This window comes from Zonotrichia leucophrys, chromosome 4 (genome assembly GCF_028769735.1).
Source record: "Zonotrichia leucophrys gambelii isolate GWCS_2022_RI chromosome 4, RI_Zleu_2.0, whole genome shotgun sequence".
Taxonomy (NCBI): domain Eukaryota; kingdom Metazoa; phylum Chordata; class Aves; order Passeriformes; family Passerellidae; genus Zonotrichia; species Zonotrichia leucophrys.
This window is the reverse complement of record NC_088173.1, coordinates 37,384,978-37,448,036: the sequence shown is the minus strand read 5'-3', so window position 1 is coordinate 37,448,036 and position 63,059 is coordinate 37,384,978. Positions and strand designations below refer to the sequence as shown.

General features: G+C 48.5%; 3 protein-coding genes across 5 annotated transcripts in view; 2 read left to right on the top strand and 1 right to left on the bottom strand.

The window, feature by feature from the left end:
* The first annotated feature begins 2,810 nt into the window (after positions 1–2,810).
* On the top strand, positions 2,811–29,503 carry SCD5 (stearoyl-CoA desaturase 5). Its single transcript, XM_064711157.1, has 5 exons — positions 2,811–3,134; positions 18,668–18,798; positions 23,313–23,518; positions 25,823–26,055; positions 27,780–29,503. The coding sequence occupies exons 1-5, from the start codon at positions 2,945–2,947 to the stop codon at positions 27,968–27,970; spliced, it is 951 nt and encodes a 316-aa protein (XP_064567227.1). The 5' UTR covers positions 2,811–2,944; the 3' UTR covers positions 27,971–29,503.
* A 7,252-nt stretch (positions 29,504–36,755) lies between these two features.
* Positions 36,756–58,208, top strand: TMEM150C (transmembrane protein 150C). Of its 3 annotated transcripts, XM_064711154.1 has the most exons (9): positions 36,756–36,887; positions 42,018–42,157; positions 47,262–47,346; positions 48,359–48,412; positions 48,530–48,562; positions 48,665–48,732; positions 52,265–52,392; positions 55,138–55,315; positions 55,921–58,208. In XM_064711154.1, exons 2-9 carry the CDS (start codon positions 42,151–42,153, stop codon positions 56,127–56,129), a joined length of 762 nt encoding a protein of 253 aa, XP_064567224.1. In that variant the 5' UTR covers positions 36,756–36,887; positions 42,018–42,150; the 3' UTR covers positions 56,130–58,208. The 3 variants fall into 3 exon arrangements, with proteins under 3 accessions (XP_064567224.1, XP_064567225.1, XP_064567226.1); XM_064711155.1 differs by lacking the exon at positions 36,756–36,887 and having other exon boundaries at positions 42,022–42,157; positions 47,265–47,346; positions 55,921–56,274; XM_064711156.1 differs by lacking the exons at positions 36,756–36,887; positions 42,018–42,157 and adding an exon at positions 47,112–47,158 and having other exon boundaries at positions 55,921–56,274.
* ENOPH1 (enolase-phosphatase 1) overlaps positions 58,194–63,059 on the bottom strand; it is an 8,742-nt gene continuing 3,876 nt past the window's right edge. Inside the window, exons 3-6 of the mRNA XM_064711153.1 lie at positions 62,534–62,736; positions 61,535–61,667; positions 61,141–61,264; positions 58,194–60,118 (exon numbers count right to left, since the gene is read on the bottom strand). Coding sequence (XP_064567223.1) covers positions 59,979–60,118; positions 61,141–61,264; positions 61,535–61,667; positions 62,534–62,736 — 600 coding nt within the window. The 3' untranslated portion in view covers positions 58,194–59,978. The remainder of the gene's footprint in view (positions 60,119–61,140; positions 61,265–61,534; positions 61,668–62,533; positions 62,737–63,059) is intronic.

Genomic DNA, 63,059 nt, shown 5'->3' with positions numbered 1-63,059 from the left:
TCCCTATTGGGTAGCGCAGACAAAACCAAGTGTTTCCAGATCTCTGAACTACACTCAAGCTTTTTTTCCCCTTTTTTTCTTCCAGACTTGCACATCCTTTGCTTTTAAAAATATGAACTCAGGAACGTTTACTGAGAAAATCTCCTTTTAACTCTGTTGCTGTTTTGGTTGCAGCTCCCCAGGTCTTTTTTTCTCTAGGCAATTCTGGCTCACTGAATGTTTTCCAATATTATTTTTTTACCAAGGGAAAGTCGGATTCAGATCTGCAAAATCTTTTCTTTGCATTTCTGGGTACTAGCAAGGCCTTATTTTGAAAGTCCAGATGTGTCTCTGCAACATGTAGTCCTGACATTATGATTTGTGTAGCCAGGTACCTTTATTCAAGAGAGTAGATGTTTTCACAGCATCATGTCCCAAAATATGCTGCTTCCCACAGCCACTGCAGTGATCCTGGGACAAACGCTGAAGCTGTCCCTGAGTTGCCACTGCCCAAGCAGTGATTTCTGGGAGCAGGGGAACAGTGATGGGCTCCATGCATGAGGAATGACACTGTGCAATGACATTCTCAAAGGGGATACTTAGGTCTGCCTGGGGCTTCCTCTGCTTCTCCACCAGAACCAGCAACTCCACGAGCATTAGGGACTGCTCTGAGCCATCTGGGCTGGGGACTACCTGATATCCTGTCACAGACACATTTTATAAAAAATCATTTTCTCGGGATTTTTTCTCCTGAGAAGCCAAGAGGCCTCAGGAACAAAATGTAAACAATAATTATCTGCTGCTGTGGAATGCAACAGGTGGATCTGTGATTGGTCTCATGTGGTTGTTTCTAATTAATGGCCAATCACAGTCAGCTGGCTCACACTCTGAAGCTTTTGTTACTCATTCCATTCTTTTCTCTCCTTGCTAGCCTTCTGATGAAATCCTTCCTTCTATTCTTTTAGTACAGTTTTAATATATAATTTTCTTTTAATATAATACAATAAATAAGCTTTCTGAAACATGGAGTCAGATTCTTGTCTCTTCCCTCATCCTGGGACCCCTGTGAACACCACCACAATATCCCCCTTACAGTGGCTGCTGCACTTGCCAAGCTTCCTCTGCATGCAGCCAGCTTCACTTGGAGGGGGACACGAGGACTTCTCCTTCACAGAAGTTACCCAACAGTGTCACCCTAAGCATCAGCACTCCCCACACCCAGAGGACCTGTGCCCACAGCAGAACATTTTTCATGTCATCTTTGTTCACCTGCTTTCCCTGCTGTGTTGGCTACTCTGTAAGCAAACTGCTGGGAACTGGAGACAAATGTGAAGACAAACTCACAGTATTGTGTTCAAAAGGCTCACAGAGGGAACCTTCACAGATGTGTTCCTCAGTGACCTGAATTAGCTGGAAATCTGGCAAAGCAATTTGTATGTGTTTGCTTCTTGCCAGGGTGGCAGGAGTGCCTGTGGAAGGCAGCTAAGAGGCTTCAGTGCCACCTGCATCTGCACGAGCATACAAGACTGGCATCTATCCTGTGCCATGCTTGAACAGTCTGCAAAACCAGGTCAGGACGAACAGTTACATCCTGCCTTTTCAGGGAGATGTGCTCCCTGGGTCACCGTGCTTCCTTGCTGCCTGGTAGCATTCCCATTTCATCCACCTTGAACCCCGACATCCCTGCCTTAAACACTCAGGGCATCCTGTCTGTGATGTGCAGGGGTGACCTTGGGCTGGGCAGGTTCCTTCTGCGTGGTGTGGGGGCTTCTTCCCCCACAATGATGGAAAAATCATTGAAGGATGGAGTCTTCTCTCCTGCCTGCCCCAACATCAGAGTCCAAGCAGGAAGATGAGCGTCACCTATTAGATCAGTAGTAGGTACACTTGAAATGAGCCTGAGAGTTGACCTTGGGCACCTGGAGGAGGTCAGGGCAGGAAAGCACAGCACAAGTTCAGTCACCTTCTTCTGCGGTGCTGGTGCAGCAAGTGAAGGACGTGGCAAGCTGTAAATCATGGAAAATCTGGTCCCAGCCAGGGCAGAGGGCTGATTGTGCTCCTTGCTGCTCCCCCTTCCCTCCAGTCCTCCCAGGAGCATTCAGCACCAAACAAAACGCATCACAGGCGAGCGTTGTATCTGGAATCAGTGCCTGGTTCCCACCGAATGCCTTAAACCCTCTGTACGCTGCCTGTGCAGGCTGTTCTTGCCCCGGGGCAGGTGAGGCACCCCGCCAGTGACAGGGAGCTGCTTTCGCCGCCCGCTCCTCCGGGCCACCCGTGTGCCGCCGGTGAACCGGGCACGGACAGCGGCCCCCGGCATTCCCGGTGCCCCGGGATCTTTTCTCTCCCGCACAGCCGGCAATGGGAGGTCGTGGCAGCACGGAGGGGACACACCTCGTGTCCCTCGAAGCCACACCTGAGCGCTGAAGCCATGGTGGGACCGGGTAAGCACCGAGCGAGGCCGTCCCTCGTTGGGGTGTGCGCTGCCGACAGCTCGCTGCCAGTCCGGGCGCTTGTGTCCGGTGCCCGCCTCGGCACTGCCAGGCAGGACACTTCACCCACCACCTCTCCACCACCTGCTCCCGCCAGCGGCACCTTTTACTGTGCCGGCCCGACCTTCCAGAGCGAATCGCCACGGGAAGCTTTGTCTGAGGGAGCCGGGCCGCGGGGCCGCGCTGCGCGGGGCCGCGCCGGGGGGCGGCGGCAGGCGGAGCCGGAGCCGGGGCCGGAGCGGCGGCCGGGGCGGAGCGGGCGGCCCGGGGCCACCATTGGCTGTCGCTATGCGGTCCCCGCGGCCGCCCCCCGCCCGTCCCCGCCGCGGTGCGGGGCGCAGCCGGCGGCGCGGCGGCTCCATGGAGGCGGCGGCGGCGGCAGCAACAGATGCGGCGGTGGCAGCGGCGCGGCCCGGCCGCCCGTAGCCGCTGCTGGGAGCGCCGCCGGCCCTGCCCAGCGCCCGGCCGGAGCGATGGCCGCGCCACGGAGGGCGGCCGGCGGCGAGGCGGGCACGGCGGACACCGCGGACACGGCGGGCTCGGCGGGCCCCGGAGGGCAGGCCATCGTCTGGCGCAACGTGGTGCTGATGGGGCTGCTGCACCTGGGCGCCGTGTACGCGCTGAGCCTGGTGCCGCGGGCGCACATCCTCACCCTGCTCTGGGGTGAGTGCCGGGGGCGCCACAGGTGGGGCGGGGGGCGGCGGGCACCGCTCGGTTTCCCCGGTCCGTGCCCCGTTTGTGGCTTTTGTTCCCGAGCCCCCCCCGGCCGCTCCCGGGATGCCAGCGCCGCGCCGGGCCCTCGGTTGCTGTAGAAACAGGAGGCGCTCTGCCTCCGGTTGCGTTTATCTGTTTTTTTTTAGTTAAAAAAGCCCAGCCAAGCGCTGGTGTTTCGGTGTAAAGGTCTGAGGGAGGACGCGCTGGCCGTCCCCTTGCTGTTTCACCGTGTTACTTTCTGAACACCCGCGGGTTTCTGCTCCTCGTTTGTTTCTTGCGGAAGGTGATGACAAATTTTCATTAGGGAAGATGTGAAAGTCGAGTAAGTGCTGTAAGGTGCTGGCTCAGACGCGATAAGCCGGGCTGTGCTTTCTGAGGAGAGATGGCTTGCAGCGTCTGTCCTGCTCGCCGTGAGAAGCCAAGGATTCGGTGTGGGGAAGGGAATATGAAATACAGCTTCTTTTCTTCCATCCCACAGTGGTGAGGTCCTCTTTTCTCCACAGAAGAACGGTGCCGGGAGAAAATGCTACATAGAAGCACTGCAGTATTGTGCGAGGCTTGTCAGGGTTTGTGAGACCAAATAGATGGTGAATGTCAGCGTCACTGTTCAGCAGGCAGAACCCTGTATTGATTGTTTCACATGAATCTCGGTGGTCAAGAGGGTAAAAACTTGAGTGCTGCTTAGAGCTGATGCAATTTCTTGGATAAATACCTGCTTTGAGGTAAGTGGAGGATGTAACAGCCTGGAATTCTTTTATACAGAGGAAAGAAGGGTCTCTGCTGCAGGAACTCACAGACATGGAATTTGGGTTGGTAGGCTGCCATCATTGCTGTCGAGGTGACTCTTCAGAAGCCCCAGTTAAATGCTTTAGAAGTCAGGCTTATTCCTTCTGTTTGGAGAAGTCCTAAATCTCTTTTTCACGCGTTCAGCTTTTGATATTCAGTCTTAAACACCGAGAAATTAACAGCATTGCTGCTTGCAGTTGGGAAATGAATCTTTTCCTCAGTTACCCTCCTCAGTTTCTGGGTCCCTGGAGGGTACCTGCATTTGACTGGCAGCCTGGTTTGCACAATCCCCCCTGGCTTGCTCATCACCAGAAGTGGTTGTGTTTTGCATAGTTTCCTTCTGCAAGCACTACTCCTCTCTCCTCCCTATTCCTGCTTGTGTTCAGGCTGATTTCATAGTTTATCTTGGCCACAGCTGGGCGATCAGGGAGACCAGGAGAGCCTGTGGGAGCTGTGTGGCTGGAATGCACAGCCTGTGGTCTGCTTTCAACCCTTTTAGGTCCTGTTGTGTGCAGGCAGGTGGGCTTGCTTTTTCTGTTTTGCCTTTCCAAGAAGACAATTTGAAATCATCTCTGATTTCACTGTGCTTAATTACAAAAATCCCTCTGAGGCTAGAGGCAAAGGATGGAATTACCAATTCAGCCCTCCATCCTCCGAGGTATTTTTTCCTGCTGGAGATTAAACAGATGCTACATAATAAACAGTTCTTAGCGACTTTGCAGCTTAATGCCTTTCCTTCTGAAAGTGAGATCCTCTCATTTCTTGACATAATTATTTTTAACAGCCACCCTAGAGCAGACCACAGAGTTTTTACGGGAGTTTGGTGGGTGGTTTTTACAGGGGCTCCACAGCAGGGAGCGAGAGCGCTGGCTCCAGCTGTCCTGGACACTGCATGCCACTCTCACATCTGGCTGCTGCCACCTCAGAGGTGCTGAGCAACGTGAAAATACACACTCTCCTGCAGAATGTGTCAGACAAATTAGCTTGCTGTCACGCTGGTGACCTGTTTCTGGGATCCTTCTGAGCCACACAGGGCAGATCAAAAAGGGTGGCTGTTGCTGAAGTTGACACACGCACCTCGCTCCGGTGTGGCAGGAGCCAACCAGTGAAGTTGTGTTGGGAGGAAGAGGTGTCAATCAGAGGTGTCCCTCGCCCTCCCCAGTTCTCCACATCTCCTTCCCCGTGCAGATCAGCTGTGAGACTGCCTTTCTGTGGGCGCTGGCTGCCAGCCAGCCTTCGGAGCCGGGCTGGCAAACTTGGATGGCGGCATGGGAGTAGTGTCAGGTAGTGCAGGGATGTGTGTACGCTGAAGGGTGCAGATGGAGGAGCTGCAGCCTTCCATGCATCCCTCTGTGGTTTTCTTCCTCTTCCCAAGCTTCCCTGGCACTCAGGAAGCTTCCCAGTGGTCCTGTGCAAGCCGCTGTGTGTTTCCCACCACTGGTCCCCCATGGACAAGCTGCAGGAACAAGTGTGCTGGGAGTGGGATGCCAGTGCTGGCTGTGACCTCCCTGGTGTCTGGCAGGAAGCCACAGCTTCCCATGACTCACCACTGCCTGCCTGCCTTCTTACCTTCTCCTCCTCCAAGACATCCACCTCCCGTGGTGTTCTCCCCTGAGGGAGGCCAGGTACAAACCCTCCCTCTTGCTTTCCTCCTTCCCTTCCCACCCCCGGAGGCAGGCAGCTGCTGCAGCACGGATGGCAGAGTGGAGCTGAAATGCCACTGTGCCACCTAGCAAACAGCTGCTCAGGCCAAGCTGCCTGCTCGGCAGGGCTCATTTCCATTGGTAATTTATTGACATTTGTCCAGCTGTACATAATAGACAATGGGAGAGCGCTGCCAAGGAAGGCTCAGCTGGTTGTTTACCCTGGATTATCTGTGCTCCTCTGTTCCCGCTGCCTCCCGCACCAGCACCCCGAGCTGCAGCTTCCCACACCCCACGTGGAGCTGGGGCTGCACCAGGGATCCCAAACAGCACTCTGGGGGCTGCAGAACTGGGGATGTGGATGCTGCAGAACCGGGAATTGGGTTATCTTTCAAGGGATGTACAGATAAGCTGGTTGAAACACAGGCTTTCAGGGCCATCCCAGTGTCTCTGTGGAATTTGATTTCAGTCCAAGCTGAACAAAAACAATGAAATTACTCATGTCAGAATTTTCCATGAGCTGGGAGCTGCCCTGACCCGAGAGGCAGCAGATGGTGTGTGCAAGGCATGGAGCAGCCCTGGGCTGTGCCCGTGGGACAGCCATGGAACCTGCTGAGTGGATGTGGAATGTCCCCTGCTGTGCAGCCTGGGCTCACTGGGAGCTCCCTTGCCTTGCTCTCTGCCAGCCTGACCTGTGGTTTGCTGTGGAGAGGACCCTGCTGCCTTCTCCCTGGTGCTCAGCACCAGGGGGGTTTGAAGGGGAGGCATCACCATCCTCCCAGGGGGAACTGAGCAGGGTGCGAGCAGCTCACTGCTGGTGGGGCTGGCATGGAGATTTTCCAGAAAGGAATTTGTGCAGAGGGGTGCTTGTGGCCAGCTGGGGCTGTGGCTCACTGATGTCCTCTGTTGGGCTGGCCATGCTGCACCACCTTCCAGAGGTCACCTACGACAGTAACGTGCCATTAAATGATGCTTCTTATCCAGGAGCCTCCTTGCTCCAGCCAGCTCCACCCTGTGGCAGTCCCAGGGAGCTTTATCTGTTGGATTTAGGAAAGCAAACTAAAAAACTCTGAAATCTTTGTACAGAGGGAAGGACCAGCATGTTTCACTGCAGGGCCCAATGCTGACAGCTGCTCACAGTTTCTTTTGGTGGGCTCATGGTAATTTCTTAAAGACTGCATCTGGGGCATCACGTGATTGTCTCAGATTTTTGTTTGGAAAAAGGTTCTTTTTAGTCTTTGCAGAGGGCTTGTGAGGAAGCACTTGAAGTAGCCAAATTAATTGTAGGAAACAGAGCTGCTGCACAAGAGATTAAGCTGTTTACCTGCTTTAAAACCTTTCATTCCAGGCTGCTGAAACACCTTTAAAAACCTGCACAAGCATGGCCACCCAGAAATCCCAAATCACCTGGATGTGTTTGGCAGAGCTGCGTGAGGGAGGCGTGGATGTCACACCCTGCTGTGCCTTGTCAGAGCCTGGGCTTGGCAAGGAGCATGGCCTTGCCCTAATGGTGCTCATGTGGGAAGGGAGCCTTGTTGCTGTTGTTTTAGCAGCATTTAGGAGATGTTTAGTGCTCCTGAGACTCCAGATTGTTCATGTTCAGCTGTGGTGAGCCCTTTGCCATGGTTATCCTCAGCTTTCCCCTGTGCACGAGTGCTGGGAGAGCAGACAGAGCAGCAGCGCTGCCCAGCTGCACCCTTGCTGAGATCCAGGCTGCTCCAGGCCAGAGTCTGGATCCCACCTGGGATGCCTGGATCCCACCTGGGATGCCTGGATCCCTTCAACAAAAGGGATTAAAGCAATTGTGGTCTCAGCACTCGGGGTTATCCCCTCTTTCTCAGGCTGCTGGTGGGCAGCACGCCTGTGTAACGAGGCACAGGTTGCTGTTGTGCACTGCAGATGCAAGTTTTATTGGTCCTGCATGATTCCAGAGTCTTGGATATTCTTGAGTGCCACCTGCTGGCTTTCTGGTTATTAACTGGCTTTAGTGCCATACCATTCCTATGCACGGCCAGACAGCTGTAAATAAAATATCCTAGCCCCAGGGAAGTTCCCCTTGGTACCTCTGTGGATGGATGAAGGAAAGTGCAAATATTGTCTTTGTTTCACACCCAGGGAAATGGAGACATTTGATGGAAACTTCTCTGTCACTCCTGCTGCCACTCTTGAGAGTGTTTATGCTCCTCTGTGGCCTGGATGGTGGTTGTGCTCAGGTGATTGCTGTAGGTGAGGTTTGGGTGAAATAGTGAAAAAAGGCATTTCTCTTGGATATTTGGTGGGAAGGGCTTAATGAACAGAAGGACCTTTTTTCACCTTGATCCCCATGGTGATCTCCTGCTTGCTGGCTCCCAGGACAGTCCCAGCCACGAGCAGAGAGCAGCTCTGGGAGGTTTCTGTGGAATGCAGGAGTCTGGCCTTGTTGTCCATCAGCCCCCAGCTCCACCAGGCTTTCAGCAGTTCGAGACAGCAGCTGCTCCACTAGATCATGAGGTGGAGCATCCAAATGTTAATTGCATCTCTGAGGTGCACCTCTGCCCAGGAGAATAGCCCTGCTTGTCTCCAGAGAGGTTTTGGGCTGGCTTTTCCTCCCCTGGCCCACTTGAAAGTGTACTTACACAGCTGTCACTCTGAACAGCCAAATTCTTGGCTTCTTCCTTTCCTCCTGGCATCAAGAGCTGGACTACCATCATCTCTGAGAAGAACAAAGTATTTTCTCAAACAGTGGTTCTCTCCTTAAAAATGGCATGAGCCCCGAATCTGGGGCTGGCTGTAACACCTCTGGAAATGATCTGAGCTCCATGGCCATGGTAAAAGTGGGAACACACCCTCACATAGTGCACAGATAGGACAGCATCACAGAATCACTTGGGTTGGAAAAGGCCTCTAAGATCATAAAAAACAATAATTAACCTACACTGCCAAGTCCACAGCTAAACCATGTCCCTAAGTACCACAACTGTGCATCTTTTGAATCCACCAAGGGATGGAGACTACACCCCTTCTCTGGGCAGCCTGTTCATGGAACAGGTATGGATGGATACAGTCACAGAGTGTTCCTGGGTCTGTTCCATCATCCTGCTCTGAGGGGATCTCCTGCTGAGGACACTCCTGCCTGTTGGATGTTGTTTAACTCCTCTCTGGTTTAACTGTTGCTGGAGTGGTTCCTTAGGGCCTTGTCTGTCAGAGTGTACAGCTGTAAGTATGTGTTTTTGTTCCTTATCCTGATTTTCTGGTGCTCCTGTGTTGTTTCCCTCTGTCCTGTGTGCATCACATCACTGTGAGCACAGGAACAGGGGGAAAATTCCATGTGTGTGCTGAGCCCTGGGTGTGTGTGATGGTCCATTGTGGTGTGTTCACAGGGGTCCTAGGATGAGAGAAGAGATGAGGATCTGACTCCATGTTTCAGAAGGTTTATTTATTATTTTGTGATATATATTATAGTAAAACTATACTAAAAGAATAGAAGAAAGGATTTCATCAGAAGGCTTGCAAGCAAAGGAAAAAGAATGAAATGATAACAAAATCTTGTGACTGACTGAGACAGTCCGAGCCAGCTGACTGTGAATGGCCACTAATTAGAAACAACCACATGAGACCAATCACAGATCCACCTGTTGCATTCCACAGCAGCAGATAACCATTGTTTACATTTTGTTCCTGAGGCCCCTCAGCTTCTCAGGAGAAAAAATCCTAGCAAAAGGATTTTTCATAAAATGTGTCTGTGACAGTCCTTTGGTCCCGTTGCTCTCAGGAGTGGGTTCAGGGCACTCCTGAGGAGTTCCTACAGTGGGAATGGATGAGTGAGCAGTAAAGCTGTGTGTGCTTGATATTGAGATGTTCACCCAGCACAAAGCACTGCTGGGCTGCTCTGACCAGCTAAGCCACAAGAACTTCAAGCACTCTTTCCCTTTGATCTGTGTGCTGAGGACAGAGATGACAGCTGGATCCAGCAAAGGTAGAAATCCCTGTCTGAATTTGGCAGGATTGTTGGCATTTGGGCTGCCCCCTGGTATTGTGGGCTTGGGAGAGGCATCCCTGTGAAGAAGCCCCTTGAAGGTTTGCTGGTACTCCCAGAGCTGGCTGTGGGAAACACACAAAAGCCCAGCCAAAGGCCACAGACACACAAAGTGCCTTCTTTAGCCATGGTCCTCCAGTCCCTGAGCTGGGGCAGGCTGCTCTGGGGAGTCACCAGGGATTTCTGGCTCTAGCTTTTCATCTTTGGTTCCATGTGCAGGTGGGACTGGTGGAATAGAGGCTCTGAGGAGTTTCAGTGGATGAGTCAGGATGGACTTGTCTGCAGGAGAAGTCTCAGGGGGCTTACTGCGCTGAATTTAGTGTGGTTCCTCATCTCTACCCTCCCCGCAGTCACAGCTGCACGTGTAACTAACACCGATGTCAGAATTGAAGCCAAGCAATTTCTTGTAATCAGATTTTATTTTTACCATGTAGGCCAACAATAAAATGTGCTGCCCCAGTGGAGAGTGAAACATTAACAATTACTGTGCTAAGTAAAGCAAAGCTGGTGTGAAACAGAGGGGAAGGCTGTTTGTGATGCCGGCATGGGGAATTGTGTGCCTGCCATCCCTCTTGGTCCTCAGCAGGAGGGGATAGGGATTTCTGGAGGATGTTTCTCCAGACATTTTTGGACAGTGGTGTCTCAGTTGATGTTCTGAGTGCTCGAGCTCACTGGAGGAGCAGAGCTGGGCTGGGGCAGGGCTGTTTGTGCTGGAGGGACACAGTGAGCAGTCACTGGGGCAGTGTGGGGAGCAGTCACCTGGTGAGTGCCCCTGGGGAGCATCATCCTGCCCACACACAAGGTCTCCTCCTCTGTCCTGGCACCATCCTCAACCTGACAGCTCTGGCTAACTGACCTGTTGGGTGCAGGGGGCTTGTGCATTCTGATTTTGATTAAATTTACCACTTGCAGCCCAGCTCTGAGGCTAAAACTGCCAGGAGGGAAAGTTGGAAGAGGCCATTTTTTGTAACAGGTTTTGCTCTGAGCTCTGTTTGGTTTTGGAAGGGGGAGGAAGAGGTACAGCAGCTATTAGCATACAAGTGGAGCAGGCACAAAACAGCTAGGCAAGGTGCAGTGATACAGAAGGAAACATCATCTGGACTGTGAAGCCCTGGAAAGTCAAACCCATCAGATCTCTGCTGTGGTGGTCACAGGGAGGGCACTGGGTCAGAGCAGGGCATTCCCCTGTCACGTACCTGGTTCTGCACAGGGTCAGCTTTGGCTTTGTCCCTTTTTGGACAGGGATGTTAAGCAATAACTAAACAATAACTAAACAATAACTAAACCTTCTTCCTCAGGGCAGAGCTGCCTGCTGAACGCAAGGCTCTGGGGTGCTGTGCTAATGGCTTAACCATGCTATTTTTTTACTTTGTCCCTGAAAAAAAGAGGTAAAATTGGCATTTATTATGTCTTGGCAGAATTTATAGAGCACTTAAAACCCAGCAGAGCCCGAGTCAGTGTGCGGATTGAGGACAGCAGTGAGGTCACTAGGAGAGGAGTGAAATCTGCCCGTGGTTTTGTGATGACGCAGGACCCAGCTGAACTGAGACAGGCTACACATAAGCATCAAAAATTTCAGAGAAGCCAAAGCATCTTCCAGCCTTCTCTTTTGATCTAAAAATATATGCAAGCTGTTTGACATCTTAAGGCAATCTTCAGCTGCTGGTGAGTTCAGGGAATCTGTATTTCCTTCCTAGGGGAGTTCTGGCATTGGCTGCAATAATTGCTGTCAGCCACGATTTCCATTGCTCTATTGGCTCTATTTGTGTCACATTGGCTGCAGCTGTCAATATGAACATTTCTGCTATTCCAACTGGAATAAAGTCTTTTGTATACTCAGCCAAAAGTGCTGGCTCTGGGGAATGTTCCTGAAAATGCATACTCAGGCATGTGCACCCAGGCAGAGGCAGCCTGGATTTCATGAACTGGTGGTGGCAGGGCCAAGGGGATGTGATAGATGGCTTCTCCTGGAGCTCCACCACGGTACAGAGGGGCAGCAGCAGGGCATCATCAGAAATCATCTTCTGTGCAGCTCTGAAACTGTGCTTCCCCTTTGCCTTTGATGTGCTTCCTCTTATCTCTGTCTCTCTTGGCTCAATTTAGAGTAGCTCAGAGGATGTGTAGATCTAATTTTAGATGAAACTTTCTTGCCTGGGATTTTGCATGTGTGCTCTCCACAGGGAAGCACGGCTCCCCGTGAGAGCTGGCATGACCTGTATGGTGGGCGGCCCAGGGAATTGGGGCTGCTGCATGCCAGTGCTTTTTAATTCTCATTTGCTCACTTGAATCCAGCCCAAGAAACTTTGGATGGCAGCCTTGGATAGTTAGCAGGGCTCAGTGAGCAGAGGGTTGGCTAGCAGAGCAGTGTTTCCATCTCAGAGACCCCAGGGCCAGAGCACTAATTCAGCATCACTTCTTGGCGTGATTTAGGGACTGTGGTGAAAATTTCTTCCTCCTTAATAAATATAGTTCCAGGTTAGGAAATAAGGCTTTTTTTTAGCATTATGCTGCAAGTTAAATGATATGTTACTGCTGCCTGGTGTGTCTTTACTGTGGAGGAAGAGATCTCCAAGATTTCCCTGGAGTTTAGCAGTACAGATGTGTCCTGGGGTCTTGATACCTAATCTGCATCTAAGAATGCTGATGGTGACCCTGCCCTCCCACTGGTGCAGTGTGTGACATCAACCAGCACTTTAAACTGAGGTGTTTGGAAAGACTGCTGCCCTGATTTGGGGTAGGAAAACTTTCCATTCTGAGGGCAGACATGGCATTTTAAGCAAGTGGATTCCCAAACTTGACATTATCTAATGAAAACATAATAGAGCATAGGAGACACCACAAAATTGGCAGCTGCATTTCTGGTCTGAGCCCTGATGTTGAATCAGAAGAGGATCTTCTGCCTCTGTCTGTGTGTGTGGTGAAGTGGAGGATCTCTTAGGAGTTCAGAAGAGACCAGGCATGGTGCAGCTGCTGAAATGGGTGGCAGTGCTGCCCTGAATTTCAGAGGGAATGAAGTTAGGCACCACTGGAAGTACTTTCCCTGGTTTGGTGATATTAGCCCTAAATCTGCCACTGAATAACAGCAAAATCCAAGTTAGGAGGAGAAGGCAGATACAGGATATGCAGATGTAATTTAAGTTTTAGAAAGGAAAAAATCATCACTGGAAGTTACAGGAGTGTTCCATATTTGTGGCAGTCAGTCAGCTTTGCATGTTTATGCTTGAGCAACTTGCTGTTTGTATGTCTCATGCAGTTCTTGCAGCATAATGGAAGATTTTGGATTTGACTCATTGGGTTAGTAAAATTCCCTAACAAGCAATTTTTTTCTGATTGAATAAGCACAGGTTGCTAGTGTGGAAACAGACAAAAGTTTCATGTCCATTCCTGTAATTTTTAATCCTCAAATAGTTTGTTTTTTTTTTTAATACAAGTGAGTCAAGTTGTGTTATCCTTTTACATACAGGGGAGAAAAATGGCCTATGCTAAGATGAAAATTTCTCAGCAGCTTGCTTGAGACTTTGCTTTCTACTGTGGAGAGAGAATTTCCACCAAATGGTGTCATGTCACAAGATGTCTCCATCATGAACAGCATTTTAAGGTCAGCTGTCTCCAGCTGCCCTCTTGTTGAAGAGGTAACAGATGTCTACAGGTGAAGCACAGCCCTTGCATTTATTAATTTTGATTCCCCAAGCAAAAGATGTGCTTCCTTTGCCATTAGTGTGATTAGAATTCACATCTGAGGAAATTACTCCCTCCTGTATCCAGGGGATCTTGCCTGCTGCTCCTTGAACTGCTGGAGACACAGAGTGTGTTTGTAAAAATGTATAAGCCTTTTCTGAATGTGGCTTCAGGCTGGGCCTGGGAATGTGTCAGACCTTCTAGGCTGAACAGTGCTGGGAGTGTCCTGACCCAGCAGTGGGATCTCCATCAGAGCAGAGTGCTGTGTGCTTCTGAAACATCCCCAGAAAGATGGCAGTAGAAGAGCTAAAGTTTTTCCAAAATAGCACCTGGAGTGTGCAGGCACTGCTGAAGGAGCAGCTCCCTGAGCACGTACAAAATAATGCTGTGGGCTGGTTGTGAGCAGCCCTTTGCTTCAGGGAGCTGGCAGCAGCCAGCACAGGAGTAAATGGGGCTGATGCCCTCAGAACAAGGCATCAAACCAGGGCCCTGACCCTTGGTGGTATCCTGACCCAAGGTCTGTCACCCTCCTGGTCAGAGCAAGTGTGATAACAATTCTGGGACAGCCTCCAGTAATTATTTGCCTTGGTAATTACTTTTCATGTACTCTGTGCAAAATGTCACCTCTTGAAGTCCACACCACTTGAAGTGTGCAGGCAATGCTAGTGCAACAATAGCTGGCCTGTGTGGTCTTTTTTTTTTTTTCTTTTTTCCTTTTTAATTAGTGTTTTAATTCTTCTTTAATTCAGTCTCCACTGCATAGCAACTGCCCTTGCCCCTGTCAGAAGAACATATATGGCTAGGTGAGCCACTGCTCTGATCTCACAAAGCCTGCCATCTCTCTTGTTAAAGGAGTGAGCCCTTTCCCCCACATGTTTTTCTCCATTGTTGGTACTGGAGAGACTGGGAATTTCTTCCCAGCTTGCTGGCATTGATGTAGTACTCCCCAATCCTGGCTGATGTAAGATGTGTCATCACTTGACTTAAAACCAAATCTGCTCCAGAAAAAAGTTTCTTACATGCTGTGACATGCAAACAGGCTCAAAGCTTCACAGCAGCTGCCTGGTCCCAAAGTGTGTTCCGAAAATAGGGCTGTGGTGGGCTCTGTGTGTGGAACCCCTCACAGAGAGCCAAGTGTGACGATGGTGGCAGAGCAGTCACCTTGCTGTGGTTGTTCAAGCCCCTGTGAAGGGACTGGGAGCCACATGGGAGAGAGATGCCTGCAGTGAGTCTGGCAAGGGCTGATTCCCTGCCCTGCTCCAGCCCTGCTGGCCCTCTGTGTCTGCCATCCACACAGGGATCAGAGCCACTGGTGTGAGCTGGTGCCAGGCTCTGTGTGCTGCCACCCCATGGGAGCAGCTCTGTGACATTATTGTGTATTTTAAAGATGGTTTGCGTCTTGACAGTAGTGCTATTGTGAAAGTGCAGTTGATTTTGTTTCACTGCTCCTGTTTTCCTGTCTGATGTATGGTCCCTCTGAGATAATTGTGATTTGCTCCATCTAGCAGGGTTGTGTTTGACATTGGTAATGTGGGGATAGTTGCTATCCCACAGTGTCTCCTTGTCATCTGTGCTGAACAAGGATGTTCAGTCATCTTCTCGCTTTCAGGAGCAAGAATTGTCTGTTCAGATATGCAGAGTGAACCCAGTGTTTGCTGAGCATCTTCTTTTGGTTGATTTAGGTTTTTTTAATAACAAGATAAAAGTCAAAATCAATCTGTAATGTGCTGGATTCACAAACAATAAATACATAAATATCTAATGTTCAGGTTTCAGAAACAGAAGTTGTTCTAATTTTGATATTTAGCATAAAACAGAATTGAAATTTTTAGGTGGTGAGGTCTGCTGCAATTTAAGCAACCACTAAGATCAGAGGATGATTTCCTGATGCCTGTAAAGTAGATACAGGCTGTGGTAACATCTCCCCTATCTTCATAGGAAGCCATTTCCCTGGAGACTGAGATTTTTGGAAGAGTTTGGCACTGGGCTTAGTAAAACTTTTCCAGAAATCCAGCTATGGGCATAATGAGTTGTTCTGAAAAAGGTGGCTCAAATGCTTGATGTTGTTGATTTGCCATCCATTTTTAAATTATTTAGCTGGTGTAGTTTTCATGGCTTCTGTCTGACAGTGAGATGATACCTCTGTGCCTGCTGTTCAAAATCACACTGATGTCGTGCTGCCTTATCATATGGCCCACTGGGAATATTTTATGAACTGTTGGTGATCTTCCTTTCAGGCTCCTGCTTCCCCAAGCTTCTCATCCTCCTCACAGATCCCTGTCTCCAATTACTGCTCCCCAAACTACATGACTTGCTTTGTCTTTACTTTGAGCCCTTCTTTCCCTCTTTCTGCATGGATCCTTTCTTGTTTTTTTAGCTCTCTCACTGCTGCTCCAAATATAGCATCATCCACTGTTGTAATTAGTATGCTGTTTGCCTTTGTTTCAGGTCATTAATAAGAATGTTGAATACAAATCTTCTGCCTATTGATTCTGGCATGTTCCCATAAATAGCAGCTGTGCACAGGCAGTGTGTTGGAAGCCTAGCAACCCTCCAGCTCCCTGCCTGCACGGTGCCTTAACCTCCTGTGCCTTGTCTCTCTTGCATCCTCTCCCTGTCCCCGTGCTCTGGGTCTCTCTTTTGTCCTTTTGCACTGCTTTACCTGCTGGTTTCTCTTCCCTCTCTTCCTCCTTGTTCTCTCTTTTAAGTGGTTTTCCCTCTGCTCCAGTTCTGAATTGTTTTGCTTATGCTGTGCTCTGTCAAGTGAGCTGATTGAAAATGCTCCTGTCTAGTCCTTAGCAGAACATGCAGAGGACACATCTGGCTATTTTACCATTTTCCTCTTTGTACAATAGGTATCCCACTAAATTAAAAAGAAATACAACATTAATTGTTTGAATTCCAGGTTGTTAACTGGTACTTTTCTTGTGGCTTTATTTTTTTCCCCTTTTTTCTGCCATAAATTTTATTTACTGTTTATTACTTGGGAAACCCATTTAGCTGCATTTCTGAGAGGGTGTTTTCACTATAAGGAGGAATTGCTGTTAACTGGCTGCTTTGCTCCACATTGCAATCCTTCTGTGTTTCACTGACATGTTCACCCCCTACACACACTTCTATCCCCAGAAATGGGACAGGAAGCAAGCAGAATCTTCTCATACAGATACTGTACCTGTGCATTATTAATATATAATCAAATGGTTGGTAGTCTGATTTTTGGTTTGAGATCCTAATTTATTCTGCAAAGGAGAGCTTGAGACCTGTTCCTTACATGGCAAATATTTGTCATCTTGCCTATTTATACATTGGATCAAATATTATTTTTGGGCACCTTAATTGCTATAAGAATCACAAAACTTGCTATCACCAAGCAGTGCATTTGTCTGACAGGATTTTTTTTCTGCTCCGCCACTGAACCTCCTGAGTAATTTTGTTTGTTTGTTTCTGGGGATGTTTCAGCCCTCGGGATTTATATTGAGAAGATTCCTGCTCTTGTGATTCCTCCTCTGCAAAGCCAAAAAATAGGCATGGTGCGTGGGTATGAGCCCCAGCTGTTCCCTTGATCACTTGAGCACTGCAGGAGTGGGCTGGGGCTGGCAAGTCCCTGGGGGCTGGAAAGGGCCACAGAGGCTTCTTGTCCCTGGTTGTGTTCAGTGCAGATATTCCATGTGGTCTGTTAGCTACCACACAGCCTCCTTCTTACACAGGACAGAGAAGGGAGGTGAAATCAACCCTCATGTCACTTGTCTCACTTTGCCCATTGATCTTTCATTCTTGTTTTAAGCAATCATTCATGATTAAGATGGATGGCTGCCCTTGAGAAGCACTTGGTCAATTAAATGATGTGTTGCTGTGAAGCATGAAAAAAGCCCCCTTGTGCTTTAAAGGAAGCAAAGAAACTGCTGAAGATGGGAGATTTCAGCCCATGACTAGCAGGAGGTTAAAGTCATAAAGCCCACAGAAAATATGTTCTTGTAGTGATTCAGGACTCTAACCTTAATATTTTTATGTTAGCTGGATAATGTCAGTATTCTGTGTGTCACAGATCTGTTCCCACAATCACAGTCATTTGAGTGATTTGGAAGGCTTTATTTAGTGATGTTTCTGCACATCTCAACATCACACACAGCAAATGGTGGGATAGGTTTTCCCTAATTTCATACAAGTCCCAAGTCCTTGCTCTAGCAAAGCATATGCAAGAACTGCAACTCTGCAGTGGAGACTGGAGTGTGAGGAGTTGTGATGCCAGCATTTTAATGATCTGAGAGTAATCTGTAGATTCAGCAATGTCTACAGATAATGTGCAGAGAGAATGCATGACTTTAGTTCATTCCTGTAGCTCTCTTCAGGTAAGTACAAGTTTTAATTTCATTATAGACTTCAATGGACTCAGCATAACTGCACAAATGAGCCTTTTCTAGGAGTACCATGGGCACTCAGCCTGCTGAAAATCAGAATTGTCTCTTCAGTGATGGCACCTAAAACAGGTTTTAGAGAGACATCATCTTCACTGGGACCATTCTGACTCCAGCTGTCTGCTGCATCTTGTGAGAAAGGCTTTGGTTTGCTGTACAGGAGATGACAGGGATTTTGGCCATACACATAATGGCAAGCAGTTTGGGTAAATCTGTTTTTGATGGATCCACCAGCAGAGTGGGAAAAGTCCATTTGCTTCTTCAGTCTGCAGGGGTGATAGTCAACATGAAATATGGTTGCTGTTATTTTCCCAAATATCTTTCCATTCTATTTTCTCTCAGACGCTGCAATTTCAAGCACTGTGAGCTGGGAGTTGATAGAAGGACACAGTAGACACACACCTACATATACATTTGTTTTCTTTTTGCAAAGACAAATCTTTTACATTACATACCAGGAAAAGCAGACTGTGAATTCCTGTAAAACCACTGCCTGTCTAACAGGGTTCCCTGGTGGATGGACTCTTGTGCAGACACAAGTACAAAAGCCATTTTTGGGGTCTCATTTTCCCTGTTTGTTCTGGTATTTGAAATAGGCTCTTCTAACCAAAACGTGTGTGTGTAGGGTGGCAGGGAGCCCTGGCTAAACAACACATTGCTGCAGATGGTATAAATCGATTTGAAATTGTCCTTTAATATTCTTTAATGTTTGAATCTGCTCTTGTTTTGATTTTACACTTGCAAAATAAGCCTGTCCTCTTCCGGCAGAGAGTCTGTGAGGCAGAGGTGGGCTGAGAGCCTCACCTCCTGTCTGCCCAGCCTCATCTCCTGAGCCACCCTGCATGCATTGGCAGGCAGGGCAAGGAGCATCTCCACAGCACAGGCAGCATAAGTGATGTCAGCTGGCCCCCTGGCAGACCCTGTGTTTTGGTTTGTGTCTTTCAGCCTATTTCTGTTTCCTGATGACGGCTCTGGGCGTGACAGCGGGTGCGCATCGCCTCTGGAGCCACCGCTCCTACAAAGCCAAGCTGCCTTTGAGGATCTTCCTGGCTGCAGCTAACTCCATGGCTTTCCAGGTGAGCTGGTGTTGCTTGTGCGGGTTCTCAGCCTCCAGGCAGCACTCTCTGCTGTGCAGGGATCCCCTCAGCTTAGAGACAGCAAAAGAAAGAAAAAAAAACCTGGCAGAAAGACATTTATTTGCTGTAACACATTGTGCTGGCTCAGGGCATGCAGAGCCCTCTCACCACCCACATAACAATGTGCACGAGGCAGACCAGGAGCAATAATTGCATAAGGACCGAGCTGAGGGTGACCAAATCAGAGGCTCAGCACCCCAGCAGCTGAACTGTGGCACAGGTCAGGCCCCACACTTCACAGGACAACGTGGAGACTTTAATAAGGGCCAGCTTGATGCAAATGTGTCTGTGTAACCAAGAGTCTGTTCATCCAGGCAGTTGGAGACTGTGCCCAGAAAGGAGACCAGGCACCCTTCCACAATCTTAATTTATCTCTGTTTTATGCAGCGTTTTTCACCAGCCAAATTCAAATATGTTTGTGAAGAAGTGTGTTACTAGCTCTGTACTTGCTGGTAGGCAGTCCTAGACCACAGAAACACTTGTGTAACACCCAGCTGGTTGTAGGAGTTAGCCCTGAACCAGGATCTTTTCAGTGTGAATTTGGTTCCTCCTCTGGCTGGCAAGGATAGAGATAGGAAGCTGCACTGAAATTAAACTTATTGAGCTTGGCTGCCATAACCCCTTGTGGCGCTGAGTGCCATGTATGTCTTGTGCCCTGAGATTTCATCTTTTCCCTTTCAATCTGCTTGGTTGACTTTTTGCTCATTTGCCTTGACAGAGAATGAAAAGAGTCCCTTTATCTACCTCTGTACTTCTCATTTATCATCTTTGATTTTTTCTTTTTTAAGGTGGAAAGAATTAATTACTTAGCCTCTCTACACATTACAAAGGGCACAATGCTTTTGGCTGAAAATGGAAATGTGTCCATTTTGACTATAGCCTTTCTTTATTCTGAACCATTTTCCATCTGCTGCTTGGTTCCTTGGAGAGCTTTACAAGCCCTTTGCTCAATGTGTTAAACAACTGTTGGGAGTTTTGAGAAGCCCTGGTGCTGTCTCCCTGTTACACAGCTGATCTTATCTTCCACAAGCAATTTAAATGAATGTGCAGAGCTGTTTGCAGTGAGCCTGCACACAGGGATTTCATTGCATTCTGCTCCCCTGTTGCTATGGATTTGGCTCTCAGCTGCATTGTGCTCATCACTGCTTTTGTCTGAGGACGCTGGGATTCTGAGGCAGGGAAGTACTTCAAAGTAGCTTCAAGCCACCTTTGTGCCCTTCATATCAGAAATAAGATGAAAGGCCAAATTACCCACTCTAAATCTGAAGCCTGCTCCTAATTACCATGACATCCATTGCCTGTAAAGGCTCTTTCCACCACCACAGACTGACAGTGAGTGATGAGTTTTCAGGTCCATCTCCTTCACGTTGGCTGTGGGAGGAAGAGGCAGCACTAAAGATGCATACAGCATCCCTGGATGCTAAATGAGGAGGAAACATTCAGAATTCTTGAAGGGCAGGGGAAGGAAACTGCTGTAGAGTTCTAGCCTGATATTGCCTGGGCTGTGACATGCTGTACCTCCTCTGGGATACCATCAGATGCAGCCAGTTTTGCCATGTGGGTTTTATTAATGATTGGATCATGCTGAGCTGTGTTTCTTCTCTCCATCTAGAGTGAAGCTCTCACAATTTTGAAAGACTCTTCTTGCTGTCACTTGTCTGTTTCAGACATAGGTAACACCTGGCTTATTGCTCTCCCAGCATTTAAGCTCCAGCAGCTCAGCTGGGCCGTGCTGGTGTCATCTCTGTGGCACAGCCTGTGTTTGTGCTGGACACAGCAGGAGGGGTGGTGTGGAAATCTGTGTCAGCCCATGGAGACTGTCACACAGCCCAGGCCACTGGCACATGTCAGCCTGCAGGTTTGTTAAGGGACCTGCTAATGAAACCTCGTGGCTGCATCACTGTCACAGCAGGATGCTGTTGCTCCCTGCTTCAGAAGGGATCTCACCCCTGTGTTTACCTGAAACTTGATCAAAAGTGATGTGTTCTTGAAAAATGGTTGCTAATAATATGCTCAGAGCATATTTACACATGCTGTGCTCCAGTTCATGGTGTATTTATTTTCAACAGTGCTGGCCTCAGGCCTTTATTTCCTCTTAGCTTTTGTGGTTTTAATTAGATGCAATTCACTTGTTTCACAGCTTCCTAATCCTTTCATCTGGGGAATCATGGTTTTTTTTACCAGCTCTGCAGGCATTTACTGTGGCATGAAAAGCCAAGTTAATTTCTCATGGTATCATTGCTTTTCCTGGTTATCTGCTGTCCCACAAATGACTTTATCAAGTGCTCTTGTGACAAATTGATCAATAGTCTCACTTGAAACATTATTTCTGGTTAAGAAAGAAGACCTTTTCTAAGTGTGCTTCTTGCATAACCCTGGTTTATTTTTAAGTTACTTAATGTTGACATTTTCCAGTCATATGGATATTCCCAGTGAAGCCACTGATGCAGCGTAGAGATTTTCATTCCTTTTGATTCCTCTGTAGGAAGGTAGAGGGGTTCTCACTGAGGACTTGGGTGACTTCCTTTGCTTTTTTGCAGTTTACTTTGTTTTCTCATGCAGTGAGATGGTTGAGGTGCAGCACACTGGAGCACTGGCAAGGGGCTGGCCTTTGCTGCCTCCTCTCAGTGGCTTAGATGTGTCAGTGCTGCAGAAAAGTGTCCCCCTCATCTCCAGCCCACTCCCAGCATTACTGTGTTCACTACATGGCAACAGCAAAGGGCTGAGCATAACTGAAGGCAGTGGAGCTGAGATCTTCCCAGGGCTCTTGCTCCTCACTTGTCCCTGGTGTGCTCTTGCAGGCAGAGAGCATTTTGCAAAGCTGAAATTGGGTGTTGGAGCCATTTGAGCTGGATTCTTTAGCTGCTCTTTGCAGTTGTTCCCAGAGGCCCCTCAGTGCTTCCTCTCCAACATTGATATCTGAAAGAAAGAGCAGTGATTATTTCTGCAATGCTTTCAGCACAGGGCTCTTGCCCCACAAAATATGGGTACACACAGTTTAATTATCCTGTGCTTGCTGTGTCCTGGGCTGTATTCAGTGCCCACATGGGTGGTGTCCTGTTCTCACTTCAGAGACACTGCAAATGATTTGTTCAGTTCTGCTGGGAGCAAACCTGCTGTGGTTGGTGGCTGTGGGTGCTGTTCCTAAAAGGAACCCAGGCCTTTTCTTCCTTGGGTATTTCTGCTTCTGACTGTGCAGAGATGGAACTAGCAACCTCTGCTAAGAACTCTCTGATTAAAGTTCACTCTCCTGTGGATCTGGGCATTAACTGACATTTCCACATTTTAGTGTTGGTGTTGAGCACTTAAATTCATAGATGAGTGTGTGGCCTGAGGTTTGCAAGTGCTGAATGTGCTCACAGTGCCCTGCACTAATAGCTCAGCACCACTGCAAAAGCCACCAGTTTGGTCCAGTGCATCCAGCCAGGGCATCCTGCAGAGCAAACTGGGAGGCTGAAATCCCTTTGGCTGAGTGAACTCAGAAAGTCTCTCTGTATGGATCCAAGTGTGAAATTGTGGTCCATCCTTTCCTCCCTGCAGTCCCCATGATTCCATTTACAGCCATAAGGCATTTCAGTGTCATGTTGCTCACCACAGTGGCTGCAGCGATCCACAAGCTCTGTCCCATTTTCAGCGCTGTGTTTGTGCCTGGAGGGCACCAGCTGTAACCAGCTGAGAAAGAGGATGCCAGAACTGAGAGCCCCTGTACAGTAGTCCACTGAAAATAAATACACAAGGTTCCCCATAGCACAGTCTTAAAATAACAGTGTAAACATGTATGTACCCAGTCCCTGCAGCACATCCTCAGACACCCAGGGCACACTGATGATGGCAACTCCCATCAGTTTTAGTGGTGGTTTTCCATGTTGACTAAGATAGCTTTAAAACATGATTTTACCATGGATGATGGTAACTCCCATGGTTTTAGTCAGCAACCTTTTTTGAGGAGTGTCAGAGAGGGGCTTTCTGCTGTTACCATGTGTGGGAGTGTGGTATTTTTGGGGTTCCCCAGACAGAGGAGGAAGGAATGAATCTGACTCCATGTTCTTAGAAGGCTAATTTATTATTTTATGATACTAGAACATATTAAAAATGTTATATACTATGCTATACTAAAGAATAGAGAAAGGATACTCAGAGAAGGCTAAAAGATACTAATGAAAATCTCGTGACTTTTTCCAGAGTCCTGACACAGCTGGATCGTGATTGGTCGTTAAAGTTAAAACAATTCACATGTTGGATAAACAATCTCCAACCACATTCCAAAGCAGCAAAACACAGGAGAAGTGAATCAGATAATTATTGTTTTCCTTTTTCTCTGAGGCTTCTCAGCTTCCCAGGAGAGAAATCCTGGCCAAGGGATTTTTCCAGAAAATATGATGGTGACCTGGGAGGCCTGGAGGTCCTGGCAGTGCCTGCCCCTCTCCTCTGACCCCAGGGTGTTTTTTGTGCAGAACGACATCTACGAGTGGAGCCGGGACCACCGCGTGCACCACAAGTACTCGGAGACGGACGCGGACCCGCACAACGCGCGCCGCGGCTTCTTCTTCTCGCACATCGGCTGGCTCTTCGTGCGCAAGCACCGCGACGTCATCGAGAAGGGCAGGAAACTGGATTTCACCGACCTGCTCGATGACCCTGTCGTCAGGTTCCAAAGAAAGTAAGGGCCAGTGCTGTGAGGGGGGCGTGGAGAGATCTTCCTGCCTGGTAGTCTGCTTGTGGCTCATTCCTTGTTTTTGCCTTTCCCTTTTCTTCCCTGAGATATCCCTGCCACCGATGCCTTTCCTCTGGCCCCCACTATTCCCATGACACTTGTTGACTGTCCTCTGTGTCACAAGCAGCAAGCCCTGTCCTTGTGCCTCTGCTTTCCCAAAAAGCCAGGGCTGGTTATGAAAACAGCTGTGGCAGAAGTTGCTCGGATCTTGGCTTTCTTCTTTGATCACAGGAGCAAACTCTGCAATCACTAATTGCCTTAGCACAGAAGTGCACATTTCACTCTGCAAAGTAATTTCTGGCACCCCTGGGCCAATGCAGGCCAAGTGCCACCTCTCCCAAGACTGCCATTCTGTACATCATTAATTATCTCCATTGGGAATTAGCACAGTCCTAGCTCAGTTTGCTACACACTCTGTGAGAGCTGGGAATTGAGCAACATCCTTTATGCTCTATGTGAGTGCCTGTGTTCTAGGCACAAGAACACTTTCTGCTTGCAAGCATTTCATCCAGGCACTTGGGAAAACTGCTTAAGGCCATTTCTGTGTATTTTCTGAGTGAGGGGAGCAATCAGTTAAGTCTAAAAATTAGAGTTTTTTCTCCTTAGATTTTTCTCCTTAGATTTCTCTAAGGCAGAAAAATAACCCTTGTAATGGAAGTCTTCCAGGAGTGAGGAATACTTCCCTCCATGTATGGTTGCTTTCACTGGTTCCTCAGTTGGCAGTGCCTTTTTGCAACAGCTCCCTTGAAGTTTGCTGCAGCTCCTTTTGGCTATTTCCTTTTCCACGACAACAGCATCCAGGAGAAGCAAGCTTTACTGCTTTGGTCATGCTGCAAAGGTTATCTAGTGAAGAAGTGTGTTTTCTGCAGGAAAGTTGTCTTAGCAAATGCCTTTGCTCTGGATTTGAATTTAGGACAGTGTTGGGGGTTTTTTTGACAACATGGAAAAACTAGCAGGCACTAAGAATCACAATACATCACTGAAAATCATAATAAATCCTTCTTGTCAGGTTTTGTTTTAAGGCCAAATTGTTAGCTTTGCTGAATTTCGTGGTGCTTCTGAGTTGTGGACGAGGCACCACTCAGTCAGTTTAAAACCACATCACTTCAGCTGAAATCACAGTAGTGCTCCGGGCACGACTGACAGCAAAACCTACCCTCTGTGAGTCAAGGAGCAGTAATCCTGCAGGTGATGTGAGAGAGGGGCTCACAGCTGAAGTGTCTCCAGGACAGAGTTTTCGTGCAGTGAAAGCAGGGGTGTTCCCCAGGCACGTGCTGAGGCATTGATTTCCCTGCACTCCAGGTGAGGAGGTTTCTCACCCCAAGGTGCATGTTTCAGAGGAAGGCAATGTACTCTGATGCTTGTTCAGATGGGAGATTTCATATCTTCATCAAAGACCTCGGTCTGGGCTTCTTCCATCTGGCAGGATAGTTTTAATTGGTGCCTGATAAGATGTTCTCATATTTTATTCTATTTCCCCAGAGTGGTAGAGGCTTTGAACTTTGAAGGAGTTTTCTGGAGTGGAAAGTACTTTTCTCCTCCGGCTCTACTTAAACCCTGGCCTTGAACTGATGAGAGTCTGATAAGGTCAGACTTCTGACCTTATCAGAAGTCAGTCAAATGAGTGGGAAATTACTTGTTATCTTTGGTGGAGCAAAGAAAGGGAACTTGTTTGCTTGGAGGGCCTTAGCTCAGGTAAGTGAGAATTGAGTTCTGTGAGAGAGCTGAAGAATGCCCTCTTCACCTTGGCTGGTGTTGCTGTGGAGCTGCAGATCTCCTCCTGGAGCCCAGGATGTGAGGCACAACCTCCAAACAACAACAAAATACATCAAGCAAAGAACTTGCAAGTCAGGAGGTTGATTGATTTCATGCACAAGATGATCAAAACTAGCTCATGTGTTACAGATGAGAACTGTGTTCATGAAAACTTCTTTCCTTTCAAAAATACTGCTAATACTAGCATTTTTCCAGCCCTGTGTGGATCTTAATTGGAAGCTGTTTCTTTTTGTCAAATAAAAAATGACAGTTCTTCCTATCCAAAAGACTTTTAGGGAATGCAAACTTTTAATAACCTGTTTTTCCTCGTCTCTTCCAGAAAACTCAACAAAAGCAGGGGTCTATTTTAAACCTTAGGGTGTTTTATAGGGGGGATGAACAAGATGGGTCTTACGGACGAACAAGGGGGTTTTATAGGGGGATGAACAGGATGGGTCTTACTTGGCCTTCCTTTTCCCCTTATAACTCCTGCAGGTACTACAAGAGCTCAGTTGTGCTGATGTGCTTTGTGATCCCCACCGTCGTGCCGTGGTACCTGTGGGGCGAGAGCCTGTGGAACGCCTACTTCCTGGCCTCCATCCTGCGGTACACCATCTCCCTGAACGTCACCTGGCTGGTCAACAGCGCCGCCCACATGTACGGCAACCGCCCCTACGACAAGAACATCAACCCCAGGCAGAACACCCTGGTCACCCTGGGAGCCATTGGTGAGTGCTGCAGCCCTGGGCACAGCTCTGCCAGCTCAGGGTGGCGTCCTGTCAGAATCCAGGACATCCCTCTGGCTGCCCTGGATGGCTCAAGCCCCTGCCAGGGGGCTCAGAGACCTTGGCACAGAGCCCAAGACCCCTGTGCCTTTGCTTTTGACCCATGGAAAAAATTACCAACCTTATACAAGGATCTGCAAGCCACAAAAGTTTAAGTAGAATGATAGTTAGTTTGTCACAAAGTGAAAAGTAGAATTTTGGGGTTTTTAGGATGGGGGCTCGGGGTCCAAGATGGAGGAATTTGGGGGTGCCTTGTCCTTCCTTTCTCCCTCTTCCTAGCCTCCATCTTCTGGGTCCACTTTTGGACTGGTTTAGGGTAGAGATGGATTGTCTAACACAGATGCTAGGGAAATTATTGTAAATATATTTATTGTAAATAAAGTATATATAATTTTTACTATAAAAAGACAACACCACCCTGAAGGCGGGCAGTGTGCCACTGACTGACCTGCTGAACAGACCTCAGCAGGCCAGGGAAAGAATGTTATAGATAACAGAAAATAAACAACCTTGAAAACCAGAAGAGAAGAATCCTGACTCCTTCTTCAGCTGCCAGGCTGGGAAAAGAGTTTTTAACACATCTTGGGGTCATCTTGACCACAGAGATTCCTGAGAGTGTCCCATCCTCTTTCACCCTGGTGGGGACTGGGTGTCTGCAGCTGGTCATGTCTTGGAGCCAGGGTTTGGAGGAGGCTGTGGAAACCCAGGGCACCAGGAATATTTTCCTGTCTGCTCTGGGGTGCCCTGACTTTCATTCATGGAGAAAGTTTCCTAAACTCCAGAATAGGCTAGAATCCACTAGGGTGTGAAGTAGATTGTAGAGAGTAGTATAGGTGTATCACTTAGGTGGGAAATTTAGGTTTTAGGATTTTTAGTATGTAGTGAATGGAAGCAAGATGGAGGGCACAGGGTATCATCCTGGGCTGCTTCCTCATACTTCTTCTTCCTCCTTCTTCATGGGTTTGGGTGGCATTTTGTAATTGGGCAGAAAAATCTGCATTGTGGGCTTTTGGGGATCAGTTATTGGGTTAAAAAGGGAAATCATCTAGGTGTCAGTTCTTAATTGGATAGTTTAGCTTTAAAAGACCTTGTAATGATAGATTGTTTGCCATTTTTGTGGTGCTTCTCCAGTACGCTGAGCCTTGTGTGGACAGTGTGCAAAACTCCAGATAACAATAAACCAGAACCTGAAGACCAAAAAGATCCAGTGCATCTCTCTTTCCTGACACAAGAACAGTCCAGGAAGGTCTCTCCCGATAGGGGAGCCCCCTGGGAGGGCCCAGCCAGAGTCCCAGAAGTCAGGGTATCCCGACAGGAGGCTGGAGCTTGTGCATCCTAGAGGAAAGTGCCTGTGTTCTACACTGAAGTAATACCATGTGGTCTCTGGGAAGGGAGGTGTTAGCACCCAACAAGCTCTGCTCAGCAGAAAGTGCAGCAGAAGTGAGGACCCCACTTCTGACTTTGCTGTGTGTCTTCCCTCTTGAAACACTTCTGGTTTTCTTCCCTGAGCATAAGGTGTGGGACATGCCCCTTCCCACTGGGGAGGAGCAAAACCTCTACCAGATGCCAGACTGGGCAATGGGTGTTGGAGTGTCCTGCCTGAGCGTGTTCCTGTGTTGACAAAAGTGCCAGCCACGTGGTCTTTAAACTCGCTCTGTGTTTTTCAGGTGAGGGTTTCCACAACTACCACCACACCTTCCCGTTTGACTACTCGGCCAGCGAGCTGGGCCTGAAGTTCAACCCCACCACGTGGTTCATTGACTTCATGTTTTGGCTGGGGCTGGTCACTGACCGCAAGCAGGCTCCCAAGGAGATGATCCAGGCTCGCAAGGAAAGGACTGGAGATGGCAGTGCCTGAGGGTGACGCTTGGCTGTGCCAGCGCTGCTGTCCGTCCGTCCGTCCGCGTGGCTGCCGCGTGCGCGCGACCCCGTGCCTGTGGTGGATTTACCTCCGGGTAGAATTCTTCTTTTGTTCCAGATCGGTTGGGCTGAGCTAGTTCCCCAGGAATTGATTCAGCCGCGGCCTTTTGTTCTTTTTTTTTCTTATTAGCTGTCTTTTGTCCAAACTTAAGACTATTAAGTGTAAAAATGTTCTATATTATTTAATATTGCAGTTAAGCGGGAGAGAGATTTGATTTTAGTCACTGTAGTTCATGTCTGAGATTTGTTGTAATTTGCTTGTTCATGGTAAATGTTGGCAGGTTGAAGGAGCTAACTGTCCTTTACAAGTGCAGTTAGTGAGATTTTTGTTCCTACTGCTAATCCAGTGAGGTTTTGGGGCGCATCTTTCGGGGGGATGGGGCAGAGCCCAGTGTGCTGTGTCAGCTGCATGCTCCTGGAAAGGACAGTAACACCACTGATGAAAAACAGTGTGTGCAAGGGGGAAAATCACCCTCCGTTTAGTTAGATGTTAGTTTGGAAACCTGCTTTCTTCTTTTTGTTAGCCCTGTTAGCCAGCCCAGTGCACTGCTGTCTTTGCTAAATATGAAAACCATTTATTGCTGAGCAGGCTTTTGTGTTGAAGATTAGTCTCTATACAGGCCAAAATACCAACTGATGCTATATTGAGATGGTTCCTTTGTTGTCACATATACATTGTAACTGTAAATGTATAGAGCTCAACCATGTCTTAAGCCAAATAAAGCTTTGGTTTCAATGTTTGGAGACCTGAGTCATATTCTAATCAGTCATGGCCATTGATGCATGCATATTTTAGCTCCTTTTGCACAAGAGGCCTCTTAACTTCTTTTTCTGCCTTTGACTAGTGGGTCTTAGAAAACTGACCTTTATCTAAGTCAGAGCCTGTACTAATATTTCAGCTGCATGCAACATCCATTGGTTTCTGAGCAAAATATAAAGACAGTTATGTAGCTTCTGAATTTTAACAGTTGCCTTGCTTAACAAAAAAGAAAAAAAAAAAAAAGAAAAAAAAAAAGAAAAAAATTCTTTAAAAAAAAGGCATGTGGATTTAATGGGACATGTAGCCCTTTGTGTTAGATGTTAGCCAGTGCAGGAGAGAGGCTTTATACTGTCAGCACTGGAGCACTTTTGAAGATAGAGGGCATGATTTTCATTTATGAAGAATGTCACTGCCTTGCCCCTCGGAGAGGGAGTGCCTGCTTCCCAGACACACAGCCCCACACCCTGGGCAAGGCAGGGATCTCAAGATAACTGAGACTCAGGCCCAGATATTTTCAGGAAAGATGCAAAAGTGGGAAAAAAAATAAAATGGTTTCTTTTTTGTTCTGTTTCTTGTTTTTCAAATGATGCCATATAATATAAAAGAGTTGTCTTTATTCTGTCTTTCATCCAGCAGGTGTTTTAAAAGTGTTATTTTGCCATTAATGATGTGTAAACTCTTGAGTGATTTACAATAAACAGTTATGAGTTAGCCTGGCCACTGTGTTTATTTTTGAAACACCTCCCAAAGCAAAGGTCTTTGTGCATCTCACATCAGAATTACAGCTGTGTTTCGCTTGGCATTTCCAGCTCTGCATTTGGTGCAGCTCAAAACACCTCCCCCCTCAGCATTTCTGAATGTCAGGGAAGAGGAGGCTGTCAAATGGAAGGACACCAAGGGATTTGATTACTTTGGGCTTCCTGGCCAAGCTGATAGAGGGGGAAAAGAAACTGCAAGCTGACATAATCCTGAAAGGAGACCATGGCAAGTTCTTCCATATGAAAATCCAGCTTTAACAGAAAAATACCAGCCCAGTGTGACAACAGGACACTTGCTTTGGCCAGAAATATTAAATATTTTATTTAGATTTTGCTGTAAGTTCTCTTTGTTTGTGCTGAGATGGGCCTGAAGACCCGTGTGTGCCTGAAGGTGTGTTTGGATGTGCATTCATCCAGAGTCAGAGCCATTTGACAGACAGAGGAATTACACACACACAGAGTAAGAGATGGGCTCCTGGAGCTGAGAGGCTCCTGACCTGCTGGTTAGAAAGATAAACTGTTCCTTCCATGGCCAAAATCATACAGAACCTGCCTTCAAAGTGATGTGTGTAATGGGCTTGGACTTGGGCTGTGAGTGTAGGAGTGAAGCTTGGAAGATGTGCAAATGCCTGATCTCACTGCTGCTCTCCCTTCCTTTGTGCAATTTCCTGACCACAGAACTGCAGGGAATGCACCAACATGCACAGCTTCCTGTTGATCTTTATAATTTTTCTTTTGTACTGCTACTGCTTGGACTTCCTTAGGCTCGTTCCTGTCAAGTGCCTGCTGTAAGAAGAATAAGGGGCACTGCTGCTCTGAAGCTCTCTGAGTACCTGAAATTACAAGGTAATATTCCCCCACCCTCCCCCAAGGCATAAGACTTCAAAAGCAGCAGCAGTTCCAGTGTATTTCAGGGATCTGAAGACTGAAATTGAAACTATTGTCAAGTTACCTGGTTTTGAAAAACTGAAAATAGCTAAAGAAACATTGTTCAGAAAAGAAAAAGCTCTTCCATCAAATGTCTTATCTGGAAGCTTATGCTACCTGAATCCCTTTTTGTAGATTAAATTCTCCATGTGGTAGAGTTGATCAAGTGTCAGCCTTTACAGGAAAACTAGATTTTTAAAGAGGGTGCCTTGAATTTTGGTAAGAAAAGGAATACTTCTGTGCATTTCCTTTTTTAACCAAAATTCGAGGCACTCTCAAATTTTGTTTGTATTTTTGCATTTGTTTTGAGCTTTTTGCTCATTTGTTTTGATTTTTTTTATCATTTGGGTCATGTTCTTTGGCATGGTTTTTTCTTCCTCTGGATTATGTAGGGTCTGTGGGAGGCAGGAAGGGCCACTGCCACTTCCCAGTGTAGCTATTGGATCCATCCACTGTTGAATGAAGTGATGTGGGGAAGTTGGTAGGGTGGGTACTTGGGCATGAGCTGCATTTATTTCTGTGGATTTTGGCACTTCTGATTTGGTTTTGAAAGCTGGCTAGAGCTCTCTGAGCAGTGCAGAGGTGTTGAGGGACAGCTGGTGGGTTGGTGGCTGGCTGTAGGCTGGACTTAACCAGTGCCTGTCTCCTGAGACCTGATGGTCTGCAGTGCCTGACCTTGTGCTGTCTCTAATGCTGTTCCTGGCACCTTGTCCCATCTGGAATAACACCCCTTAGCAGTGGGAGCAGGGATTTGTCCTTTGCCCCTGCACTGCTGTTTCCAGTGTTTCCAGGCTCTCAGCTCTGGCACACAGCAGGCACTGGATTGGTTTTACCTCTTTTCCCAGAACTGCTGGGGCCCTTATGAAATGCAGTGTTGGCTCTGGAGCTGTGTGCTCCTTCCAAGTGGAAACTCCCAAACAGGTCAGCTGCTTTCTGCCATGGCGTGGCTCAAGGGACCACTAGCCTGCCCTGGGACCTGGCACAATCTCTAGAGGAGGATCTAATCTGCAAATTACAGCAGAGAGGAGGATTTAATCTCCAAATTGCAGCACGTAATTGGCTCTGCAAACATTGATGAAACCCGCCCCCCATCAGGGCTGTGCACAAACACAGCAGCCAAGGTGTGAGGTGAGGCCCAGGCTGTGGTGGCTGACTGCAGAGGACTTCCAGGCTCTGCAGAGAACTTCCAGGCTCCATCTGACCCCATGCCTGCTGCAGCAGGGCTGGGCTGCACTGGAGTAATCCCTGGAGCAGGAGCGATAAGCAAAACCTGCTGGCACTGAATTACGCCTTGAGGAAGACGCTGCAGGGAAAGGGTGAGTGCTGGTGCTGAAGAAATGCACCAGGGTTTGCATTTGTGGGGCAGGAGGGGTGGGTTTCTGCTCTGCCCACTCCCTGCAGAGGCTCTGCTGCTCCTGGTAAACCCTGGGAATGTCTGCATCCCTCTGCAGCTTGGAAGTGCAAGGCAACTGCTGTCCCCGGCTGGCAGCCAGAACAGCTTTCTAGAAATAAGCCCAGCAGATGGGAAATGTGGCCTGACTGCAGGAATCACATTCAGCTGCTGGGGTGGGAGGCTCCTAGGAAAAAAAAAAAAATCTTCTAAAAGGTTTCCTGTGGCCAAATGAGCCTGAGAATCCATGCAAGGTGGGAAGTGTGGTGGCTGACCTATGGGCTCTGGTTAGATGATGTTTGGGGTATTTGCAGCTGGGAGGCCTCTCAGTTTGGAGGGAGGTGTATGATCTATCAGCTCCCAGACAGCATTCCCAAAGGTTGGACTTGTATTACCTCGATATTTTCACCCCAAGGCTGTTCTATAGCTCTCCCCTTTAAGGGGAAAGGGTATTTGTGTACAGGGTGTTCACCGCGTTCTGGCTCTTTATGGGAATCAAGGTGCAATTTCCCGTAAGATCTTATTTTAAAGGAAGAATGAAAAGCAAAACTGAAAGCAGAGCCCAGTGGGAAAGGAGGTGCCCATGTGGTGCCCCAGCTCCCACGGTGGCTCTGGCATGGTTGTGCCTGGCCCAGGAACAGAAACCTCTGGCAAAAACCTGTACCCATCAGCACCAGCCCCACTAAACAGGTGAGAACAGGGGAAAAACCAGAACTCCTGGGGTGCCCCTGCACGGGCAAAACTCCCCACTGAATGGTTTGGAGGCTTTTGCTGTTTAAACCACCCCTTGCACATGGAGTGTACTGCTTTTAGTGAGTCCAACTCCTGCTGCCCCTTTCCCGGAGGAGCTAAACCCTGATTTAGGCTATTTCTGAGAAAATAGCTTTAGGCTTTTACTGAGAAAATGAGAAAGAATTCTCACCCTGGATTTCAGACAAGTGACTCCAGGAGCTGTGCCACTGCCTCTCCCCTTCCTGCACTAGCCATGGCCAAGATGGGGTTAAATCCAAAAGGGCAAGGAGCCCCAGAGGTCCCAGTGCAGGTAAAGGCCCTGCACCACACAAGCATTTTAAAGGTAAATGTTCTCTCTCTCCGTTCAAGAGAAGTGGATGAGCAGCAAAGCCTGCCTGCAGAACAGTAAAAAAAATCCCCTTTTGCAGGACTTGGAAAATGATTGGAGGAAAGCACAGATAAGAAATGTAGGTGAAATGGTGCTTGCCACATCTGCACAGCATGCCTGACCTTTGTATTCACTGTGGCTACCAAATTTTCCTGACTGACACAATTCCATTAGCATTTATGGCATGATAATAGGAAATAATTATTTTACTCAATCTACTCAATCTCATTATTCTTAAAAACAAACAAATAAACCAAAACCTCAAAACAAAACAAACAAACAAACCCCCCAAAAAATAACAAAAAACCCAAGCAAAGCAAGCAAGCCTAAAAAAAGCCTTTTTTTTTTTTTTTTTTTTTTTCCCAGAATTTTCTGTGCTTCATGCAGGATTGTCCTCCTGCCAGGCCAGAATACACACCCACTGGGGCCAGGGCACACCAGTCTGTAGCTCTCACCTGCATACACTGGCACTCTAAGGTTTTTTCCCCAGAGTTCACACCCTGACTATAAGTCCTCTTTATCCCCTGTATTTGCTATCACAGCAGTATATGCTTTTTACTTCTCTTTTCATGGAAAAAACATATAATTGTTTTTCCATTTTCTCAATTTCCTTTCCTAACATACAAATGGTATCACTTTGCTGCAATTATATGGAATGGGTCTCTTCAATTTGCTGCTCCATTCCCTGATCTGGGTGAATCTTTCTCAGATGGGATTGTATGGGTGAACTGGGAACAGCTTCATTTTGTAGGGTTGGGATCTGGGGATGCTTCTTAGGGTGAGAGAGTGCACCTTGCAGGTCACTGCCTCTCCAGCCACCCTGAGCACACCTTGCCAAAGCCAAGCCACAGGTGGGCCGGCTTAGGTGGCATCTGTTTATCAGCAGGGCATTTGGAGATGTGAAGTCTATCACAATATTTGAAAAGCTCGATAAAGGAACAGATGGCTTGATAGGAGATGATCTGACTAAGGAAACAAGGGTTAACACTTCAACTGAGAAACAGTTTTAATTGTTTTTAATACAAGCCTTGGGGTGTGGAGCAGCTCCAATGGCTGCTGCTGAGTGGTCCCTGGGCCCATTTTCCCCACTGCTCCTCTTTCTATGTAGGCAGCCTTTCTTTCCAGACCTCACTCCACCTTTGGAGCAGACAGGAGCAGGACAGGAGGAAAAGGTGGCAAATATATTTTCAGAAGACATGTATCTCCCAGAAATGAAAGCAAACTCACAGTAATTCCCTTTTCCATTTTCCTCATCTTTGTGTACCTTTTCCTCCCCCTAAAAAAGCCAGTCCAGGATAACCACAGCCAGTCTTTAATGGTAATTTCACCCTGGGAAGGACAGCAACATGAGGCTGCTTTGCTTTGCAGGATGGGGGTTGTGGGAGAGGGGCTGCTCCTCCCATGGTGTCCCATGAAGAAATCATTGTAGGAAATATCTCCAAGGACCCACATAACACCACCCCTTATGGCTGATGCCTCCCTGCATCTCTCCTGCCTCCTGCACTGGGTGGGCTCCAACACATGCTTGCTGTCCCCAGGCTGTGCCCTTTTTTCAAGCTGTGAGTTTTTAAATTTGTGATAGGTTTTTGGTGGGCCTGTCAGCATCATACGTTTCCCAGCACTCAGAGGGACACCATCTGCTCAAAAAGGAGCTGTGAACAAAATGTCTCAGACACTCAGAGTTTACCAAAAATGCAATTGCCTTAAAATCCCATATGGTGCATTGTTTCCCTTCCAGCACTGGCTGGCAGCAGAGGTGAAGTGACTAAGGCAGTTTCTGATTAGTTGCTGCATTTTCCTTTCTGGCCAAAATCGCTGGGGCCCAGCACAGCCACTTCTTACCTGTTTGTCAGAAGGTTTTCTTCAGCCTCAGCTGCTGAAAGCCAGAGGGTACTGGGACTCAAAGACCTCCCCTCTATTACTTTTAAAGTGAGCTTCCTTGACTCTTGCTGTCACAAGAAGCCTTGCAGGGAGGGATGTGGTTAATCCTGATATCTTAAGCATATTTTTTTCCAGGCACCCGATTTTTGGGCCTCTCTTGGTGACATGGAGGCAATAGCAGATCCTTGCCTGAGGAAAGCCATGCCTGGAAGTCACTTGTGGCTCCTGAGTGTGGCAGTGCCATGGGGCAGTGTCAGGTGCATGCAGAGAGGAAACCTGGCCAAGATCCCTGGATTTTGTGGCGTTGCAAAAAAAGCAAATGCTGCAAAGAAACATTCACTAGTCCAGGATAACATAAGATTTGAAATACCAAAGCAGGAGGAATGTTATTTCAGCTCTAAAAATAGCCCCCTTGGCCTTTAAAACACCGAGAAGCACACACAGCCTTTCTGTGGGAGCATCTGTCCTCTCCCTTGATGATGCAGCCACTTTGGGAAGGGCTCAGGGGACCTGCTGGTGCAGTGCTTGCTCTGAGGATCAGCACTCTGAGGGGGTTTCAGTCCCTGGGGATCAGAGACATGAAATCTCTTCAGAATGCTGCATGAGGGCCAAAGCTGCAGGGTGAAGGAGTGTTGCTTGCTAGAAGGGCAGCCTACGAAATACTGATAGAACTCAGCTTAGTTCTGGGGGCTGACACGGATTTAGGCATCTGTCTGTTTTGTGTTGGTTCATAAGTGATGGCACCAGGACAAAATTTTGACTAAGTGCTACCTAATTTGGATTTTAGGAAAACAAACAAGACAGTCGCTGAATAACATCAGTCATCTGACAGAGAGAGATGGGAGGAAGAGGAAAAAGAAGTGGTAGCATTCACATTGACTTAATCCCATGAAGATCAGACCCCTCCACCCCAGGAAACTGTCCCAAATGGCTATCACTGAGCTCTTTTGCTGGGAATGTTTCTTCCCAAAATTCCAGTCACAGGGATACTTCCGGGAGATCACAAAGCCCACCACCCAGTAGGAAAGGGAAAAGGGGTGAAAGAGGCTCTTCCTGGTGTTAGGAAAATTAATCCACAAACATCATTGTTTTATGTTCAAAAAGGAGACAGAGGAGTTCTTTCTGGCTTTATTCAAATAAAGGGAGAGGCCATGGAGCATTCCCCTGGGACCTCTGGAATTTTTGGAGGATGCAGCCTTCCTTTTTAACCTGATTTTCTGGCTGCATTTCCCTTCTCTCTTTCCCCATTGCCTGAGGTACTTGAGAAGTACAGACCTCCCGATACCAAAGATTTCCCTCTAATGTATAACCCTCCCTTTTAATTTTTAATTCTTATGGAGTTTAGGGGTTCTTCTCCCCCATTGTTTCTTTCATCTCTCAATGTCTAATTTCATTTATCAGCAAACCTGAAGTTTATTTGTAAAAGCAAACATCTTTTCCCATTCATCAATCAGCGGAATCCTTCCCATTGTTCCTTTTATCTCCCAGAGCTAGTTTTATCTATCAGCAGACCCACAGCTTGTTCGTAAAGACAAATCCGCTATTCCTCTCACTGGGGTCTCTTGCTGCTGAGTGGCTGCTCCCTTGAGGCCCTTCCAAACCCCCATCCAGAGGGGCACCATTCCCGGGAGGGCTGTGAGGGTTTGTGAGGCGAGCCCTCCCCGGCGCCTCGGGGGGCTCGGAGCAGAGGGGCCGCAGGCCGGGCAGGTGCTCCCGGCTCGGGAAGGGCAGGCACGGGAAAGGAGGCGGAGCAGGGACCCTTCGGCACGGCCGCACCGGGCACAGCCCGCAGGCAGCGGCTGCACACGGGCCCGAGGGGTGCCCTGAGGCCGGGCCGCCGCGGCCGCCTCCCCGCGCCCCAGTCGCGGCGGTCACAGCGACACCCGGGCCCGCGCAGCTCCGAGCCCCCGGTGGCCGCGGCGGCCGCGGGCCCGCCCGTCCGGGGCGGGGCTGGGCGGGGCGGGGGCTCGGACCAGCCCGGCCGCGGAGCCGGAGCCGGAGCCGCCCGCAGGTGCGCAGGTAGGAGCAGCTGCCGGCAGCGCCAGCCACCCCTCCCGTGCCGCTGTCGCCCCGCCCTGTCGCGAATGGTGGCCGGCGCCCCGGAGCCGCCGAGGTGCGAGCGGGGCAGGGCTGGGCGGGGGGCGCCGCGGGGGCTGCGGCAGAGCCGGGAGCGCCGCGCTGCCCGTCCTGCAGCGCCCTGGGGCACACACGGGCTGGGTAAGGGGATTAGAGCCTCTCCAGCCAGGGCCCGGAGCAGCCGGCTGGGGAACGGCTCTCCCGGGTCATGGTGCCGGCATCCCGCCCGCCCGCCCGGGAATCCGGCCCTTCGCGCTGCGGGGTGTGCTGGTGGCACAACTCGGCGGGGTCTCGGTCAGGCTGCTGCATGGGGATCTGTGAAGGAGCTCACCTGGGCTGAGGGTGTGGGTGGGACAGGTCCTGTTTTCCCAGATCCTGTCAGGATGTCCTGTCGGGACGTGCAGGCTGTGTCCGGTTAAATTCCCTGGAGGGAATTGAAGGTGTCGAGAAAGGCCCTTCGGCTGTGCTGGGGTGCCTCAGGGAAGGAAGGACCAGATCCTCTTTCTGAATGATAGAAAGATGCTGGGTGACGATGTCACAGGGGCGCTTGGGATCTCAGCCTTCGCTTTTAGTTAGCGCGTGGTGCTTCTGCCAGACCTTTGATTCAGAGCCCTTAAGATATAGAGGTTGCAGAAATTATGAGTTAACCTTTCTGCCTTTTTGTTTGTTTATTTGGTTTTTTGGGTTTTTCTTTGTTTTGGTTTTTTTTTTTTCCTTTTCAAGCAAAGCTGCTTGTGAAAGTGACCCTAAGGGTTGTCTGATCAACATTCACGCAGTCCTCATGGCACAGCAGAGCACACATGCATGGTTAATTAGGAATAGCTATTCAATATGGAGGAGGGCAGTGTGTGGAAGGTATATCCTGACACCCACTGCCTGTTGTGTCTTGCTCAAGCTGATGACAGTGCCTAAAAGAAGGGGGCTTGATTCTTGCCCACTTTCTGCCTTTGGGTAATGGGATGAAGACAAGGGACTCCTATTTGCTTGACAAATGTCTTGCTCCTGATTTCACTGCTGAACTATTTAAAGTCAAATTGTTTTCTGTGGTTTATCCATGCCCAGCTGTCAGCATTTTCTGAACCTGGGTGCTGAAAGTGCAGTTGTTTCATTTCCCCTTTTAAGATTCTTTGTGCTGCAGTGTTTGCTTTTCAGATGCAGAGCAGGGATGTGTGCCTGTAAGAACATCAATGTTTTCAATGTTGTTTTTTTTTTTCTTGGAAGAAATGTCATGTCTGTGGTTCTCTCTCTTCCCCCAGCCGTATCCGGGCAGCCCGAGATTGCAAGATTGCAGTTTGGTCCAGCAGAGAGACTTTAAGGTTCCAGTCCTGCAGACCAAGCTGAAGCAGTGAGCTGTGATTGCAGGTTAAGTGGGAGCAGAGAAAGCTCTGTGAGAAAAGAGAAAGATGATCCTAGGCAATATATTGGGAAGGATACACTGGGATAGGGGGTGGTGGCAGGTGAGGAGGCTGCTGCTGCAGTGGAAGGATTTGACCAGGACTCTTTGAGTGCACACTCCTCTGTGCCACTGATTTCCAGTGTGACATCTCAGGGAGCAAATCACTGGCCTTGGTGTCTAAAATGGGAATAATTGTGGGCTTTTGCTGTCTCAAGAAGATTTGCAAAAGTCTCTCCTTACCTTAGGTCCCTGCAGGTTGCAGGAGAGGTCACCTGAGGTTCAGGGATGAGGGCAGGATGAGAGTTGAAAAGGAAGAGAACATTGGGAACAGGTGAAGAGAGAAGGGCAGAGTGAATGGGAGGAGAGGGAAAGACTGGTGCAGCTTCAGAAACCATGAAAGGGACTGTTCAAACAGCTGTAGGTTACCTCACATGGGGCTTATTGCACATTTTTAGTGCTGAGCTTGCTGCTGGATGCTCCTGCCTGCTAGGGAGAGGTGTGGGCTGCCTCTCCCATGGGGAGCAAAGGGAAGGGAGCAAAGCCTGGAGGATGTGGGCTGATCTGCTGCAGTGGTGGGGAGAGCGTCCAGCATCCTCCCTGCAATTTCCTGAGCTGGGGCAGGTCCAGGTACTTAGGGAGAGAACTTCTGCTCTTGCTGTATTATTTGTTGCTTCCAGTGAGGAACCACTGGTATTAATAGTGGTGACTGCCTAAACCAGAAGAGCCAGTGGCCCTTCAGTTTTGGCACCACAGGGCTGCAGGAGTGGGTTTTGCCTGGCCAAGACACTGAGAGTGGCCACAGCTTTGTCAGAGAGAGCCTCCCCAGTGTTGTCTTGGCTCTTAGAGGAGGTTTAATGTGGTCTCCTCCAGGAAAGTCTGTCTCTGAAAATATTTCAATAGACTTAAAAAGTAATAATCCCTCTGGATGCAGTGTAGAGGCTGCTCACACAGGCTTGGCCCCTGTTTGACAGCTGGAAGTTGTTCTCTTTTCCCCTCTGTCCCTTGTGTTTGCTTGAAGGGAAATGCTGTATGGCTTCCTACTGCAGCTCACCCAAACACCCTACAAACTGCAATTTATGGTTGTAGCAGCTTGAGACACTGGTAAACAAAGGAAATTAGTTCCTACAACTAAGGAATGCTGGCAGTGAAGTGGTGAACACCACAGAAATGCCTTCTATGCTGCCTTACCTCCTACTTTGCCTCTCAGGGCAAATGATTTCCACAGGTCTCAATAGAGTCGAAAGACAATCCCTGTGCCAGAGAGGGCCACTTCAGTGGGGTGACAAGAGCCAAGTCATGGGTCTTGCATGTCCATTCCTTGCACCTCACCCTCTGGGCCTCTTTGCTGCTCCTCTGGGGCTTTGGTGGTTAATACCTGAAGAAGAGGACCTCTTTCTGTGCAGGAGGAGAAAGTCCTCAGGCTGAAGAGGTTGGTGAGGGAAAACTGTCCTGAGAAACAGTGTGCTCTGCCAGAGTCCCTAGCAGCTCACAGGCCTTGGGTGTTTTCCCCAGGACAAGTTGCATTTACCAAAGGAAATGCAGCTCTGGGAACAGGGTACATCTCTCCAAAAGTGTAGAGCTGCAAAGTGCAGTGAAGAAAGGAGCTTATGCATCCAAAAGGTGAATAGGAGAGGGGTGAAAGGGATAAGAGAGATGAAAGACAGAGTAAACAGGTAGGAGGAGCCCTGCTTACACCCCATGAGAAGCTCTGTAGCTTGAGTGTGTTTCTGTTTGATGGGGAAAAACCAGTGGCAGGGTAGAAAAGGCAGGGGAACCTGGGATTTTTCTGGCCTTGCAGGGCGTGTGTACTCTCTCATCCATAAACTCCAGGAGAAGGAGACGATATGATCAGGAATAACATTCTGCCAAGTCTGTTCCCCTGGGCTTGTCTGTTTTTCCTTACCTTCAAAGCTATTTGTAAAGCAACATTTGAAGTTTCACCTCCCTGTTAAGTGTTCTTTGCCACGCCCAACACTTACATTGTTTTCCTGATAATGGGACAAACCTTTGGGGCAGACTTCCTTCCCCCTTCTGATATAATGTGTGTCTTGGCTTTGCTTGCTGGTGCACTTTGGAAATCATTGAAGACATTTGTAATTTTTGGAACTGAGGAGCAAATAAAACACCTTGATCAGTTTATTAATACCCTGTCAAGACCTCTGTACATTATGGGAGGAGAAGCACTCAATCTCCTTGTTGCTGCTTCATTAGATTGGGGTGATTGAGGTGGAGGACAATCACTGGACAGCTGTCTGCTCAGTGATTCTGACTTCCTGGGCTTTGCCATGGCATCAGCCTGCATTTCTGTATGGCTTGCAGAGCAAGGAGATGGTTTCAGAGACTCTTTCCTCACGGCACAGCTAAAGCAGGGAGAGCTTTGCTCTCTCTTTTTTTTTTTTTGAGAGAATAGCCCTCCTCATTTTCCAGCAACTCTAGTTTGGGGGTTGGCTGGTTGACTTTGAGGTAAGTGCCCTTCTCACAAGCATCCCAAACCAAAGGATTCTCAAGGGGAAGAGATGTCCCTGTGGTCGTGGTGGTGGTGTGAGACTGTGAATTTGGTCTGTGTTGAGACTGCTAGAGATTTCCCTTGTGTCTCAGAGGCCTGGTGAAAGTGGCTCCAGTCTTGAGTATTTCTGTGTTAAGGAAGCTTTGCTGTCTGACCACCCAGAGGCCACTCTGTCAGTCACACTCCCACCACCCCAGGCTGGGATAGAGGCCCTTTCACAGTGGGTGGTTCCATAAAGCTGATGTGTGCCTTGCTTGACTCCCCGCACACCCCACATTTGCAGTCAGACAGGTTTTCCTCTCTGGCTGGATCTCAGGATTCCCACAGCAGAGTCCAGAAGCCTGCATGGACCCTTTAAGTAATTTAATCATGGTGCAGTAACACCATAACAGCTTGAATTGATGCCTTCAGGGGGACTCCCTGCACTGAGGAATCCCTGGCCTTTTATACCCTCCCTGTCTATGTGCCCCTTCTAGTTGTGATATTTAGTCTGGGGCCTTCTGACTGCTTATTTGGCTTCTGCAGAGTCTCTGGGTGACCAGCCACCCTTGTGCCACAGGTCTCCATGCCCTTTGCTGGATGCCAGGTCATGGCCCCTTGCACATGGCTCCAGCTGCGGCTGCTCACCAAGCTGCCCCTTGTATTCCTCAGCATCTGCACTTGGAGAGAGTAAGGCATCAGCCCTGGGAGGTGGGCACTCCAGCACATACTGGGGGGACTCACTGGGAGCTGATTGTCGCCTGGCTTGTGCAGCCCCTGGGGTCAGGAGGAGCTGGGGTGGCTGTGCCTTGCAGTGAGTGTTCCCTAGCAGAATGGGATCCCTGGGGCGAGGAACACAGCACCTGCACAGTGCAGCTCTCACCTGCACAGTGCAGCTCTCACCTCACAATGCAGCTCTCCTCAGCTCACCCTGGCTGCTCCTGCCTGGTTTCAGTGCCTGCTGCCCCAGCTCCTCCTGTCTGAGCTGGATGTTTCCTCTGCCTTACCCAGCTCCTCTCTCTGCCTCCTTTACCTGTTTGCAGGCTGAGGGTCACGACTGCCCAAGCCCTGCTCGTGGTATGAGTGGGACCTCATGGAAATCGGTGTGATCCGGCACAGGTCCATGGGTCAAAGCCTGCAGAGCACTCCTGTAGTCCCTTGGTGGCAAACCAGATTAATTTTCCTTTTCTAGCACCCAGGAGTGTGGTCTGGAAGCGGGGTGTGCCTGGTTCGTGAGCACCAAATGCGAGACAGGCAGCCACAGCCCACAGGAGTTGAGAGTCGGCGTCTCTGGCTGTAAACAGCAGCTCAGCACTGGTTGCTAAATGGCCTGTAAGTACTTACACCCATGTGGGACTGGGGGTGAAGGTTGTGGGGCAGCAAGAGGCACAAAACCAAGGGCACCTTCTGAAGTATGGTGGGATGCACTGGCCTCAGGGCCCAGCAGTGCTGCAGGAATCTCTCTGGGTCAGACACTGTGGATATCAATATGTCCTTTACTGCCCCTGCTTTTTGGTGATTAGAAGGTTTCATTCCTTTGTTGCACTTGGCCCATCTCTGATAGGTTTATGTTGGCCACAGCATTTCATTAGCACACTGAATGCAGTGTATGAAATGAGACAAGAAACATGTACTGATGTTGCCATGGGTGAAAACATTGCCTCTCAACGTTGTTGCAGGATTCCTGAAGCATCTCTCCTGCTTCCCCCACGCACAACCCAGAGATGTCTTTACCTTTTCCCATTCCTCTTGTATAAATGAAATGAAAATGGCATTTCTGCACATCTGTGAGATGGTAGGTGGGTACCTGGAGCAAGCAGAATGTCCTACCCTGCTGACAGAGGGGATCACTTCTTTTCTTGTTTCCCCACCATTTTGTTATGTATTTACAAGCCTCTGTCACATCTTATCTCTCTCATTGTGCACTCACACTGGAAACCTTGAGATAAACCTGAAAACGCCCTGCTTTATTATGTTGGCATTTGTGACTTGTGGGTGGTAGGTTATGTAATGTGCTGGTTTGTATCCACTCAGTTACAGTGATTAGCTATCAAGTGACTGGGGTTATTTTTGCTTTTAAAGGCAACAGAGATCTATAGTGGCCCCCCCCAAAAACACAGAATGTGTTTGTTCCCCTTTGATTGTTGCTGACTGGCAGCAATTCTTTATGACTTGCTCTGCGTTTTGAACAGTGTCCTCCTTCTCACAGAGCTCCTGCCTTTGTACCTATTCTCTGAAATAACCCAATGGCCTGGTGCTGTGAAATGCAGGAGTGCTGCTCTGACTTATTATGCATTTCAAATGCATCTGCATGCTTTAGTCTTAAAAAAGATGTATGATTCTCTTAATGTGGTAATTTTGTCCTTCCTTACATTCATGTTCTCTGGTGAAAGGAACTTCAGGAGGAGCCTGTAACTTTGCTTGGCAGATGGAATTAAGATGTCCATATTAAATGAACCTTGAGCAAGCAGCAGTATATGTTTGGTGAGCTGCCTGCTGTAATTGAAGTGTGTACATTAGGGGAACGGAAGCTTAATTGGTTGAGGGTGTGTGTATAGCGGGGCAATGGTAAAAAAAGCAGAGCAAGCAGCTGACAGTCTAAGAAGATTTAGACATAAAAATGGAACTGGAGATGAGTAAGCTTGCATTGAGAGAAATTCTCAAGGCACACACCGGGGCAGTGCTAATGTGAAACTCTTTTCAGCTCTGCAGCCTGACTCAGATGGCAGCAGGAGCACACCTCAACAGGGGTTTTGCAGTGCTGGTGTGAGAGGTGTGTCAAGAGGGACTGGAAAACCACATGTGAGCTTTGGAGAAGGTGGGCTGGGTCAGCTGTGATCACTGAAAATGTTTTGGTTGGTTTTGTGAATGCATTGCACCATGAGGGCTTTCTGTGCCTGCCTGTGCAAGCCTCAGTGATGGAACACCAATGGCTATGGGAAATGACCAACTGCCTCTTGGATGCAGTGTGGCTATTTGGGAGAACATGGGCTGGCAGAGGTTGCTGTTGTTGCCAGCTGGAATTGACTGCCCAGATTTGGCATCACTGGACATGGCAGCAATGCAGAACAGAGCTGTGGAGAGGAAGTTTGGCTTGATGTCATCCCTGTGGAGCAATTAACTGTCAAAGAGTTTGTTTCTACATTTCCCATAAAGAATTTTGGTACTTTTTCCTTTCACTCTTGGCACTTTGGATGAACTGATGTGGTGCTATAGGAGAGGCTGATGTTTGGGTTCCTTGTTCTCTTGTTCCTGTCTGCTTTCAGAGGTGCACAGAGGTCTCCCAGCTTGAAGATACAAACACTGAAGACATTACTGAAGGCTGACCCAAAGGCAGCTGCTCAGAATGATGTCTGCTGAACACTAGTGCAAAGCTAGGCAGGTTTGGCACATGTTCAGGGTTTCTCCTTTGGAAGAAATTGAGATTACATGTGATTTTGTTCCTGGCACCTGACTAACACAGCAGGGAATAAGTGAGGAATGTGCAGGAGCTGAGCCATGTTTTTAAACATCCTCTGCCCACGTGGGGAGGCTGAAACATATCCAAGCCATGGCCAGCATTAAAAGGTGTTGCTATTTGGGGACATGGAGGAAAGGGACCCTTCTTTCCTGTTTTTGGTATTTCATCTGTCAGATGCAGGTGGCTTCTTTCTTTTTAGCTGGCTGCAGTTAGGGTCTCTGAGCTATGGAGCTGGCTTCCCATCAGGACACTGTGCTCTGCACTGATTGCTCATTTAATATGCAATGATTTCAGATGTCATTTTCTGTTAGTGGCTGATGGAAGGGGACTCAGTGTGGCGCAGTGAATATTAAACGGAGGGCTGTTTTCCAAGGAGATAGGTCTGTAGCCATGTTGCTCTGACTCTGAGGAGGTTGGGCACTAGCCTTGGCCTCGCTCCATTTTAGAGCTCAGCACAAAACAGTGGTTATCTCGACAGAATTCTCACATTTCCCCACTTCTGGTGTGGAGTCCATGTCCCTGTGTGCTGCCTTGCTGCTCTGCCTGGGGGAAAGCCCTTGCCAGCTCCCTCTGTGCACGACAGGCAATGCTGAAATAGCTTGTGAAGGCTGCTGCTTCCATGCTGGGAGGTGGAGGAGCTGCAGGAACCCATTATGAGGACAGGTCTTATGGCTACTGTTTGCTTTTATTGTGTAATGAAACTTCTGTGCCTTTCCAAGGGTGAAGGGTAAATAATAAGATGTGCCAGCCCTGATATGAAAGAATTGTGTTACCTTGGCTCAGTCCAGCCACCACCAGAGACCAGAGGAGAGTCAGGCACAGCAGTAATTACCTTGCAGGGCAGACAGGGGCTGGAACAGGAGGTGGTGTTACCTGCCTGCTCCCTTCAGCCAAGGCAGGAGGGGGGAATCTGGCCCCAGTTATCAGTCTCCCTTGTGGGGGTGCTGGCACTTGGGCACTGTGCTGCCAGAGGCTGTCAGGGATGTGGTTCTGTGGCAGGTGGGGCAGCTGCCACATGGAAGTGGTCCTTGAGATTGCTGTCATGGGTCTCCCAGTGTCACAGCACCACCCAACACCAGCTAAGGAATGCTGCTGCAGTGCTGCTGAGCAGCAGGAGGAAAAGGCAAGGGCAGCACCCCATGGAATAGCTGCAAGCACGACAGCAGGAGCTGTGCGGGTTATAGAAATGTGAGATGCTGTGTCTCCTGTGCTGGAGGAGAGGAATAAAAGTGAGATGGGAAATCTAGTCCTTCTTGCTGATAATTTCTTCTGATCTGTTCACTGTGCTAAAGATCTGTATGCACACTGGAGCTGCCTGCCTTTTAAATCAGCATACTTAATACTTGCATCATTTCATGCTCCTTGTCTGCAGTTCTCTCCACTCCCAGGTCAGAGAAGAGATCATATCTGCCTGCTTTTCTGTCTTTTAAGGTTTGGAATTCAGCCTTACTCCAGGCTGTCTGTACAAACAGCACCAAGACGTGGTCTCGTGGCTTTGTGCCCGTGAGGTGTGATCTGGACACTGCCAGGGTGTTGTTTTGTACCCCTGCCATTTGCAGGGAGCACAAGATAGCTGACCTGTAGAGGTGAGAGTGCCATGCCTTCTACAGAGTGTGGGGAGCCTCACTGCAGCTCTTCAGTCCCTGTCCCAGGGAGGCAGGGCAGGAGTTGGTGCCTGGGGCCCTGAGCAGTCCAGCCAGCGTGTCTTTGGCAGCTTGGGGTGCCTTGGGGGAGCTGGGGGCTGCTGTGACATGATGAGGGTGCTGACTCTCTTCCGGGTCTTCAGAGCAGGGAGCAGACCATAGCTCTGTGCTGCAGGTGTAGGAAGGCCAGGGGAGTTGAGAGGGGGAGGATGACAATGTGGATCCTTTCTTCTTTAGGGCAGAGGGATGGGTCATGGCTTTAGGACCTGGACGAGGTAATTGAGCTGCAAATGCAAGCAGGCTCCAGTGAGAGGCTGTCATCTCTAAGCTGTCCTGGCACCCCAGCGTGCCTCACTTTCTCCCTCACGCCATGTGGGTGCTGATGGGGAATGCCTGCCCCTGCAGCAAGGAGGGGGCAGAGCACAGGGGCACAGGCGCTGCTGCCCCGGTGAACGTAAAGCTGGAGCTGAGAGCCTGGTGTAGTTTCCCTCTCTCTTTGTGTCTCTTGGCTGTGCTAGTGCCTGGAGGAACGTTTATGGACGAGGACAGAGCATGAGAAAATACTTGATCCATTATCAAAGGACTCTCATGGAGACGTAGGGCTCTCTGTGTCCTCAGCACAGCAGCGCTCCTGAATTGCACATATTACAGGAACAGCCCGGCACTCCAGATGCTCGTCCAGCATGATCTTGCCTGGAGGACAAACGCTGTTCCTCGGGAGGCGCTGTCCGCAGCATCCTCACGCCACATGCAGGATTTCACTGTGCCTGCATGTCAAGGGCTGATGCTGCTGGCAGCCTCATCCCGGCTCCCGACAGCGCTGCGAGCCGGACTGGAGCTCTGCTCCGCTCAAGATGTGGATCCAGACACTATTTTTAGCTGCTTGCTGTGGCCAGGATGGGAGCTGGTCATGCCCTTTGTGGAGATGATGCCAGCACGGGCATCCCTCTCTCTCCATGCTGCAGCTGAGGCAGTGTGTGGAATCGATAATGATCCCGGGTAGAAGGCTGCCTTGCCTTGTGCGTGTGGGAAGTAGCAGGGAATCAGATCTGCAGGTCTTGTGGTCACCTCGCACAAAATCCTTGAGAGAAGTGCTTTGAAAACCACTCAAATCCTGTAGGTGTGGTGGAGAAGTCTCCCGCTGCAGGGCTCAGTGCCTGGTTGTTCCAAACCTCGTGGAGGATGCTGCCTGCGGGCACAGCTTAACCCCTTGTGGCCGTGAGCAGCTCGGTACCTCGGCACTGCTGTGGGATGCCCTTGCTGCCCTCAGAAGAGGGGGCTGAGGAGGGTGGGTGCCTCAGCCCCCCGTTGTTACTTTGTTCTTTGTTTCTAGCAGGTATGGATGGGAAGAAATGCAGCGTGTGGATGTTTTTACCTCTTGTCTTCACCCTGTTTACATCAGCTGGATTATGGATAGTGTAAGTTATCTCCTGCTGGTTATCTGGGAGGCTGCTTCTCATTAAGGAGAATCTTTTGGGGGTGCTCTGCCCTTGAGCTGCTGTGGGGCTGGGAAGGCACATGGTAGGGGCAGGGGTCAGTCTGTGCCACTTCATGGCTTGAAGCATCACATTTTTATCCCTGAGTTTCTGTGCTCCCCAGGCCAAGCTGCTGACCTTGCTTTCTTTCTGGTGTGTGCTACTGGGAGCTGCCTTAAAAGAGACAGCCAAAAATGTAAAATTTTCCTTTAATTACATTTTCTTTGAATGACTCAGCAGAGCTCTTGGAGAAACACTTAAGCCCTGCTTTGGGGTAGAAATTCAAAATTGCAGCATCCAGCACCCCACTGAGAATCTGCCGGCAGCTTAATGCTGACACCTCACTTTCTCCCTCATGCTTCTTACCAAAATGCACATAAGACATGCACCTCCCTGAGCTGGGCTCTCTCCAAGCATGCAGGCAGATGACTGCAGCATGAATTTGGGAGTGAAAAATGTGTGATCTGCAGCTGTGCTCAGGCTGAGGAGCAGTTGTGTTATAGGATGTGGCTTTGGCCATGGTCTGTGGACGCTGTTTTTCAGCAGCAGGGGCAGCTTAAGCCTTTTGTCTGACCTCTACTGCTTGCTGTTTTTCTCATCCCATCCCCTCTCTATTAAAACAGCTTTTTGTGGATGGAGTACCATAGTAAAACTGATGAATCAAAATGACTCAAAGTAAAAATGAAAACATTCCCCTGGCTGGTTGTTTTTAAAGCAGCTCAGTTCAGTGACCCTGTTTGTCTACTCAACCATGCAAAACAGACACAACACAAAGGAAAGCATGTGGACTGAGAAATAATAAAACTGCCTGCTTGGGCAGAGGAAAACACAGGATCCTCCAGCAGATCCTGTCAGTAGGCTTGAAACACTTAATGTTGTTTGAGTGATATTTAGAATGGAAGCTAGGATGAAGTTTTACACTATTTCTTTATTTTTTTTCCCTTTTTCTTGACAGGTACTTTATAGCAGTGGAAGATAACAAAATTCTCCCACTAAGTGTACCAGATAGGTAAGAGCTGTTTGTGGGCTTTATATTAAATCACTTGTTTCTTTGAAATAATGAAAGAATAACAGCAAAATGGGAAAGAAAACCTTGAATCTTTATTCCTGTTCCTGTGTCTCTTAGGAAACCTGGTCCCAAAAGACCACCTTATATAAGGTAAATGAATTATTTTCTTCCAAGTACTGCTCTGGTTCATGAGTCTCTGTTTATGTGTCTCTGCCATCCTGGAGTTACAATGATACACTTTATATTTTCAAGTATTGCAGGTGATGCACCTCCTGCAAGCTGTGTGTTTAGTCAAGTCATGAACATGGCAGCATTTCTAGGTAGGAACCACAACTGGAGTTTCTTTCTTTCTTTTGTTTTGTTTGTTTTAAGAGTCACTGAAACTTAAGTAATATCCTGTACATATTCTTCTTGAATGTGATGATGTGACACCTTTTGAACTGTATGTTTCACTGCTGCTTCTTTCTATTGCAAAGAAAGAAATGTGACAGGGGAAATGCAACCTCCAGACTGCAAATCTGTGTCGTGGGAGGCGTGATGGTAGGTGACTGTCTTGGCCTTGGTGATCGTGAAATGGTTGAGTTTAGAACTTCTGCTGTAATGAGAAAAAAGGAATTTAGGGAATCAAAGCAGAATTGATCTCCTAAATTTCAAGAAAGCAAGCTTTAGGCTCTTCTTTACTCTGCTAAGTACTTTAGGGAAGTACTTAGCAGAATATCTCAGGAATCTGCTTTTGAGGGCTTAGGTGTCCATGAGTGCTGGTCAGTGTTTAAGAACCACCTTTTAGAAGGACAGGAGCAGGCAACCCAGCTGTGTGGGATTGTGCTCAAAGAGGGGGGCAGAAGCCCAGCTTGGCTTAAGAGGAGAAAGCCATTATGTGGTCTGTGGGAGAGAGGTTAGGCTTTGCAGGAAGATTGCAGAGCTGTGGTTTGTATATGCAGGGAGAAGACAGGAAAGGCCAAAGCTCAATTTGATTTAAAACTGGCCAGAGTTGTCTCAGACAACAAGAAGAGTATTCTTTAAGTATGTCAGTGGCAAAAGGAGGCCTAAAGAAAATGTTGGACAGATACTTGTTAAAGTCTGTAACCTGACTAATAGGAATGAAGAAGAAGAGAAGGCATTCAATGCTTTTTCTGCCTCAGTCTTTAATAAAATGTTGATTTTATTAAAGACTGGACACACTTGTCCAGTTCTTGGGGTTGAAGGACTACAAGCCTGAGAGCAGTGACTGTCCATTTGTGAGCACTGGGATTGTCAGGGGCCAGATGTGTCAGCTGAATGCTCACAAGTCCCTTGGTCCTGGATGGGATTCATCCCAGAATACTGAAGGAGTTAATGGATGTTAGGGCAGGACCCCTCTCTATAATTTCTCAAATGTCTTGGGATTCTGGGGAGGGCCCTGCTGACTGGAAGCTGGCCAGTGTTATTCCAACCTACAAGAAGGGTATGAAGAAACACTCTGAGACCTACAGACCTGTTGGTCTAACCTCAGTTCCTGGAAAAATGATGGACAAGATGATATGGACTCATTTAAAGAATGATGCGATCACCAGGCACAGTCAGCATGGGCTTACAAAGGGAGAGTCGTGTTTAAGAAGCTCAATATCCTTCCGTGATAGGGCCACACACCTGGTGGATGAAGGGAAGGTGTTGGATGTAGCTTTTGTGGATTTTAATAAGGCTTTTGACACTGTCCCTCACAGCAGCCCTCTGGAGAAGGTGTGCACCTGTGAGATGATCAGGTTCACAGTGCACTGGGTGAAGAAGTGGCTGAAGGGCAGGGCTCACAGGGCTCTAGAGAAGCCCCATCTGGCTGCCATGCAGCCACCAGTGCTGTCCCTCAGGGCTCAGTTCTAGGGCCTGTTTGTCCAATATTTTTATCAACGATCTCAATGAAGGATGTGAAGGCACCATGAGCAAGTTTGCTGGTGATCCCAAACTGAGAGGTGCTGTTCACTCTCCTGGGAAACCAGGTGCCTTCCAGAGGGATCTAGATAGCTGGAACATTGGGCAGTGATTAATGGGATGAAATTAAGCAAGTCTAAATGCTGTATCCTGTACCCGGGACAGAGTAACACTGGGCTCAAGTATAAATGGGAAGAGGATGTGGAAAGGGAGGTGTGGATCTCTTCCTCCTCAGATCCAGAGACAGGACATGGGAATGGTTCAAAACTGCTCCAGGAGGAGTTTAGACTGAACATTAGGAAGCATTTCTTTACTGAGAGAGCTGTCAAACACTGGAATAGGATTCCTAGTGAGGTGGTTGATGCCCCAAGCCTGTACTGTTGAAGAAGTATCTGGACAATGCCCTCAATAACCTGCTTTACATTTTGGTCAGCTCTGAGTTGGTCAGGTAGCTGAATTTGATGATTGTTGTAGGCCCCTTCCAACAGAAAGAATCTATTCTGTTCCTATCTCTACTTTGTGGGTAAAGTCAGTTTTTCCTCTGCTGTATTTGTGTACTTCTGAGAGCTGCTTTTAGCTTGTATCTCTGACCACCTTAGTTATGTCAAAGCTAAAGGACAGGAAAACTACAGAACCATGCTAGAAGTGTGGGAATTACTGAAATTGAAAATACCATTGTTTTGCTGGGAATGCTTTTAATCCCTTTTTGGAACTCCCATCAGGTTTTAGAAAAAGATCACATCATTTCAGGAGTCTGTATTGCAGATACAGAAATTAAAAAGTTCATGTACATGTGCTTGAGTAGTCACAGGTGGCTGTCCCACTGTGGGGGATAGAAAATATAAATCCTCTTTTTGGGGTGGAACAAAGTTCTCATTTTTAAGGATTTGGAGTGGATTGATTCACTAGAGTAATTGTGAGAGAGTAAATTCAACTGTTTTTGCAGTTTGGGTAATTTTCACTGACAATACCCTTATTTTCCAAAGCCATGTTTTCAGTATTATACCAGGGATAATATATTTTCGATATTGTACCAGCACTTTTGTGGAAAGTGCAGATCTAATTTGCTAAGGTGAACTATTTACAACAATATGAGCTACTTGCTATTGATTTGAGCATGAGCATAAGAAGGTGTTTGCCAGCAAGCAAGCAAATTTTCCTGTTCAACTAAATTGGTTTTTAGTGGTCTGGCTTGAATCACATCTGAAAGCCAACTGATTGCCTGGCTTTCTGTGTTGTTCCATGCACCATTCACTAGGGAGGGCAAGAATACATAATTTGAGTATCTTCTGGGGTTGTGCCATATCATATGATGTATGAAATATCATATCTATCATTATCATATACCACAGTGCTTGGGGGAATTGGAATAAATGTTATTCCAGTCTTCATGGAAAGTTAATGCAACATTTTGGCTCATGTTTGTGGCAACAGAACTTGTTCCAGAGGAGGAGAAAAGGCAGTGGATGTTATGGTAAACCCTGAATAGAAATATGTATGGCAAACCCATATGGAAATATGTGTTTGCCATTCACATATATTGAATACAAGTGGGGTTTGACATCTGTCCTCCAGCTAGGCTCAGCAGTTGTGAGTGGAGTGAAGCAATACAAGTCCAGGTGCCACTAAGTGAATGCATGGTGTGCATGTGATGGACTGTGTGCTGGGAGCTTCACAGGCAAGCAGGAAGGTGTTCTTTCCCCCAGAAAATTTGCAGACAAAGCATAATGAGAAAAGGAAGCCTGGAGCTTGCTGTAGCTGGATTACAAGAGAAATGCTTCCTGTGCTTAATCTTGTCCCCAGTTAAGTAGGAGGGGGCTGTACAGAAGCACAAATCTTGCTAGCCTGCAGGTAGAAAGAGGAGGAGGGGGCTGTGGGGCCCCAGGCAGGTGTTTGCTGCAGCAGGTTCTCCCTACTGATGTCCCATGCCTTGTGTTTCCTTCCCAGCACTTGTTGTGGCTGTGCTGCGCTTCATCCAGCTGAAGCCCAAGGTGCTCACCCCGTGGCTGAACATCAGTGGCTTGGTGGCTCTGTGCTTGGCCTCTTTTGGGATGACCCTGCTCGGCAACTTTCAGGTACTGCTCTGCAGGCTTGGACTGCTCTGTCTGTGATGTGACTGCCCTGCTTTCCTAGCGGCTCTGCTCGGGTCTTTGAGCCAGCTGTGATGTGAGCCTGGGAAAAGCACGTGCCCCAGCCTGTGGCATTCACGTTCTCTGAAAAAATCACTTCGCCCAGGATTTTTCTCCTGAGAAGCTGAGAAGCCTCAAAGAAAAAGGAAAACAATTCTTATCTTATTTGCTTCTCCTGTGTTGTGCTCCTTTGGGATGTGTTTGCAGATTGTTTACCCACAGGTGATTGTTCCATTGGATTCTGGTGTGAGTTGTTTTGACTCTTTGGCCAATCAGTGCCAAGCTGTGTCGGGACTCTGGAAAGAGTCACAAGTTTTCATTATTATCCTTTTAGAATCCAGTAAGTATCTTTTCTGTATTCTTTACTATACTATACTATACTATACTATACTATACTATACTATACTATACTATACTAAATATAGTATATTATATATAATATAGTATTATAAAGTAATATAATATAGTATTATAATCAATTAGCCTTCTGAGAACACAGAGTGAGATGCATAGTTCCTGCCTTCGTTGGGGCAGTTCCCAGCTAATACAATACCAGCCCTCCCTTTACCTCTGCTCTGCCACCTCTATCTGCCACTTGTGAGCTGAGATGAAGGGCCACAATCACTTTTCACGTGTCTCCAGCAGGGTTTGCACCTGCATGCTTAGACCTGACCTGCTGAGAGCCTCAGCAGGAGCCTCCTGAATCTCTTGAGCCCTGCGAGTCGGCACAGATGGCCCTGGGTGAAAGGGCTGAGCGGGAAGTTTGCGGACACATCTGTGCAAACAGATGCACAAATGCCCGTACAAATTTAGCAGACAGCTCAATGTCCTTCTTTTAAAACACATGTTGTTTTAAATCCACCTCCTGCTGATCCTCAGACCTGCCAGGAGAGGGACACAGCAGAGGAGTGCCAGAACTTCTCCGGATGTGGTGGGTGTGTGAGTGAGGGCCCTCCATTCCCCCTCTGTCCTGCAACGCTATAGCAACAAACATCTGCCACATCTGTAGGGGTGGGTGTCCGCTGTGATCACCATTGTGTCTGTCAGGGCTGCATGAAAATCGAGGTGTTAGAGTCAGTGGGGCTTGGGTTTGACTCCGAGGCTCTGTCTCTCACTGGGGTGCACATAATGACCCCCAATAATCAGGCAGGAGCTGAGAAAGGCCAGTGCAGGCTGGCTGCTTCCCAATACAGAAATGGTACTTGTTTTGTGAAGGGTGAGGAGGATCTCTTTGGATTGTACAGGTATTGAAGGAACTTGGTGTCCTTTACAGTTGACTTTTTTTTTTTTTTTTGAATGAGTTGTGAGATAATTTGACTTTTATGAAAGTCTTGGTCTTCCTAACTCCACAGCACAAGCCCAAAACCCAGGGTCTTGTTTTTTCACAAGAGCTTTTCAGCTAGGAATTATGAAGCCTTTGTAACAGCTTGTCTACCTCTGAGAAGAGTATTTCTAGTACAGGCACTAGGAAATTGTTTCAACTTCACTTTCCATTTTTCAGTCTTCAGAGCAAATAATTGTAATTTAACAGTAGATGCTTTGAATCTTGCCTGGCTATAAATTCTTATTATTCTGATGTCTGATTCTAACTACCATGTTAGTTACTTAGACCTTTTGCCAAACATGAAAACATGCTGCAGTGAGACCTTAATCTATGCCCCTCCCTGCCTGACTGCTGAGCCAAATGTGGCATTAAATCATATTTCTGGAAAATTATACATTGGGTGTTTCAGAGGGACGTTATAGCTGTGAGTCCCTTGCAGTGCTGAGTATCTTGGGAAAGGCAGCTCAATCCCATTTTTGCCTGAATGATTGTTTGTACCTACTCTTGAAAGAAATCAGGGTAGAGAGGAGGGGAGATATCAGTGGAGGCACAGCAGATGGATTGCTGTCTTGTAGATTGTGTCTTGTTTGATGGGTATTTGTTAAATCATCAAACAGGAATTAAGGCTGCAGGGAGAAGTTACAGACTGGTGGTTTCTTTTCTAGAAAAGCCTCAGAGGGAAAATGGAAATTGTTTGGCTTAAGTCCATGCTGGACTTTTTGAATGGAACTACAGCCTCAAGGAATATTTTTGCAGATTCTTGCTAGTTGAACCTGGCTGTCATTTTGCCTTGCAGTGTTGCACAGTCAGAGCCCTGTGGGACAGGGCAGCCCAAGGAACAGGGAAACACTGGCACTCCACAGAGGTTGGGTTCACGTTGCCTCAGACCCCAGTGGCCCAGGATTTGGTGTCACTTGCCAAACCAGGATGGGCAGAAGAGGAAATTGGAGGAACTTGCCAAACCAGGAGCATGGATTTGTGTTTTGGCTTGTGCTAGCTCAGGGGAGTGCCAGGGCTGGCACTGGAGGTGCACAATTTGCATCCATTGCAGGGAGCTGTACAAGACCCACAGTGAGTTATCCTTTCCTGCCCTGGCCATCACTTGGAGCCAAGGAAGAATTTATTTCTGAGCTCTGCATTTGTGAGTCTTGTCAGGGAGCCGTGGAGACAGTCCCCAAGCAACTGCATTTTCCAGGGTGCTCTTGGGCTTTGGGCAAAAGATCTGCTTGACTGTGACAGTTGTTAACTCACCTTGGTTATGTTGCACCTTACCCCTCTGCCAGAAGAAATTATACATCATCTCAATCCTGTTAGCTCTCAGATAATTCCTGTTGTGTCCAGGCAATCACTGCTTTATTTGTTGCTAGCTCTCCAATGATGAGGAGATCCACAACGTGGGCACATCTCTGACCTTTGGCTTTGGGACACTGGCATGCTGGATCCAGTCTGCCCTCACCCTCAAGATCAACCTGAAGAACGAGGGGCGGAAAGCTGGGATTCCACGGGTGGCTCTGTCAGCCAGCATCACCCTCTGCGTGGTGCTCTGTATCCTTTTGCTCCCCAGGAGGCCAGGTATTGTGTCTGTGCTGCAGCAGCTCTTCTCACACCTGTGCTAGGATCTCAAAGCATTTTGGAATGCTAAGCAGTCTGGCTTCATGGCACAATCCACTGTGTAGAGTGATGCTTCCAGATTTCACAGAAAGGGACAGTTTTGCAGGTGATCTAAATAGAAGTATTTCAAAGTGTGTATTGAAAGGTGTTCCCATTGCCTGTGGTGGGTGCAGTGATCTGATCCAGTTCCCACTGGGAAGCTCCTGGCAGGTAGGGGCCCCCAGCCAGGTTCCCACTTGCTGGCTCTGTCCCTGGCCAGCTGGATGCTCAAGCAAATCACTGACTTCCCCTCTGTAAATGTTTATCACCCTGATGTGGGATCAGGAAGCCCTGGTCTGTATAGGAGAGCTGCTATGCTCCATGGGCATCATTGGACACCTAACATCCCTTTCATCTCTAGCATCACATTCACACTCTCCTCGTGATGGCTGGATGGGTGGGCTTATCCAGGTGACTTTGCTCAGATTTTTTTCCCTGTTGGCTTTCAAACTGCTTGATGTCTCTGCTCCCACTTGTTCTCCTTGACTTCCCTCTTCCAGATTTCATCCTTATGGCCCAGGGCATTCACATGTATGCTTCCAGGATCCAGTGGGGCCTAGTGATGTGCTTCCTGTGCTACTTTGGCACCTTTGCAGTGGAGTTCAGGCATTACAGATTTGAGATAATTTGTTCTGAGTACCAGGAAAACTTTCTGAGCTTTTCTGAAAGCTTGTCAGAAGCCTCTGAGTACCAGACAGATCAGGTGTAGCCTGTCCTCTGGCAGGGGGGGAGGGGGGCAGGTGGGGTCTCATGGGTGAAACATGACCTCATTTACACTTTTTTTATGAGTTTCTTTCCATGTGCAATCATGATGGCATTGCCAAAGGGCTCTGAGGGTGGCTGTTTCACTAAGAGCCAAACAAACAGAGGTGTCTGCTGCAAGAGGAGTGGATCCATCTCAATGGCAGCGTGAGAGTGCACAAGCTGCTCAGTTTGTGACTCTTTCTGAGTGGCTCTGTCACACTCCTGTTGCTCAAAACATTCAGCAGCCCCTCTGAGGCTGGTCCTGCTCAGCCCACCCTGCAGAGAAGGAACTGAAGGAAGCAGACTTCGAACAGCCAGAGTCTTCAGGAGCCACCTGTTCCCGAGTCACCAGACTGCATCTTCCGTGTGTTTCCCGGGTTGTTTTCTGTGCTGCCAGCCGGGGGAGCTTGGGAGGGGGAGCAGCCCCAGCTGTTTCTCCAGAACCTGGAATCAGACACAGAAGACCCCAGTGGACTGGTTTTTATGGCAGGCAGGCAAAGCAGCCAACGGTAAATCTGGGTTTGGGAGGAGCTGTGCTGTGATCAGGAAGTGAGACTTGGCTGGTGCTGCCTTGTGGCCAGGCAGATCATCCCCAGGCCAGAGGGGTGACACTGGGATGCTGAGCTTGCCTTCCTGGTGGGCACTGCTGGCAGTGAGGTGCTGAATTGAGAGGAGAATCTCTGTGTGCCCTGAAGACAACCCAGAAGAAGCTGCTTCTTCCATGTGTAGTGCTTCCACCACACATTGTGTATAGTATTTCAAAAGCTTTTTAATTTTTTTTTTTTTTCTTATGTTCACTGAGGGGGAAAACATTCTGTTAGAGATACCAGGCTCATCTGCCATAAGAACAGTACCAGTGCTTCTGGGCACAGGGTTTGGTTTTGCTCCTTGTGCAAGCCAAACTTCAGATATGCTAGTTTGGAGTTTGGGCTCTGGTCCCCTCAGTGTGGCCAGCTGTCCTGAGTGGAGCCTGCTGCAGGTTTCAATGGGTTTCCAGGCTGCCAGGAGGGAGTTCTGGCACAGAGGCTGGCTGATGTGCCTGAGGGCTGGAGGTACAAGAAAGGAACAGCAAAACCAGAAAGGCTTCTCCCTCCCTAAAGGGAGGTTTTCGAACAGAAGGTCTGTTTTCAAAGGAGCTCAAAACCTGATTTTGGGAAGGCTTTTGGGTAGAGGAGTGATGGGAGTTGCTTCTCCCCATGGCTCCTATTTTCCTCCACAAATCAGGCTCAGCTTGGGTTTACATCTTGTCTGAGCTGCAGGAAAACAAGCAGAAATTAAAATGGTAGGAAAAGGCCCTTGAAGGGGAACTCGTACTGTTCTGTGGCATTTCTGACAGAGGGAAAAGGCAAAAGGGCATTCAGTCTTCTGCAAAGGTCACAGGCCTCTCCTGAGAGGAGAAACAGTTGAGCCAAACTGTGTGCTAAGTTGAAAGCTTTCAGCCAGCCCTTTCTTTTCTGTGCACCAAAACTTGTTCTCAGGCAGCTGTTACAAACCCAGAGGATTTCTGGCCAACAGAGGGTTGTTGTGGATTGCTGAAGGCTTCCTCCTTGTAGCAGTGTCATGAGTGGAAGGCTTTCCCAGGAGGATGTGCTGAGAGTGGCCAAGGACACAGCAGTGTGAGGTGCCAGCTCCCATGGGGCTCATCCAGGGAGCTCCTCCTGGGCAAGGAAGGAGGGGACAGTCTGGAGAACATGCAGGTGGGATCCTCTTGCACTGGCACACACTCAATCCATATGGAGCACAAAATAGCAATTTGTCGTAAAGGTGTTTTACTGTAAATAGTCCACTGTGTCTTTTTTTCCCTGATTAATTAATACTTTCAGTTTTTTATTTTAGCTTTTGTAATTTTATCAAAGAAAAAAAAATGTGGTTATTTTCTTTCCTTTTGCTCCTTTTCCTATATGCAATCCAAACTGAATTTCAGGTTTTTAGTGATAATTCTGTACATTTCTTAGAGTATTTCTAACAGCACATTTCAGTACAACTAAATGACAACCAATGTACACTAAAACATGACCACTAAATAAAGTGCTTTTATGGAGAAAGTGAGCTTTATTTTTGTCCCTACCCCAAGCATAGCTTTCTGATGGCAAAGGCAAAACAAAAGGTGAGTATTTATTTACAGTGTAATGATTAACATTATCACTTAAAGAAGCCAGGGACCATTCAGCCATGCAGATACACTTACTGTAACAGCACTAATTAGCAGGCTCTTTCTAGGAGCAGCATCACACCCACTGCACAGCCCAGAAAGGCATCTGGATTAGCTGCCCCACAGCCTGACCTGCTACTATTAAATTCTTAGAAGGGCCATGCTGGCACAGTTTGGTTCCCCCCCAAGTGCTTGTCTCTTCATTGTTGTTTACCCATCAGCCTCCCTCAACAGGGACAGTGTAGGTATAAATCAGAACTCAGGAAGGCAGCAAGCACATCCTCTATTCTGGCTGGCTGTGAGGGCAAACACCCGTGCATGAAGTGCCAGCAGCAGGGAATGGGGAAACAGGATTTCAGACAGGAGTTCCAGACTGCTCTGACTCCACTGCTACCAGGTATAACCTACGTGTGGCTCTCACTCCTGCACTGAGCCACAACTGAAATCCTAATGTGGTCAGGGAGGTAGTACAGCTTCCTTGGCAGGACAAGGCTGCTGCCTTAAAGAAAGGACTGGGGAAAGTGACAGCAGGAACACAGTGTTCACAGGTTTAGAAATAAAATAATAAAATTTGCCTTTTAGGTGCTGGGATCACTGGTGCTAAGACAGGAAGGCTAAATGCTGTGATGGAGTGAACACAATGAAAGCAAAGGTGTGTTTTTATTTACTACATTAGGAAAAGCTCCATGACCATCTGATCTACATTGGCACAAATTAGGTAAGGTGAAATGGTCAGGGGTTTAATTCTCATCAAATGCAGCAGGATGTCTGCCCTCAGGAGCAGTTTGTCAAGGTCTGCTCACAGCTGACCAGTGCTGTGAATGTGTGACTGGGTGATCTTGGCTGGAGGAGGAGCTCTGTGGGTCAGTGCTGAGATACTTCAGAAATGCTGTCAAGCTCACTTTGGGCTTCAGACAGTTGTATCCCATAGCCCAGCACCATGAAGCAGCAGTGAAATGTGTTCAGAATTCAATTTTTAAAGCTGTATTTATATATACTTGACTTCATTCTAGGTAGGCTGGCCGTGGAGCTCTAAGCAGCCTCCATATACAAGTTGTGCTGTTTTGTACCTAGAGCTGCTGCAGACACAGCCAAGGTACACATTATTCCTTGTCTGAAGAGCCTGCCTGCAGGAAGGGCTGGCTTCTTCTGTGGGAGCCTACTGTACTATAGCCCACAGCTGGCATTTCCCTTTGGGAATCCTAACTGTGAATGTTTTTGACTTAGCAGAAATCCTATCTGCAGGGAGAAGCTCACATATCCCCCCATGGTCCCTAGTGCTCCCTCTGGGGCAAGGGGACAGGAACCTTGTTTGCAGACTGCTTCTAACAATGACAGAGCTCACAGTGGGGAATCTCAGCACCAGCTTTCAGGGGATGAGTCTGGAGGAAGCATTCCCTTAGCTAACTGCTAGCCAGGAAAGGGGAGGAACAGCAGGGCTCATGGGTGCTGCTCCCTGCCCTGTTCCCAGCTCCAGCTGGCAGCAGGCCTCTGTCCTACTGCACCAGGGACCCCACGCCATACTCTCCATCCATACCGGCCTGCACGAGGCCCAAGACATAATGTGGATTTGGTTTGAAATTCTGATTATGGACAAAATGACCTAACATTTCACAAGGACAATTAGGTGAAGCACAGTCTTTTGTGCGCGCACCGCTTTCCCTAAGTGGAGGAAGGCAAGAACAGTTCGGTGAAAGAGGAGATGAGGCTGTAATAGGATTTCTCATCGTCCGTCAGTCCCGCGTTGCCCGGTCTGATCACCACAGCCACGTGAGTGTCCGCCTCCTCGGCTGCATTGGCTTCTAAAACAGACAGAGAGGGGACAGTGGAGGGGACAGCCCTTACTGACCTCTTCACTGCAGGGTCCCTGAGGCTTGAGGGTGCCCCAGAACACCTGAGTGCTTTTGAAGGCTGAGACTGAGAAAGCAGCATTTGCACATGGCAGGGCTCTAGAGAGGAACCAGCTCCCGGCAGACCTGCTGTGGATGGCTGCAGCTGCAGGAATGGAGCTGGCTGCCTCACCATCCCCTCCCCTCTGCCAGCTGATGGCTCTCCAAGGCTCCTTGCAGGCAGCACACACCATCAGCCCGATTCCTGCTCCATCAGCTCGATTCCTGTCATGAGGCTGTGGCCAGCCTGTGGCATTTGTGAGTCAACAGCCCCCTCCCCCAGTCACTTCTCACAAGCTTCTTTTTGCTCCCTGAGCACAAAAGGCCACTGGAAGATGATCCAGGGAAAAGGAGGTAACCACAGGCTCCCACCAGCTCTGTTGCCAAGGCTGGGAAGGAGGTAAGGACTAACTCTGGGGGACTGAGCTGGCTCAGACTGAGACCCACTGCTATTTCTGCCAGAAAGATGTTTCCAGCTAAAGCAGGAAATTAAATTAGCTTCTCAAGCCTGGATTTCCATGGGTCAAGTCTTGGCAACCTGAAGCAATGTTTTCCTGCTGCTGAACACAACCTAACCATAAAGTGGCACAAAGAATCAGCCACGTAGCAACACAGCAAACACCACCCTTTCCCCTGAGCCCTGGCCAAACCACTGACCCTGTCTGTAAATGGGCCGTGCCTCAGCACTCTCTCCTGCCTGGCTGGTGCAAAGGCAGGCTTTCTACTTGACCTATTTTCTCTCATTGCAGCGCTGCACATGGACATCCCACTGCTGTGTACAAGCCTGGGTGTGTAAAGAAGGAGGATGGCAGCAGCTAGAGGGCAGGTGCTGAAGCATTTCTGGGTGCTTGTGAGAAGGCAGCAGCAGCACACCTCTGAAGAGCACCCGCCTCCCCTGCACAGGTGAGAGGCAGCAGCACTGGCAGGTCACATACCTCGAGGGACATCTGTCAGGAAGAGGATGTTGTTGGTGGCACACCCAATACTGGCAGCAATCCTCCTGTAGCTCTCACTTTCTACCTTGGGGCCTATTTTGGTATCAAAGTGGCCATCAAAGAGCTGAAAGAGAGAGAGATGCACAGGCCATTGCTGAGTGCCATCTGAAGAGCAGGGATGAATTTCCCTCCCTCCCTTTCTGCCATAGTAATGAGGGGTTGGTGCAGCCATGCTCTCACAGTCAACTCCTTGAGCTGAATTCCCATGGATCAAACCCACTGCCCCACCTTCCTGTCACAGAATTCATTCACAAAGTGTTACAGCAAGGCTGGTTGTGGGAAGGGAGTGCTCTGCAGGGGGAGAAGCTGTAAGGAAGGTGGTAAGGTTATCTACCTCTAGGATATCACCTTCTGTAGAGTATCCAAACAGAAGCTTCTGGGCTTCAACGCTGCCTGAGGAGTAGATATAGACCTTCATCCCTGCTTCCCGCCACTTCCGGATGGCTGGAACAACGTCTTCGAAGATTCTGGAGCAAAACAGGGCAGCAGGTAAGGGCAAACCCAGAGGCACCTGGGGGGACATCATTAGGCATGCACTGTGACAATTTGTTTTGTCCTATTAGTTTGCAAAGGGACTTCATTTTCAATCTGCCCAGGGCTCCTGGAACCAGGTCTCTTCCAGCATCAGGTGATGCAGAGCTGGGCAAGGAGATTTTAGAGATCTCACTCCTTGAATGCAGCCAAGAAGGCAGCTTTCCCCACAGTTTTTGGGTCACTGTAAGACAATTTAGCCTTGTTTTTAAAAACAAAACCAACAGGATATGCATCTCTCTTGATTTGGTTTTGGATGTTTACATTTCTCTGTCAGCTCACCTCATTTGGCAAAACTTAGTGAATTTATGGGCTTGTTTTACTTAGAGACGTGAAATGCACAGTTTAACAAAGTATCTCTTAAATAAGAAGATCAGACTTAATTTCAGTTGTCCCTACTTATGCATTCCTGTGTTGTGGCTGAAACAAAGAGGAACCTGAAGACAAAAATAAGTGGAAAGGCAGGAAACACACAGGTAAAAGACAAAGCAGAAGGAAACAACTGAAAGGGTCTGACCCTGCAACCCTGGCTTGTTTATACTTGTTCCAAAATATGAGTGCAATTTGGGGATAAAGAATGCAAGACTAAGAAATGTAAGAAGCTCATACTTGTGACCCTTGGTTTACCAAGAAATCTCTCAAATATGGACTTATCTGCTGAGCTAGTGATGCTACTTGTATTTGTAAGTGGGGCTGTTCCCAGGAATAGCTTATGCAGCTCTCCTGCTAATAAACCTTAGGGAAGCTGCCCCCCAGAGCTGCCCCCAGGAGGGGGCACACAACTACTCACACAATTACTCACTCTCCTTTGACGTGCCCGGTGGCATAGGCTGCCCTCCACATGTGGCCCTGCAGCTGCTTCAGTGCCGTGGTTTTCCTGTCCAGGGACATCTGCCAGTGCACGTTGTCCACCACGGCCTGGATGACGCGCTCCAGCTCCTCCTCCCCGCTGCCGCTCTCCAAAGGGATGGGCACGGCCCCGTCCAGGCTGGAGTCCTCCTGAGCCTGCACAGTGGTGTCAGAGCATGGTGCTGACAGTGCCAAGGCTGTGGGGCTGACCCCTGCACAGGCTGTTCACTAAACAGCTGGGCTTGCTGATCCCTGCAGGTCCCCTCCAACTCAGACTATTCTGTGATTCTGTGTAATCATCCATGATAGAAAGAGGGCAGGGAAGAGGTGGAGCCATTTCCACACCTCTAATGTAGGAAAGTGATCTAACAGATCTAACATCTGCATCTATGCACTGCTGTACAGGACACTGCTCGAACTGCACTTCACAGGGGGGGTTACAACATTGCCTGCTTTTCTCAATGGAAAATTTAAACTCC

Coding starts and splice junctions, on each gene's coding strand:
- SCD5 (XM_064711157.1), top strand. CDS start 2,945: ATGGCCGCGCCACGGAGGGCGGCCGGCGGCGAGGCGGGCACGGCGGAC. Junction 3,135..18,667: donor CATCCTCACCCTGCTCTGGG/GTGAGTGCCGGG, acceptor TGTGTCTTTCAG/CCTATTTCTGTTTCCTGATG. Junction 18,799..23,312: donor CTAACTCCATGGCTTTCCAG/GTGAGCTGGTGT, acceptor TTTTTTGTGCAG/AACGACATCTACGAGTGGAG.
- TMEM150C (XM_064711154.1), top strand. Junction 48,563..48,664: donor AAAAGACCACCTTATATAAG/GTAAATGAATTA, acceptor TATATTTTCAAG/TATTGCAGGTGATGCACCTC. Junction 48,733..52,264: donor GAACATGGCAGCATTTCTAG/GTAGGAACCACA, acceptor TTTCCTTCCCAG/CACTTGTTGTGGCTGTGCTG.